This window comes from Orycteropus afer, unplaced genomic scaffold (genome assembly GCF_000298275.1).
Source record: "Orycteropus afer afer isolate SDZICR_OR568_19922 unplaced genomic scaffold, OryAfe1.0 scaffold00059, whole genome shotgun sequence".
In the NCBI taxonomy this organism is placed as follows: domain Eukaryota; kingdom Metazoa; phylum Chordata; class Mammalia; order Tubulidentata; family Orycteropodidae; genus Orycteropus; species Orycteropus afer.
In genome coordinates, this window is record NW_006921646.1 from 5,890,136 (window position 1) to 5,946,757 (window position 56,622).

General features: G+C 45.5%; 1 protein-coding gene across 1 annotated transcript; it reads left to right on the plus strand.

Annotated features, from left to right (window-relative positions):
- Nucleotides 1-4,835: 4,835 nt before the first annotated feature.
- On the plus strand, nucleotides 4,836-32,287 carry FGD2 (FYVE, RhoGEF and PH domain containing 2). Its single transcript, XM_007939410.1, has 16 exons — nucleotides 4,836-4,903; nucleotides 8,299-8,530; nucleotides 9,753-9,830; nucleotides 11,514-11,662; nucleotides 12,889-13,045; nucleotides 13,283-13,421; nucleotides 13,956-14,014; nucleotides 14,258-14,404; nucleotides 15,148-15,240; nucleotides 24,567-24,646; nucleotides 24,731-24,761; nucleotides 25,196-25,288; nucleotides 25,912-26,043; nucleotides 30,159-30,305; nucleotides 31,539-31,685; nucleotides 32,075-32,287. The coding sequence occupies exons 1-16, from the start codon at nucleotides 4,836-4,838 to the stop codon at nucleotides 32,285-32,287; spliced, it is 1,965 nt and encodes a 654-aa protein (XP_007937601.1).
- Nucleotides 32,288-56,622: the final 24,335 nt, after the last annotated feature.

The following is a 56,622-nucleotide window of genomic DNA, read 5'->3' on the forward strand; positions in this document are numbered from 1 at the left end:
TGTTTGTATAAACATTTAAAAATAAATTTAGTTATTTAAAAATAAATGTGTGTGTATTTTTTTTTTAAGAGTTCTTACCTTTTAGATAAAAAATATTTGTGGGTGAAAGCATATGATATCTAGGATTGCATCACAATAATATGGGAAGGGGGATTGGATATGGCTGTGGATAGAGCAAAACTGGCCATGAATTGATGGTTGTTGGGTCTGGGTTATGGGTTCATGGAGGTTCATTAGCTTATTCTGTCTACTTTTTCATATGTTCTAAGTTCTATGTAATAAAAAGTAAAAAAGCATTTACAAAAAGCTGATATCATACTCAATGGTGGAAATATGAGTATGAACATCACACTCAACAGTGAAAGACCAAAAGCTTTCTGCTTAAGATCAAGAACAAGATGAGGATGCTTGCTCTGACCACTGCTATTCAACATCGTACTAGAAGCCCTAGCCAGAATAATTAAGCACAAAAAGGAAAAAGAAAAAAAAAAAGTAAAACCATCTCTTTCTGCAAATGTCATGATTCTATCTATAGACAACCCCAAAAGATCCTCAAGAAAGTAAATAGAACTAATAAATGAATTCAGCAAAGTTGCAGGGTACAAAATCAACACACAGAAACCACTTGTGCTTCTATATACCAACAACAAATAATCTAAATTATTTAATCCATTTAATCTAAATTTAAAATCCATTCCTTTTATAAAATATCTAAAAGAACAACTAACCTGGGAATAAATTTGACCAAGCAGGTGAAAGGCCTTCACACTGAGAATTGTAAAATAGTGCTAAAAGAAATTGAAGGAGATCTAAATAAATGGAAGGAGTTCTGGTGGTGTAGTGGTTAAGCATTTGGCTGCTAACCAAAAGGTTGGTGGTTTGAACCTACCTGCTACTTCATGAAAGAAAAATGAGCAGTCTGCTTCCATAAAGATTTATAGCATTGGAAACCCAGTGGGGTTTGCTATGAGTTGGAATTGACTTGATGGCAATGAATTGGTTTGGAAATAAATGGAAAGGCATCCCATGTTCATGGATTGGAAGACTAAAATAATATTTTGTTAAGATGTCAATTCTATCCAAAGTTATTTACAGATACAATATAATCTGTATTAAAATTCCAACAGCCTTTTTTGCAAAAAGGGGAAAACCAGTCCTCAAATTTATATGGAATTGAAAGGTCCCAAAATAGCCAAAAATCAATCTTGAAAAAGAAGAACAAAGTTGGAGGACTCATACATACTGATTTTAAAAACACAATACAAAGCTACAGTAATTATGTTGGTGTGGTACTGTGTCATAGGATTGACATATAAACCAATGGAATATCACTGAGAATCCAGAAATAAAGTTATATATCTGTGGGCAATTGATTTTTGATAAGGGTGCAAAATACATTCAATGGGGAAAGAATCGCCTCTTCATAAATGGGGCTAGATAACTGAATCTCCACATGTAAAGAATGAAGTTTGACCCACAGCTCACACCATATACAAAAATTAATTCAAAATGGATCAATGACCTAAATATAAAAGCTAAAACCATAAAACCCAGGAAAAAACAGAGATAAATCTTCAGAACCTTCTTTTAGGCAACAGATTATTAGATATGATGCCAAAAGCATGAACAAGAGAGGAAAAATAGTCTAGGCTTGATCAAAATTTAAAACTTTTCCTCTCTAAATTTTACTTCTTTCATTGTTGTTGAGAATATACACAACAAAACATACACCAGTTCAACAGTGTCTGCATGTACAGTTTAGTGACATTGGCTACATTCTTCAGGTTGTGCGACAATTCTCACCCTCCTTTTTTGAGTTGTTCCCACATTAACGTTAACTCATTGCCCTCTAAGGTTTCTTTCTAATCTTTCAAGTTGCTGTTGTCAATTTGATACCATATACCAGACAAAACAAAAAAACCCCACTACCATTGAGTTGATTGAGACTCATGGCAACCTTATGGCACAGAATAGAACTGTCTCCTAGGATTTCCAGGGCTATAAATCTTTACAGAATCAGACTGCCTCCTCTTTTTCCTGCAGAATGGCTGGTGAGTCCAAACTGCCAAACTTTCAGTTAACAGTCAAATACATTCACCACTACACCACCAGAGCTCCTTTGATCCCATATAAATAGTTCTTAAAAGAACTTAATGCTCAGGGTAGACCTTTTTTCCTAGTTAAACTGAACCATTGTTTGGTTTTAAGAAGATTTCGGGGATACTTTCAGTTTAAGGTGAAAAGATTATCTCAAGGTAAGAGTTTCAAGGGTCCATCCACCCTCCAGAAAGTCCAGAGTCCATGGGAATTTAAATTCTGTTCTGCATTTTCTCCCTTTTGATCAGGATTATTCTAGGGAATATTTGATCAAAATGTTCAGTCACGATAGCCAGGCACTATCCAGTTCTTTTTGTTTCATGGCAAAGGAGGCAGTTGTTCATGGAGGCAGTTAGCCAAACATTCCATATTTTCCTTCTAGTGCTCACACTCTTTCTTCCTCTGTTGCTCCAGGTGAATAGAACCAGTTGTTGTGCCTTGGATGGCTACTTGCAAGCTTTTAAAACTCCAGGCACAACACACCAAACTGGGAGGTAGAACAGAAGCATTAAGCACATTATTAGGTCAGTTAACTTGGATGTCTCATGAAACCATGACCCTGAACCTCCATCTAAGTCAAGGAAACAAATCCCATGAGGTGTTTGGTTATACATAAGCAGCCTCAGCAGCCACTCTTTTTATTGTTATTATTGTAAATATATCTCACAACATTTGCCAATTTGACTTTTACAGGTGTGCAATAGCAATTACAACAATTGACTGTGTGAAGCTACTTTTAATCAATGTGATTTTTCTATCACTGTCAACCTTTTTGTCCTCCTTCCCACTCACCCCTGGTAACCACTAATAAGCTTTGGTCTCTATACATTTCCCCTTTCTTGTCTTTTTATATAAATGAAGTCATACACTATTTGTCCTTTTGTGATAGGCTTATTTCATTCAGCATAATGTTTCCAAGCTCCATTCATATGGTTGTTGTTGTTATTTGCCGTTGAGTCAGCCCCGACTCATAGCGACCCCTCCTTGGGTTTCCGAGGCAGTATCACTACGGAAGTGCAATCTGCCCACCTTCCTTCCGAGGAGTGGCTGGTGGGTTTGAACCACCAGCCTTCTGGTTAGCAGTCAAGTGCCTTAGGCAATATGCTACCAGAGCTCCCCCATTCATATGTTAGCAGGTATCAAAATTTCATTTCTCCTACTGGCTAAGTAGCATTCCATTGTATATACTACATTTTGTTTATCCATTCATCTGTTGATGGGCATTTAGGTTGCTTCTACCTTTTGGCTATTGTGAGGGTCTTTTTTTTTGAGGAAGGGAGGGAGAGAGGCATGGGGGTTAAAATAAAAGTAAACACAAAAAAGAAAAAAGTGAAGAAAATGAGTAAGATTTAGGTTGAGGATAGAGGAGTCAGATGTCTGGTGGAAGAAACAGCTCAGGCAAAACTCAGAGAGCCAGGCTGTTGAGCATGTGAAGCTGAAGGGGTTCACAATTGCTGGAGTGTAAAGCTGTGCCAGGCACTCTGAGTACCAAGATGACTAAGGCTCAGTCCCTATAATCTAGGACAAAGACCAATCACAACAGAGGACCCTGTCTCAGGATGAGACCAGAACCCAGTGGGAGAGGCCTGCTTGCATGGCCCACAAGACTTGAATGAGGAGAACAAGGCAGTGTTATTTGTTCTGGAAGGAATGGGAGGCCAGGTGGTACAGAAGACACCAAGCAGAGACAAGCCAGTGTGCTAGGAGCATCAAGAATGCAGTTATCCAGGCTCTCAGCCAAGTCTTTGCTGGAATTGTAGGATACCCAACTTTGCTTTGGAAATCTGACTTCTCTTGCGTTCTCCTGTGTGGTCTTGAGCAAGTTACTTAACCTCTCTGATCCTTGGTTTCTTCTTCTTCTGTAAAATGGAGATAGTAATAGGACCTACCACGTAGGGCTGATATGTTGTTGTTGTTGTTATGTGCCGTCGAGTCATAGCGACCCCTCCTTGGTTTCACTACGGAAGTAGGATTGCCCAACCTTCCTTCCGAGGAGTGGCTGGTGGGTTTGAACCACCAGCCGTCTGGTTAGCAGACAAGTGTCTTAGCCACTATGCTACCAGAGCTCCCTGGGCTCATATAGGATCAAATAATACTTGTAAAGCACTAAAAAGAGTGTGTTAGCTATTATGTATTATCATTAGAGTTTCAGAGAGGAAGCTGCCCTCCCCTGGGACAAAGAGGTGGAAAGAACCCCAGTGAGGAGGTGGAAACACCACAGTACTCCTCCTGGGGCTTTTCTCAGGTCAGCCTTAAACATGTTTCTAATCTATTTTTAATTAAAGAAGCTATTTTCTTAAAGCAATGAGCAGGGTCAGACACAGAAAAGAAGTTACTGAGAAAGGGACTGAGTATAAGCCACTGGACATGTGAGGGAGCAAGTGTGGTTGACCAGAGACATTAGGGCCAAAAAAGTCAGTTAAGGGTGTGGCTCCAGAAACGACCTTTGAGTCCTGTTGCCTCCTCAGGGGTAGATTCTGGACCTGGGGGTCTGCAGGGTTAAAGGTCAGTCCTTGTGAGGGCGGACCCAGGGCTGGAGGGGACTCCTCCCTTCAGGGCCGTGATCTGATACAACTTCCTGTTTTCTCTACTGAAGGAAAGAGCAGGCCAGCAGAGACCTCAGGAAAGATGGGAGAAGATTCTGGAACATCTTAGCCCCTCCATGCCCCCAGGCTGGAGTGGCCAAGAGTGTTTGCTGCTTTGAAGGGTAACTGAAGACCAGCCTGGAGGCCTGAACGATGGAGGGGTTGAATGAGGAGAAATTGGCATCTGTGTCCAACCTGGTGACTGTGTTTGAGAGCAGCAGGTATGGTATGGCTGGGGTCAGAAGGATCACTATGGAGGCTGGCAGCCTTCCTCTAGTCCCTCTGCCCACACCCGGGCCCTCAGGCAGCACAGACTGTTCCAGTCTCCACTCTGGGGAATAGGGCCTGGGCCTCCTTGGGCCCCTCCTAGGAGCTGCCCTCCCTCTGGGCTCTACCTCCCCCTGTCTGGGGTGCACCAAGGTCCCTAGTTATGGGTTCTTGGGAGTCCGGGAGAGTATCTCTTGGGGCATCAGGAGCTGGGCTGGGGTGAGTGTGACTTGTGTGCATCAGGGAGAGTCCAGACATGTGTTTGTGCTATTAAGAGTGAGCGTGGGAAGATCAAAGGCAGTGTTTGGGATGCCCAACTCCACCCCCTACCCCTCTAGCACCTCACAGAAAGAATAACTAATATTTATTTATCCAGCATTCACTTCCATGAGTAGCATAACCATATAATTTATCATTCAAACCAGTTTCAAACATTTAAAACTGAAAGTGGATGCTATTATTATTTTTCTGGGATAACAAGTAAAGCTGGGACTGTCTTGGGCAAACCTGGATGCACGTTCACTCTACCTATGGGCACTGACCTACATGTACTTCCTTACTCCTTTTATCTAATCAGCCTAACAGCCTAAGTGGGAGTGGGTTCTACTACTACTTCCATTGTATAGATGAAGAAATGAAAGCACAGAGAGGTGAGGATGCCATATACTTCAAGTTCATATGCTGTTGGGCACTGCTGGGAATTCTGTCTGAAGGGGAAGGGCTGGACCAGATTATGTAGGTCATTGGTATCCCTGGCAAGGTGTGTGTGTGTGTGTGTGACATTAATTCATTCAGCAGGCATTTAATAAGCCCAGGACTGTGTTTGGGACTGTCATAGGTAGGAGTCTCTGGGAAAAGACCCTGAGATGGAGATTTGCTTCAGGAGAATTACTAGGGAGAGCTTTTGGGAAAACACCTGATTGGGGGGGGGGGCCGGGTAAGAGGCACAGTATTGGGTGGAGGGAGAAGCTGAACTGTAGTGCAGTTGCAACAGAGGCCTGTCCCAGCGAGCTCTGGATGGAATGGCCCTTCAGGGTTGTTCCAATTGAGGCAAAGGGGAAGGATCTTTTTATCCCCACTTGACTAGCCATTGCATGTGGGCTGCTCTTGGGGAGGGGTCATGACTGTGGGCTAGGCAGCTCCCTTCCACAGAGGGTAGTGCCTCCAGAGGGGCTCAAGTGAGAGCCCATCATCCACCAATACTGCCAGTGCTGGAGTGGGGGGAGAGGCGTGGGAAGTGGAAAAAAGTGCCTCCGTCCTGAATGGAGGCATGGGCAGAAGAGAACTGCATCTCACAGGGATTGTGCAGGATGCAGGAGCCTAAAACGCTACCCCTGCCTGGAGGATTCCTGTCTTTGAATACTAAACCCAAACTCACTGCTGTAGAATCAATTGACTCATAGCATCCCTCTAGGACAGAGTAGAACTGCCCCATAGGGTTCCCAGGGCTACACATCTTTTCAGAAGGAGACTGCCTCATCTTTCTCCCAATTCAATGCTAAGCTCATGCTGTAATATCCATGATGCAAGGTCATGTACAATAGATGTCCTAGGAAGGACCTGGATGCTGTGTTGAGAATACTAGGGCAGGCTTCAAGGTGGAGGTGGCATAGATATGGACATGGAAGAGTGTTCTACTTTCTGAGTTAGGTGACCTTACTCTGCCTTTCCCAGAGTCCTTTGCCAAGCACATTCTGTTGAGCACCGAGGACAGCTCTCATGATGCCACCTTCCTAGTCCATCACCCTCTTGGGTGTTGGGAGATGGGTCCACCTCACCTAGAATGCCAGGCATGGAATAGGCAAGCTTGGATGGAGATCCTTTGCATGCTGTGCTCTGCCCAGGAAACACCCAGGCATGGAGGAGGGAGCCTTGGACCAGAGTGGGCTCCAAGCAGCCTTGTCTGGGAAGATGAGTGTCACCCCTTATTTAGTGAGAGACTCTCTGCCAACTGTGCTGGCCTAGGATTTCTTGTGAGGGCTCCAGAGCCTTAGCTGATCTGAAACTGAAGGGTGAAGAGGAAACAGAAGCTGGCCTGGGGTACTTGGGGAGAAATGCAGAAGCAGAAACCAAATGTAGAACAGAAAACCCAAGGCCCAGTTACACAGTTACTGAGCTGCTGACTGCTTGGCTGAGGTGCCAGCAAGGGGTGGAAGTGCCTGGGAGTAAGTCAGAAGTTGGGTCTGCTCCTTTCTCTGCCATCAACTAACTGGCTATGTGACTTGGGGCAAGTAACTTTGACTCTCTAAACCTGTTTCTGCTTTACTCAAATAAGGAGAAGCAGTTTAGGGAGAAGGTGCAGGAGCCAACCTACCTGGTTTGAATCCCACCTCTGCCACCTCCTAGCTGTGTGGTCAAAGGCAAGTAATTTATCCTCTCCTACCTCAGTCTCCTTAGCAGCAAATTAGAGGTAATGAAAACCTTCCTCAATGACTTTTAGAGATTTTGTGCCTCTGTAGTCCTCCATTTTCTAGCTTACCTTACTCATGAGCGTGCCTAGTATGTGCTGTCATCTCAAACCTGTCCACACCAAGGAGCATGAGGAACAGCCCAAGTCCTTGGATATAGTCAGTGAGGGTGGCCTCTGTTATCTAAGGAATTTAACTAGCCTATGAACCCAGGAACTCTGGTAGTGTAATGCCTAAGGCACTTGACTGCCATTCAGAAGGCTGACTGTTCAAACCCACCAGCCACTCCTAGGAAGGAAGGTTGGGCAATCTACTTCTGTAGTGACACCACCTCGGAAACCCAAGGAGTGGTCTCTATGAGTCGGGTCTGACTCGACAACACATAACAACAACAACATGAACCCAGGAACGAAGCTGCTTTATGAGGGAGCAGGAGAACTCTGCAGGCTGGCTTCCTCCCCCGTGGGAAATGTGGAAGGCACAGCTCTCACCCTTGAAAAGCTCCAGCTCTCACTTTATATTGTTCCATGGCTCCCACCTTCCCTTGCTGTATCAGTTATTAAGGTTTCTAGGGTCTTTCCTTTGCAGAAGCAGAACAGAGTGATAAGGACTGCCCTGTAAGTAAGTCCAAAGGTGAAAGTAAGCCTCTGTGTGCAGAAGAGGGGGCTCCTGTATAAACAGGGAAGTAGGTAGTTCCCCAGAGAATAAAATACTGTCCACACTGACTCATTTTGAAGGCTAGCGTTCCCCCCAAGAATGGTGTCAGCAGGAAGTGGAAGCCCTACTCAGCAAGATCCTATGAGTGCAGGGCACTTGGGAGCCACTGCACATGGTAATTTGGGTTCATCACCCTGCCATCCCTCCCCAGCCCCTGGAGGTGTTTTTACTTTCTCCCTATTCTATAGACAAGGGAACCCTCAGGTTTACTCTGTTCTCTTCAGGACCCCAGGAGCAGTACCCAGAGCTCACAGGCAGGAGGACAAACATCACCACTCTGGGTGCAGACCTCCCCAGCCTCCAGGGTTATCGGAGAAACACAGCCTAGGAGATGCCCTGGGGTCTGGACCCAAGATGGTCAGTAGGAGGTACCTGAGCTCCCTGAAGAACAAACTGTCCAGTGGGGCCTGGAGGAATTCGTGCCAGCCCAGGACCGATCCTGGGTCAGGGATACAGGTATCTGAGGGCTGGGTCTGAGGTGGGGAGAAGGGGGCCCCTCCACTGACCTCCTCCTCACACATTCTTCCAAACCCCTATTCAGAGCCAGCAGTTCTCTAGATGGGGGTCTTGTGAAACCAGAGATCAGCTGGAAGCTAAAACATTCCAGTCTGTTAATAGCCTTTGATCACCTGTCTATCATATACCCTACTGCCAGCATTATTTCACATCTCCTTCACTCTAGAATTTTCCAGCAAAGAAATTGAAACTCAGACAGCTTAAGGAACTTGACCAAGGCCAAACAGCTTGGAATAGTACAACAGTTTCTATCTTGTGAACCTGGTATCCTCCCCAGGTGGGGCCTCGCTTTACCTACTGAAGTGGGCAAGAGTTCCAAATTATAAATAGAAATCTGAGTGCCAATTCCTGTCCCTGAAGAACTTCCTGCCCCAAATCATGGCAACCCCATGTACACAAAGTAGAACTGCATCCTGTAGGGTTTTCAAAGCTGTGCACCCTGAAACCAGCCCACCTGGGTTCCCATCCCACCTTGACTGCTTGCTAACTGTATAACCTTGGGAAGTCACTTTAGCCTCTGTGCCTCAGTTTCCTTGTTTGTGAAACGGAGAGGATGAACATGGCAGTGTGTTATGGTCATCAATTACTACATGATAAACCACCCCAAACACAGTGGCCTAATACAACAATTTATTTTGATCATAATTTTGTGGGTTGACCATGTTGCAGCTAGAAGGTTGTTCTGTTGGTCTTACTTAGGGTTTCTGACATGGCTGCAGTCAGATGGTGGCCAGGACTGGAATGCCTGAGACAGCTCCACTCATAGCCTGGTGTTGTGGCAGGGACCTTGAGCTGCCCCTTACCTGTTCTCTCCATGTTGTCTCAGGACCTCTGCTCTCCATGTCATCTCTCCATGAGGTCTCTTCATCAGGGTACCCAGACTTCTTAACATGGTGGTTCGCGGCTCCCAAGAGTACACAAATGGAAGCTTCTAGGCCTCTTAAGGCTTTGGCCTAGAACTGGCACAGCCTTAGATGTGCCACATTTTATCAGTTAAAGTGACCCTAAGCCCAGCTCAGATGTACTGGATGGGGAGGAGGAGGGTGTGAATATAGGACGGTGTGCTTCATTGGGTCATCTTTGTGTATTGTTGCCCATGGTCCCCATCAGAGGATACCAAAGCTCTCTCTCCTCTTCTTCTTGCCCTCGTATCTCTGTTTAGGAGCCTGAGAAGAGGATTGTCCAGGAGCTGTTGGAGACAGAACAGGCCTATGTAGCACGCCTCCATCTGCTGGACCAGGCCAGTGTCTAGGACACCTCCCACCAGGGCCCCAGAGCCCTAGTCTCCTCACTCCACTCCTGGTCTCCCTCTGACCCACCTCACCCAACCCCTGCTCTTCTGACTTACCTCACCATAACTGACAATTAGGACCCCTGAGTTTGACTCCAGCAAGCTCTTAGCCCTTTAACTCCATTGGCTAAAGTTGGGGTAGAAAGTAGGATTTAGCCCATTGATGCCAGTCCCCTTTCCACCCTTGGTGTTTTTAGACCAACCCCACATGAAGCAGAGGATACACCAGGCAGTCTTCCAGGCTCACTGGTCATTACAATGCCCATATCTTCACCATTGTCACCCCTTCACACTTTCATTGATCGACTGATTGATTGGTTGCATCTCCCTGGTGTAGTTCAGTTCATAGGTCTGTCTACTGTTTGGCTGAGAGCTAACCCCTGGGAGAGAGTCCAGTTCCAGGCCTGAAGGGTAATTTAGGGCCATAGTCCTGGGGGAGTTTCACCAGTCTTTACCCAACCAGTAATCCTGGTCTTTTTTTATGTTTTTGAATTTTTCTCCACGTTTTTCTCCCACTCAATCCCAGATCTCCAATTCTGATCCCTTTCCAAGTGGTTGGCATTGGTAGCTGGACACAATCTAGTCCTTCTGGTCTCAGGGTTGTTTAGGCTGAGATTCCCATGGTCCATTAGTCCCTTGGACTAATTGTTTCCATACGTCTTTGATTTTCTTCACTATTCCTTGCTCTGGATGAGGAGAGACCAATAGTTGTATCTTAGATAGCTGCTCATAAGCTTTTAAGACCCCAATTGCTACTCACCAAAGCAGGATGTAGAACAATGTTTTTGCTGTACTATGTTGTGCCAGTTGAGCTTGATGTCCCCCACAACCACAGTCCTGAGTCCACAGGCCCAGTGACTCACTCCCTCAAGGTGCCTGGTTGTGGCTAAGAAGTTATCCTAACATTGTCCCCTTGTTAGCTCTATAATGTATATGGACATTTTTATAGCACATACAAATATGTATGTATAAATATCATCTGCCAAACCTACGGTCTTGGGTATATTCCCTTTTGCCTACACATACCTGATCATTTAGCCTGTCTACCTATGTATCCACCCATAGATTAGTGTTGGTTATTTATGATAATGCAGTATTGTGTAAGTAATAGTATTTACCTTTGTTATCTGTACCTCTTGTGCACCACCCTCTGTCTTCCTTTTCCTTAGTGATATTGTCTTGGTCACACATTTTTTGTTATACTCCCTTTCCCTTCACCCAGATCAACACATGTCTCTTAACTAGCCAGCAACTTCACACTTTCTTAAGGAGCCCTGAGGCTCTAGAGTTGAATCATTGGCACAGTAGCCATCAGCACCAGGATCTCTAGCCTGGTGGAGACCAAGACTTTGGCAGACCCATCCCATTTCCGATGTTCCTCAGCTTCCAGACCTTGGTCAAGTCCCTGTGTCCCTAGGTCTTGGTTTGCGTATCTATAAAATGGCCAGAATACAATCTACCCTGCCTATCTGTTTTCCAGCTTGTTGTGAGGATGTTGGGAGATTAAGGAGGTGAAGCACTTAGTAGACCAGAGAAGGCTGCAGAGTCCCACTGAGCTGTTCAAGTCTCCTCCTAGGCTGGTGGGTGGGTCTCCCTCTCCTGCAGGCTGAGTGACCTGGAACCTGGCTGCAGGTGTTCTTCCAGGAGCTATTGAAGGAGGCCCGTAGCAGCAAGGCCTTCCCTGAGGACGTGGTCAGGCTCATCTTCTCCAACATCTCCTCCATCTACCAGTTCCATTCTCAATTCTTCTTCCCAGAGCTGCAGCGGCGGCTGGATGACTGGTGAGGTCTGCTGGGAGCCCTGAGGCCCCCTGTCTGTAGCCTGGCCAAGTTAGGAGTGCAGCCCTCTGGATGGTTGGGCTGTCTTGTTAGGCCCCTGTCCTTGTTGTATGGCCATGGCAATCTCCTCCTTGGGGCCCTGGTCTGGCCGCACAAAGAAGGGTTTGGGTGAATGAGTTCTGGAGGCCGGGTTGTGTCCTGGGACCTAGTGACTTAGGAGGAAACAGGCAATGCTAGCCGAGGGCTTCCTACAAAGTCTGGCCCTATGCTGTGAACATATTAACTCACGTATCTTCATAACAGCCTGCTTTGTGATGATTGTGGTTATAAAAGAATCCTTTTTTGTTTTCAGAGGTGACCACTAAAGCGTGTAGTCAGATTACTTGCTTTATATATTTTGCCAAAGATATGTCATGATGCCTGGCCTGGGATGTCCTTTAAAATTCTTTGGCAAAAGTAAAGAAAGATAGCAAACTGTTAGTAATTGTTAAATCTAGGCTATCTGGGGCTTCATTATTATGTTCTCTTTACTTTATGATTGCTTGGACATTTTCATAATAATTTTTCTTTAAAAAAAAAAGAACAACACTCTGAGGTCACCTATCATTATTCCCATTTTTCAGATGGGAAAATTGAGGCCCAGAGAGGGTAATTGACTTGCCCAAAAACACAGAGCTAGAGTAAGAGGTATATTTGGAAATCAAACTCAGGTCAGCTCCTTACTGCTCTACTGGAATCGTGCCTGGGGTGTGTGACCTTCAGGCCCTACCAGGCTGATGCTGGATAAGTTTTTACCCCTGCAAGCCTCAGTTTCCTTATCTCTAAGATGGACTAATGACTGTCTCCATCTTTAGGGCTGTTGAGAGAATTAAATGAGATGAGACATGTCTTGGTCAGTACTTAGCATGTGGTCCTCATTGCTATCGTGTAATCAGACATGGAGTAGTTATTGAACACCTTTGGTGGGGCCAATACTGCTGGATCTTGTGGGGAAAACTAATCCCTGTAAGAGAACACCCTGTGTTTCAGGGAGCTCTAAGTGGCAGGGCAGGGTGCAGGTAGGGCTCAGCTACACACGTGTGTGTGTGTGTGTGTGTGTGTGTGTGTGTGTGGTGTGTGTGTGTGAGGACAATATAGTCCTCCCCTGTGCCTGCAGGGAAGTGCAGTGGGTCAGAGGTGAGAAAAGGAGGCCTGCAGGCTGAGGGTAATGCCTGGGGCCCTTCTGGCAGGACAGCCACCCCACGCATTGGTGACATGATCCAGAAGCTGGCTCCTTTCCTAAAGATGTACAGTGAGTATGTCAAGAACTTTGAACGAGCCGCTGAGCTGCTAGCCACCTGGACTGAAAAGTCCCCACAATTCCAGGAGGTTATCACTCGCATCCAGGTGAGGCTGGGGCCCAGAATGCTGCCACCCCCAGTGTTCAGTGGCTGAGTTTCCTGAAGGATCCTGGGCCACACTCGCACCAGGGCCTGTCAGTCCTCTCCTGAGCTCAGCTGCTTGGATAGGCCCCAGTACTCGCCTACCTTGCCCTGTCCCCTGACGCTCAAGGGCAGCCTTACCCTCCCTTCAGCATTCTTACATCTGCCATACCCCCTATTCTTCTTCCCATTCATCTTCAAGAACAGTGAGGCCTCAGGCAGCCTGACCCTGCAGCACCATATGCTGGAGCCTGTGCAGAGAATTCCACGCTATGAGCTGCTGCTCAAGGAGTATGTCCAGAAGCTACCTGCCCAGGCCCCAGACCGGGATGATGCCCAGAGTGAGAACACCTCTGGGGGGCCCAAGGGGCTGGGGTGTCCCAAGGTCCTCCAATAGATTTATTAACATCTATTAAAATAGTTATTATAATCATCAGTTATTAACATCAATTTTAGGCATTTCATAGACAGTATCAGTACCCTTATCTGGATGCTAAGGCCCAGAGAGGTTAAGTGACTGGCCTAAGGTCACACAGCCAGAACAGAACAGAGTACGATTTGAACCCATGTCTGTTAGATGCTGCAGCCCATGCCTTCACACTACATCCTCTGGGTCTTACTTGGTATGCAGAGCAGCGAGAGTCACAGAAGCAGGTGCTTACTCACTGCCTTTTGGTGGCTTCCATTCTCTCTACCCTAGGGTGGGAAATAGCCCCCATTGTATAAGTACCCCCATTTGCTGGTTTGCACAGGCAGGGCTGCTCCTGGGAGTGGACATGGTGGATCCTGAGGTCACTGTGTTAAGCCTCAAGGACCTCCTGGCCCAGCCATCAGCCCCAGAGTTTCAGGGATAACTCTGTCGCTGTCCCCTTCAGAAGCCCTCGACATGATCTTCTCAGCTGCTCAGCACTCCAATGCAGCCATAAAAGAGATGGTGAGCAGCCCAGCCTGGGGGTGGGAACAGCGGGCATCCCCAGGAGCCCTGCAAGTCTCAGCATCCCTGCAACATGCCATGGTCACTGTAACCACTCATCCTTGGCCCCACTCCATGACAGTTGTCCCCTCTGCCACTTTCCTCCTCACAGCCTCTGTCCCCAGCTCCATAAGGCTGACCTTCCAGAAGTAGGTGGGCCCTGCCTGCCCTTGGCTGAGTGTGCTGCCCCCACCCCATCCCTAGGAGCGGCTGCAGGATCTGTGGGAGGTGTACCAGCGCCTGGGCCTTGAGGATGACATGGTAGACCCCTCCAATACTCTGCTCCGCGAGGGCCCCGTCCTCAAGATCTCCTTCCGCCGCAGTGACCCCATGGAGCGCTACCTGTTCTTGGTAGGAGGTGTTAGGGTTTGCTGTCCACCCTGGTGAGAGAAATCCATGGGCCACTCTGTCCCAGGTACTGCTTGCCTGGCCTCAACCCGTTACTGCAGGAAGAGCAAGGAAGGGCAGGCTTCTCTGTCCTGCTCTGTCTTTGGTACCTGGGTGACTTTGGACAAGTCACGTGCTGTTTCCAGGCCTCAAGAATTTCCAACACACAGGTTTCCCACACATGTCCTAGAAAGCAACAGAGACAGTGTTTGAACCCAGTTGGCTTGGCTCCAAACCTATGGCATTGACACTGCAGAGCAAGCACAGAAAGAGGGAATTAGGTTAGCCACAGGAAGAACCGCCTTGATTGGCACTGAAGAAGCCAGGGGATCTCCTGGAGATTTGGACACATGGGTCTGCCTGGAGGTCTGGGGGATGGGGCCACAGCCTCTCACAAGCCCTGAGCTCCTGTGAGAAAAGACCTTGTGGGTTTCCAAGGTCTGCTGTGACTCTTGATGCCCACAGGTAGGGAAACCCTTTAGTGACCTCTCTAATTGTTCTGGAGTCTAGACAACCCCTCCCTTGCCATGCCTGTGATGTCTTATGAGCTGGCTCAGAGTGCAGGGAGTGGGGAAGGAGACCCTGTGTTCTCAGTGTACATTGAGGAGCTCCACCTGACCATCATCCCACCTGACCCTCCCTCCCACCACTGCCCATGCACATGCTCACACATGCCCTCAATGGTCTCATGTCTGTGTCTCTTGCAGTTCAACAACATGTTGCTATACTGTGTGCCCAGGGTCATCCAGGTGGGCGCCCACTTCCACGTGAGGACCCGCATCGATGTGGCTGGGATGAAGGTGAGAGGTCCTTTGTCTGAATTTGGGTTTTCTAGAGGAGCCCCCTGCCAAGGAATCCTGGTGGCACAGTGGTTAGGCACTCAGCTGCTAACCGAACGATTGGAGGTTTGAACTTAACTAGCTGCTCCATGGGAGAAAGACATAGCAGTCTGCTTCCATTAGATTACAGCCTTGGAAACCCTATGAGGCAGTTCTACTCTGTCCTATAGGGTCCCTGTGAGTCAGAATTAACTCAATGGCAATGAGATTTTTTTGTTTGTTTGTTTTTTAGAGGAAAAAACTAGTGAAACTTGTTTATATATATCTATATATCTATATCTATCTATCTGTCTATCTATCCATTATCTGTTTACCTATCTATTTAATCTATCTAGGGAGATTTACTTCAAGAAAACAGCTCACACAATTGTGAGGGCTGGCAAGTCCCAAATCTGTCAGTAGGGGGCAGGCCAGAGACTTATGCAGGTTTGCAACCCAAGATCCATAGGTCAGGCAAGGAGATGAATGCAGGATTAGACAGAACAAGCTCTGCCAGAACATCTGTATTCTGGACGCAGGCCACACCCTCAAGGAATCTGCCCTTTCAACTGATTAGCTGATCACCTCATGGAAAATGTTTACATTACACTACGAAACAGTAACTGTTTGCCAAACCACTGAGAATCTTAGCCTAGCCAAGTTGAAACATAAATTTAGCCATCACACACTCCCAGCCTCCATCAAGCTTCACCCTGAGGGCAGGAATGAGTGTGGGGAATAGCAGGAGAGACTCAACCAAATCTTCAATCCAGAAACTGAAGCCTAGTAGGTCTAGACAAACTTGGAGATACAACAGTTTAGGGTTAAGGCACTCCTATCTGGGCTCCTGTCCTCTTGACCGGGCTCCTCCCAGGTTCCCTCCAGCCTGGCACACTCTTTGGGACAGTGTACACCCCGGCTTAGCTTCTCTCCAGTGCTTCTCACGCTCCAATGTGCGTAGGAATCCCCTGGGCATCTTGTTAAAATGCAGGCTGTGATTCAGTGGGTCTGGAGTGGGGCCTAAGATTCTGTTTCTAACAAGCGCTCTGGTGGTGCTGATGCTGTGGGTCCACAGGTCACACATTGAGTAGGAAGGGTCTACACTGTCAGTTCAACTGCTGGCTCCTGTCTGTTCCCCTCCAGAGACGGCTGCAAATGAGCAAGAGTGGTCATCTATAATAGTGCCTGTTGGCAGAGCACCCTGTAGAGTGGGCCAGGCATCATTTTATCCCTACAGGTCTCAGAAGAGCCTCATGAGGCATAGACTGTTAGGATCCCATGTCATTTTTGTTTTTACCTTTTAAAAACAATTTTATTATTTCAAAATATAGACACAGCCAAAGACTGGAATCCAAAACCAAATATAAAAAATGTTTACAGTGAAAGTTCTCCTCCCTAATTTGTTCCCTAGTTCCCTTTCCTGAAGATAGCCATTGCTTCTTATGAGGATGTCAGGAAGTAGTTTCACATACACAAACAATCTATTTATCATTGTTTCCTTACTTTTGTTTCCCATAAACAGTGGCATACTCCAAACATTGTTTACACTTTGCTCTTTTCAACTGACTACTAATTTTGGATACTGTTTCATATGAGAACATCCCTTTGCACAGCTGCATAGTATTCCACTGTATAGATATACTGTTATTTATATAAGGAGTCCCCTACTGATGGACGTTGAAACCAAAAAAACAAGAATGTCCAAGGGTTTCCAAGGCTGTAATCTTTTTCCCCCCACAAGGCTGTAATCTTTACAGAAGCACACTGCCACATTTTTTCCTGTGGAGCAGCTGGTGGATTTGAACTGCCAACCTTTGGGTTAACAGACAAACACTTAACCACTGCACCACCGGGGCTTTTTAGGACATTTAAAACCAGTCAAAATAAAAATAAAACCAGTTGCTATCAAGTCGATTCTGACTATGGACACCCTGGGTATGTTAGAGTAGAACTGTACTCCATAGGGTTTTCAATGGCTGAGTTTTTTGTTTTGTTTTGTTTTGGTTTGGTTTTAATTGTGATTTGGGTGAAAGTTTACAGAGCAAATTCACTTTCCATACAGCAGTTCACATACACTTTGTCTTATAACATTGACTGTAATTTCCCTCAATGCAACAGCTCCCCTCCTACCTCCTCCCCATAGTTACCTCTTCCCTGTATCCTTCCCTCCCATGCACTCTTGCCCCCTGAGCTGTCTCCCTGTGCATACACAGCCCTTCTATTCTCCCATGATTGTTCTCTCCAAGGAGTATATCAACCTAATGTAAATATTCACAGTGGCTGAGTTTTTAGAAGTAAATCATCAGGCATTTCTTCCAAGGTACCTCTGGGTAGACTCAAACCTCTGACCTTTCAGTTAGCAGCCAAATGTATATTAACGGTTTGGACCACCCAAGGACTCAGTCCCCAACTGATGGATGTTTAGGTTGTTTTTAATCATCAGCTACTGTAAATGAGACCACAATGAGTAAACTTGGACAGTTTATCCATGTGTGAATGTATCTATAGTGAATCTCATTTTTCAAAATAAAGAATTTGAGGCTCAGAAAGGTCAAGTAACTTGCTTGGTATCACACAGCAAATCCTTCTTTGAGTGACCAAACCAGGATTGAAAAATAAGATGTTTCAGAGTCCAATAACCCTGTACCCAATCACTATGCTATTATACTGTCTCCTATTAAGACTTCCACCCAGAGTGATAATATTTCTGGTGGAATTTTAGGCAAAGTGGAGGAAATGGTGAGAAAACCTCCTAGGTCACCCTTCCCTCCCCTCTCTGATAGCCCTGAAGGCTAGGAGCCAGTCTGAAAGAAGCAGAGGTCTGTTCTGACCTATTTTGGCACTGTTCCGTCCCCCCATTCCCATCCTCAAGCCACCTCTCCCTCTATCTACCCCCCTACCCCAGCCACACCCTGGGATCAGTCCTAGGAAGGAGCTACAGGCAGGAGCCTCTGAGAATTCCCCACATGAGGGCCTTGCCCTTGCTCCTGGCTGAGATTGCCTGGCACCTGAGGCCAAGACTCTGTATGAGGATGATGGAGGGCTGAAGAGAGCACATGGGTCCCTTCTGGGAACTCACAGCTTATACCTCATGCCTGAGCTGACTAAAGCCTTCAAGGAGTATAGCCCCTACCCGGGGATCATCCAGCTTTCCATCCTCTGAGGAAGCCAGAATGTTCCAGAGGCCAGGCCATGACATACTTGTGTGTCTGGGGTCCTTGGTGAGTGAGACCAAGAAAGGCAAGCGCATAGGGAGCAACAAGACAGTAAAACAAACCAGGCAGCCCTGTTGGGAGAGTCCTAGAAAAAGAGAGGCAGAGATTGCCACAGAGAAGCTAAGAAATATAGACCAAAGTAGAGTCATAAAGGGAAAATAAAGAAGCATCTCAGATGCATAGTGCGCTTCCAGGGCTCATGGGCCCTTGGCCTGGTGCCTGCCAATCCCAACAAGCACATTCCCACTGGGTGTCCTGCACTCTGATGGGTGCATAGCACCCTCTCCTGGACGACATGGGCATGGCTGATGCAGACCCATCCACTGACCTGTATCTTTCTGAGAACCGTTTCCTGAGTCTGAGGTTTGGAGGTAGGTCTGACTTTCGGTCTACCATGATGCTTCCTGGGAGCTTTGGTAGCATAGTGTCTAAGGCACTTGACTGCTAACCAGAAGGCTAGTGGTTCAAACCCAACAGCCACTCCTTGGAAGGAAGGTTGAGCAATCTACTTCCATAGTGATACCACCTCGGAAACCCAAGGAGGGGTCGCTATGAGTCAAGTCTGACTTGACAGCAAACAACAACAACAACATGATGGTTCCCACTGGCCTATGACACCCTGGGTGTCAGGAAGGCCTGGTTCTCATCAGCTGATTCTCCACAAGTTCTGGCCAGATCCTAGCGTTATACCATCCTACATAGAGCAAGCCAGAAAGGAAGAAGAGGGTGCAGGTGCACACATCCAGGGGTTCGTTGTGTAGGTTGTGTACTGCACAAAGACATTCCATCTAAAAGAGTCCAATCCATAGCAGACAGCAAAAAAACAAAACCAAAACCAAACTCACTGCTGTCGAATCAGATCCAACTCATAGCAACTCCTTCTTGGGTTTCCGAGGCGGTATCACTACGGAAGTAGATTGTCCAACAACCTTCCTTTTGAGGAGTGGCTGGTGGGTTTGAACTGCCAGCCTTCTGGTTAGCAGCCAAATCCCTTAGGCACTACGCCACCAGGGCTCCCGTAGCAGACTACACAGATTGTATATTTATAATGAGAATTGTCCGGCAGATGGCAGTCAAGTGTCTGGTTCCAACAAAATCTGGGTATTGTGCCAGTTTGCCAACAGGTGTCAGTAAAGTGTTTGCAGGAAGGGGGTGTCCTTTTCTAATTAGCACAAAGGCACTGTATGTGTTAGCTGGGGGCTGAACTGGCACAGACCCAGGGAGACTGCAACCACTGGAGAGTGCAAGGCTGAGCACGGTAGATCTCAGGGAACTGACCTCAGGAAACCTTATTCTGTCCCTCTGCAGAGGTGATATCAGGGATGGCTGGAGCATCTTGGCTCTTCAGGTCAGGAGCTCCTTCGAGTGCCCTTCTCTTACCAAAACCATCATACTTCTCTCTTCTGGTCTCCATAGAGCCCTGGTGGCACAGTGGTTAAAGCACTTGGCTGCTAACCAAAGGGCAGTGGTTTGAACCCACCAGCTGCTCTGTAGAAGAAAGATGTGGTAATCTGCTTCCATAAAGATTTACAACCTTGGAAATCCTACTCTGTCCTGTAGGGTCGCTATAGTGGCAATGGGTTCTGGAATCTAAGCCTTGGGTTTCTCCTTCTATTCCCTTTTTGCCTTGCTCTCACTCAGTTATGCACATATTCTTGCCAGTTTCCATAATGTTGTCATTGTTGTTAGGTGTTGTTGAGTTGGTTCCTACTCATAGCAATCTTTTGTATGAGAGAATGAAACACTGCCCAGTCTTGGACCTCATCCTCACAATCTCTGCCAGCTTGAGCCCATTGTCACACCCCCTGTGTCAACCCATCTCATTGAGGATCTTCCTCTTTTTTTGCTGACCATCTGCTTTACCAAGTCTGATATCCTTCTCCAGGGAATGGTCCCTCCTGACAACATGACCAAAGCACAGTTAGAGTTAAACTTTGCTGAAAATGGTTATAGCAGTAGCTGGACAAGTCTAGCCATTCTTGCTTCTAAGGAGCATTCTGCCTGTACTTCATGCAAGACAGATTTGTTTGTTCTTCTGGCAGTCCATGGTATATTCCATATTCTTCACCAATACCATAATCCAAATGCACCAATTCTTTGTTCTTCCTTATTCATTGTCCATCTTTTACATGCATATAAGGTGATAGAAAACAGTATGGCTTGGGTCAGGTGCATCTTAGTCTTCAAAGTGACATCTTTGCCTTTAACACTTTAACAAGGTCTTTTGCAGCAGATTTACGTAATGTAATACATCATTTGGTTTCTTGGCTGCTGCTTCCATGGTGTTGATTGTAGATCCAAGTAAAATGAAATCCTTGACTTTACTCCATTCATCATGATGTTGCTTATTGGTCTAGTTGTGAGGATTTTTATTTTCTTCATGTTGCAGTGTAATCCACACTGTGAAGGCTTTAGTCTTTGATCTTCATCAATAAATGCTTCAAGTCCTCTTTGCTGTGTCATCTGCACATCGCAGGTTGTTAATGAGTCTTCTTCCAATCCTGATGCCATGTTTTTCTTCATATAGTCCAGCTTCTTGAATTATTTGCTCAGCATACAGATTGAATAAATATGATAAAAGGATACAACCCTGATGCACACTTTTCTTGATTTAAACCATGCAAGGGATACCCTGGTTCTGTTCCAACCACTGCCTCTTGGACCATGTACAGGTTCCTCATGAGCACAATTAAGTGTTCTGCAGTTCATATGCTTCACAATATTATCCATAATTTGTTATGATCTATACAGTTGAATGTCTTTCCATAGTCAATAAAGCACAGGTAAACATCCTTCTGGTATGCTTTGCTATCAGCCAAGATCCATCTGACATCAGCAATTATATCCCTCATTCTACGTTCTCTTCTGAGTCCGGGTTAATTTCTGGCGGTTTGCTGTCTATGTACTGCTGCAACCATTTTAAATTTATTTTCAGCAACATTTTACTTGCATGTAATATTAATGACATTATTTGAAAATTTCTGCCTTCTGTTGGATCACCTTTCTTTCGAACGGGCACAAATACGTATCTCTTTCAGCTGGTCATCCAGGTAGCTGTATTCCAAATTTCTTGGCATGGATGAGTGAGCACTTCCAGCAATGCATCCATTTGTTGGAACATGTCAGTTGATCCTGTCAGTTCCTGGACCCTTGTTTTCCACCTTGGCCTTCAATGCAGCTTGAACTTCTTCCTTCACTACCATCAGTTCTTGATTATGGTACCTCCTGAAATGATTGAACATCAACCAATTCTTTTCGGTACAGTGACTCTGTATTCCTTCCATCTTCATTTGATGTTTCCTGTGTCATTCAATATTTTGCCCATAGAATCCTTCAATAGTGCAACTCAAGACTCGAATTTTTTCCTTCAGTTCTTTCAGCTTGAGAAATGCCAAATCACAATAAAAATGAAAAAAAAAAATGTACTCTGGGAAAGCTTTAAAAGAAAATGATGATCATGTAATTGGACAATGGAGGAAGGGTAGTGCTTTTTATGTGGTGCTAAAGAGCTTGCCTGAATTATGTTCAAATGATTGGTGGAAGATAGAACTTGTAAGTAATGAACTTGGATATTTGGCTAATGAAATTTCTAAGCAAGATCTTAAAGGGGTCATGTGGTTTTTCCTTGTTACTTATAGTAAAATGCAAGAGGAAAGAGATGGACTTAGAATGTTCACTAAGGATGTGGCTACACAATTTTTGTTAAAGAGATTAAACCTGTGGCTGATGGGTCTAACTAACTACCACGGCAGAATACCCATCAGCTTAGACTGAAGGGGATAGAGTAAGAACAAAATGAAGGAATACTATCTGCCTCTTGGAATTCTACAGGTAGGCCAAAAGAACTCCATCAGTTGTCCTTCAAGAAAAGAAAAGGACCCTTCCTGGAGCAGCTCAGAGATCAGCAGAATTGTTGGGAGGAGCACAAGAAGCAGGGCCTTCTTGGTTTCACAGGGTGGGGCCACAGGCTCCTAGGCTCCAAAAAGTCAGATCTTTGCCAACTCAGTTTGTAGTATGGGGCTGTCATTAAGGTGTGCCAGGGGAATGGGGCTGCCACCCAAACCTGAGGGGGTAGGGCTGCCACGCCCAATGGGCAGAAAAATGGGGCCTGCCAGGGTTGAGGGGTTGGAATCTCCACTCAGATGGACTAGGAGAATGGGGACATCCAAAGCCAGGGGAGCAGAGTTGCTGTCCCAGTGGACCTGGAAGGTGGAGGTGAAGCCTAGGGCTAAGGCCTCCACCCAGAATCCAGAAGGTATGGCCAAAACCCAGAGCCTGGGGGGCAGGGCCGTTGCCCAGATGGTCTCAGAGAAGAAAGGATTGTTTTCAAGCCTTCAGAGTTAATGTAATTTGTTCTGCTGGGTTTTGGACTTGCTTGGTGCCTGTTGTCCCTTCTTTCCCTCCAGTTTCTTCCATTTGCAATGGGAATGTCTACTTTGTGCCTGTTCCACCACTGTACTTTTTTTTTATATATATTACTATTTTTTTTTTTTAATTTTAAGAGCTTGTTTTACATTCAATGTTACGTGTACTCACTCCCCATTTACCATGTCCAACTCTAACCCAGTCTCCTCCCCTCCCTACCCGGCAACCCTCCCCCTGTGCCCCTCATAATTATGCACTCCTGTTTGTCCTACATTTTCTCAGTTTGAATGTTGGTCCTCTGGTGCCTGTTGGTCTATTGTTCTAAGGGATGTATTACCATAGAGTATGTGGGTGCATCATCCTGGGTTGAGTGGTCTGCGTGTACATCTTGTTAACTATTGGGCTCAGAGCCAGCCCCTGGGGGTGTGTTTTATTCCAGGTGCAGAATGTACTCCAGGGCCATGGTATTGGGGGTCTCACCAGATTTCATCTGACCAGTAATTCTGGTCATTATTGAGTTTTTGGATTTTCTTCCACGTTTTCCCTACCACTCTATCCAGGATCTCCAGATGTGATCCTTTCCTGAGTGGTTGGCACTGGTAGCCAGGCACCATCTAGTTCTTCTGCTCTTGAGGGCCATCGAGTCCTAGGGCTGATTGCTTCCAAATGTCCTTTTTTTTTTTTTTTTTATTCTTCTTTGCTTCCGATGCTAGGAGACTGTTAGCTGCATCTTAGATGGCCGCTTGAAAGCTTTTAAGATCCCAGTTGCTACTCACCAATGTAGGATGTGGAGCAAGGCTTTCATGTATTTTATTGTGCCAATTGAGTCTGGTGTTCCCCAGTACTATGGTCCTGAGATGGTCATCTATTGGATCTCTCTCCCATGTGTCTGGTTGTCTGTGAGGGATTACTCTGTGTCTGTCTTCTATTGGTTCTGTAAGGACTGCAGGTATTTTGTATCACTGGTGTCTGTGCAAGATTAGCCTCTGCTGAATCTATCCTTGGTCTAGAGTATACTTCTGTTCACTGACCCCCTTCTGATCATCTCAGGTGTTTATGTGTTTATCTGTAGCCTTTTGTTTGGTGTTAATGGCAATGCAGTATTGTGGACACATTGGTTGGTATTAGCATCTGTTGTCTATCTCTTATGTGCACTATTTGGTGTCCTCCCATTGCCTAATGTTATCATCCACCATTGTACTTTGGAAGCAGGTAACTTGTAGTCTAGATTTCACAAGTTCACAGATGAATAGGAATTTTGCCCCAGGATAGAATATGCCTAAAGTCTCACTCATATTTGATTTAGATGTTTCAGAAGCTGAAATTTTGGACTTGGAGTTAAGACTTTGGATGTATGTAATGGTGTGAATGTGTTTTGCTTATGGCAAGGACATGAATTTGTGAGGCCAAAGGTTGGAATGTGGTATTTGTGTTATAGCAGCACTAGGTAACTAAGAAACCCAGCTTGCACTGGGCTCAATTTTTGCTCCTAAAATTCCAAGGGCCATAAACCCCTTTTGCTTAGAGGTAGGCCCAGTCGCTGGAGCATTTGCTTAGTGCAATGAGATGAGGGAGGCAGGGGACAGGGTTCTGGTCCTTGCTTCCCAACCCTCAGCTGCCCTGCTGCCTCTGGCATAGTCTCCCCTGCCCCAGTTCACAGTGCCCTCCTAGATATCAGAAAGCCAGATCTTTACCTGACCTGGTCTCTTCCCTCCCATCCCCATGCAGGTGCGGGAGCTGAGTGATGCAGAGTTCCCCTACGCCTTCCTGGTGTCTGGGAAACAGCGCACTCTGGAGCTGCAAGCTCGGTAGGCCAGCTGGGGACCGGGTGAGCGTGGGGAAAACGGGGAGGCAGCTGCTCCACTCAACACCTGTGTTCGCTTTCTGAGCAGGTCCCAGGAGGAAATGATTTCCTGGATGCAGGTATCAGAATGCTCTAGGGCCTCTTTTGGCTGTGGCCTAGTCTACCCAGGCTGAGAGAGAAGGGTGAATGTGTATCTATTTGTGCACATGTGTGTATGAAAAAGAGTAAGAGAGAGGACCTGAGTGCACCCAGCTGCTCCCCACTCTTTTTAATGAGTCACTTAGGGGCAGTTATATACCCCCTTTGGAATCAGACCTGGGTTCAAATCTTGCTGCCCTCTCACTGCCTAGCAGGGTGGTCTGGGGCAAGTCATTTAACCTCTCTGAACCTCAGTTTTCACATCTATAATCTGGGGCTAATAGTTTCTCCCCCTTGAGCCAGTCAAAATGTGCTTAGAATCCAGCACCTGGTACCCAGTAGGCTCTCAACAAAGTTTGTTGACTACATGGATGGAGGGACAGATGAGCACACTTCCTCCACCCTCTACCCCTAGGCCTGCCAAGCAGCCATTGACCAAATTGAGAAGCGGAATGAAACCTTCAAAGCTGCAGTCCAGGGGCCTGAGGGAGACACTCTGGAGCGAGAGGTAAATGAAGCCTTTTGTACCCCTTGCTGTAGCTACCAGCCCCAAACAGAACTTATTCCTTCTTTCTGCTCTACCTAGGCGAGCTCAGAGGGAGGGGGAGTGTCACCTACCACCTGTGATTTGAAGAGATAGGGGGGAGCCCTCCCACCCAACATCACCCTACTCAGTGACTATAGTGCTGAAGCTTCCCCTATTAGCAAAAATTGCCTTTGGGAGCCTCGATATGCATCAGTCCCTGGGAAGTTTCCTCATCTATATCTCCTTGGTTTCAGGCAGTGGCTCAGGTTGGGGTACAAAAGTGTCTGAGAAATCAAAGACCAAGGGAAAGTAGAAGGATGGTGAGGTAGGGGTTCTGGAGAGTGTCTATGGTATGATTTCAATTTTGAAACCCTGAGCCACTTGACCTCCAGTTTCCTCATCTGTAAAATAGGGATCATAGTAACTGACCTCCCACATGGTCTTCATCCGTTGGGTCTGCTCCATGTGGAAGACATTGGGGAAGCATCACAGACATAATCCCTGTCACAAGCAGGCAGCCAGAAGACCCCAGGGCCTCAGGGAGTGGGCAGCAGAGAGTCATGGACTCTCATGGGCACATTGATGCCCTCCCTCTTCTCCCACAGCTGCAGTCGGAGGAGCTGGGCCTCCGGGCGCCACAGTGGGTCCGGGATAAGATGGTGACCATGTGCATGCGTTGCCAGGAGCCCTTCAACGCCCTGACACGCCGCCGCCACCACTGCCGGGCCTGTGGCTATGTGAGTGCTCCTGCCTGCACCTCTGCTTCCCTCTGTCCAACCTTTGTCCCCTACTCCCAGTTCCAGCCCTGCTCCCCACTTCCTGTTAAGTATGCCAGCTTCAGTCAACACAGCCTAGTAACGCTGGCACTCATCTGTGCCAGGTGTGGTATGTTCCTTCCTCTGGACTGCATGGTGCCCACCTCTGAAGCAGGGGCTGTTATTATCCCCATTGCACTGATGGGGAAATGAGGCTCAGGGTGGTTAACCGGCTTGCTTGAGGCACCCCAAAGCTGCTTATTCATCAAAGTCCCCAGACCCAGAGCAGGAAATGGACTCCAGTTCTGGGCTAGGGGCTTCCAAACCCACCCCTCAGCCCTGTTCAGGCCCTGCACCCCACGACCTCACCAGCCTGTTATGCACCCACCTCCACCTTTGCATCTTCTCTTCTTGACTGGTCTCACCTAACTTTCCCCTCCTCTTCTTGTCACGTCCTTAGCACTCAGGCATCTGGTTGGTTCTATTGCCAACTCCACTTTCCAGGTTCAGGCCTCAGGTTCTTCATGTATGAAATGGGGATTATAATGCTTACCTCCAGCATGGAAGTGAGGAGTCTACAAAAGAAGTCAATTCTCTTTCCTCTCCTCCTTTTCTTCCCCTTCTCAGTAGCTCAGCAGGGCTCATTCACTGGGAGCAGCTGCCAGCTTGTTAAGGATGGAATGGTGTCCATTCCTCCCTCTTTGCAGCTCAGGTCCGGCCATCAGAGGCAGATCTTGCTTTGCTTTTTAAGTACTTGCTGTATGTGAGGCTGTTCTCTGTTGACATTACAACCTTCTCCGTTTACTCTGCAGAGAAGCCCTCAGTCTGTCATGACCCCCAGGGGGCAGGAGAGGTCCTGCTGGGGCAGGTTGGATCCTGTCAGGGAGGTATCCCCAAAATGTGTTAAGTCAGGACACAAAGTTAATTTCTAGGACACACCTACGTGCAGATGTAAATGACAAGCTACATTCCAAAGTCAAATAGAAAGGATCCGAGGATTAGGTACTGTTCTTGGTGAGTCACACCTGTAAATAAAAGTTGAGTTCATTTTATAATTAGCTCCTAAAAAAATGTTTAAATATTGTAAAGAAATACAAAGAGGCACAAAGAAGAATACAGAAACACCCATGTACCTACCTTCCAACTTAATAAAATAGTCTGACAACTAAACAAAATGTTGTCAGAGCCCTGGTGGCATGATGATTAAGCACTCAACTGCTAGCCAAAAGGTTGGAGCCATGTGGGGAAAGACCTGCCTGTCTGCTCCTGTAAAGCCAAGAAAACCCAGAGCAGTTTTACTCTGTCACCTGAGGTGTCTATGAGTTGAAATAGACTCAATGACACCTAACAACAACAAATGAAATGTATGATCCTTAATTGGCTCTTGGACTGGGAGAAAAAGACAGCTACAAAGGTTGTTATTGAGACTTACCCAGGAAATTTGATCATGAACCATACATACATAGATAATACTATTTTATCAGTGTTATAGTGGAGCTGTGGTAGCATCGTGCCTAAGGCACTTGACTGCTAACCAGAAGGTTGGCGGTTCAAACCCACCAGCCACTCTTCGGAAGAAAGGTTGGGCACTCTACTTCTAGGTTGGGCACTCTACTTCCATAGTGATACTGCCTCGGAAACCCAAGGAGGGGTCGCTATGAGTCGGGACTGACTCCACGGCACATAACAACAACAACATAGTGTGCTAGGGAACTCTGATGGTGCAATGCCTAAGGCATCTGACTTCTAACCAGGAGGCTGGTGGTTCAAACCCACCAGTCACTCTGCAGAAGGAAGACTGGGCAATCTACTTCTATAAAGATTTACTGCCTCAGAAACTCAGTGGGGGTGGGGTCGCTATGAGTCGGAATCGATTGGATGGTGGTGGGTTTATTTTATTTTATTATTATTATTATTTTTTGGACAGTGTGTTATGTTAATGACATTATGGATAGGTAAGAGAATGGTCCTATTGTTAGGAGATGCTAGTTGCATAGTTAAGGGTGAATGTTATGATGACAGGGAACTCTGGGGGCACCTGGTTAAAGGGCTCGATTGTGAAACAGAAGGTTGGTGCTTCAACCCTCCCAGCCGTTCCACCGGAGAAAGATGTGTTCCACGGGAGAAAGATTTACAGCCTTGGAAACCTTACGGGGCAGTTCTACTCTGTCATATGGAGTCGCTATGAGTAGGAATTGACTCAGTGGCAGTGGGTTTTGGGTTTTTGGGTCATGATGATGGCAACTTATTCTCAAATGGTTTAAGAAAAATAAAGTGCAAATCTAGAGAGTGAAAGCCCAGGAAGCTAAAATGTAACAATTGGTGAATCTAGGTTGGGAGGTATTGTACTGTTCTTCCAACTTGTCTGTCAATTGGGAATACTTTCAAAATGAGGAGAAATAAATCTATGTAAAATAATACACTATGTAACTATATATATTTAAATATAATAATATAAAAATGTATATCCCTCAATTAAAAAAGAATCCAAGATTCCCAGGATAGTCAGAGTGTCGGGGTGTCAGAACCAATCTTGCCCTGATTTGGGGGTTTCTCATAGCCATGCATAGCTTTGTAATTTGTGAGTCATTCTTTCGGTGGTTTGGGTGCCCAGTTTTTGTCTCTCCTGCCAAACCGGTATCCTTGTAAGGGTGGGGCAGGGGCCAGGCCTTCTCCTGTGGGTCCCTCCCTAGGCCATGTGCTGGGTGTACATGAGTTTCCTCAATGCTACTTCTGACTGAGGAATAACCCTTCACCCTCCACCTCCCTCCCTTTCCAAGACCCCATCTTGGACCCATTGTGACACCTCAGTCTCCCTCCCAGTCATTCATTGTGTTTCTTTCCAAGTCTTATTCACCTGGTTTCCCCAGTACGATCCATGGTGGCTTCTTGGGGGCTTCTCCAGGGTGGGCCGGAGTGGACCCAGTTCACAGAGTAGACATGGCGTATCTTCCTGACCAAAACCATTAATTCATTATTTAAAAAAATAATAATTCAATGTTGTTGAGAATATACACAGAACATACATACATTCAACCATTTCTACATATACAATTCAGTGACACGGATTATATCCTTCAAGTTGTGCAACCATTCTCACCCTGTTTTTCCGAGTTGTTCCTCTCCATTAACATAAACTCACTGTCCCCTAAGTTTCCTATCTAATCTTTCCAAATGTTGTTGTTACTTTGATCCCATATAGATAGGTTTTAAAAACCACAATGCTGAAGGCAGACATTCTTTGCTGTTGTTGTTGTTCTTATGTGCCATCGAGACCCCTCCTTGGGTTTCTGAGGCAGTATCTCTACGGAAGTAGATTGCCCAATCTTCCTTTCAAAGAGTGGCTGGTGGATTTGAACTGCCAACCTTCTAGTTAGCAGTCAAGTGCCTTAGGCACCACACCACCTAGTTAAGCTAAACTATTATTTGGTTTTAGAAGACTTCAGGGGATATTTTTGTATTAGAACACACCTCACTATGTGATTGCATGGAATGCAAATTTTGCCTGAATCTTAAAGCTAAACTGTAAAACTTTAAAGAAATATATGTTGGTGGAGGACCAGTTGCATGGGCCTTGGCAAGGTGCTGTCCCCTCTGGGTTGCCCTATCCTTGATGTCAGGTGAGGAGAGATGCCCCCCCCAGTCTGCTGGGGTTGTTGGGAGCCAGTTGAGAGAGCAGAGTGGAGAGCCCTCGGAGAAGTGAATCCAATGTGAACAAAACATCCAAGGAAGTCCTCCTCCGATCTTCCAGCCACTGGGGTTAATGGCTTTGTACAGAACTTGATTTTTCTGATTTTCCTACAAAGTAGAGTTATGAACTAATCCCTGTTTCACATAAGCAGTATCTAAAGGGGAGAGGAGTTATGGCACTTGCAGCAGGGCTGGGTCTCAGAGTCTAGGCTGAGGGAGCCCAGAGTCTGAGCTGTCTGCCCGCACCACCTCCAGGTATCCCCTCTCTGCCTCCACACCTCTTTTGCAGCTTTCTTTGTCTTCCTCCTGGCCCTAGCTGTTCTCACCTCCTACCCCTGGCCAGGTGTAAGCACGGCCTCCCAGGCCTTGCTCAGGCCCCACGGCCCTCTCCCGGCCATCCTTGGCAGGTGGTGTGTGCCAGGTGCTCAGACTACCGGGCTGAGCTGAAGTATGACGACAACAGGCCCAACCGAGTCTGCTGCGACTGCTACATGTTCCTCACTGGAAACATGCTCCCCAAGGACAAAGAGGACAAGAAAAGGGGCATCTTGGAGGTGAGGGCAGCCACCACTACCCCTATTATCCGCACATCCAGCAGACATGTGCCACATGTTGGCATGGTCTCGGTCTCGGTGCTGAGAAACAGGTCAGACACAGTCATATTGACCCTTCTACTCCCTCCTTTCTTCTGCCCACAGACCACCACCCCACAGCCCTTCCTCAGCCCAAACAGCACTAGATCTATCACCAAATGAATGCAACATTTGGCTCCAGCCCTGTTATATAGGCTCTTCTGCCCCTCCTGTCCCTGTCCAATAATAACACAGCCTCCTGGACAATTCGTGCCTATGTCCCCATGCCATGCCCAGCAGTCCCAGGAGGTGGAGAGAGCTGGTATCACTGATTCCATTTTACACAGGCTGCAGCTGAGGCTCCAGGAGAGGGTCCCACTGCCACAGAGGCAGAATGGGGCTTCATTCTAACTGGAAGGGACTTCAGGGACTAGCTAGTCCTATCCTTCCTCTCCCCATGGAGTAGGATGCAGGACCAGAGAAGTGACTTGCCCGAGGTCACCCTACAAGTCAGGAGCCAGCTCTCTGACCTCTGCCGCATAGGCTCTTTCTGCTGCCTTGGGGCCTCTCAGAGCCACCCCACCTCCACAGGCACTCCCCAGGCTGCTCCGTCGCTGCTGTTGGGGCACCAGCTGTGCTCAGCTTTGCTCTGCAGATACAGTGCCAACCAGCCCAGACATCGGCTATCACCACCCCACAGGCCGGGTCAACACCCCACAGTCCCTGGGAGGTGAGAGAATCACCCAGCCTATTCCAGCAAAGCTCAGCGCCCAGGTTCAAGTTGATCCCTTCCCATTGGTATCTGCCCCCTTCCAATCTTCTGGCCCCTGCCCAGGTCTTTCCTAACTGCTGGGTGACATAGCCTGCTCCTGGAGAGGACATGGTCAGCCCCTTCTCTGGCCCCAGTTCTGTTCCCAGGGCAACTCACAGGTGAAAAGATCTCACAGCACTTGTCCCCTGAGCGCACGCATGTGTGTGTAGTGTAGTCACAGTGTAGTGTCAGTTACACTGTGTAGCTGACAGTGTAGTCACAGCTCCGCCACTTGCCACCTATGACCATAGACATAGGATGGGACCTCTCCGAACCTCTGAGACAAATCACTCTTTCTTGCAGGGTTGCTACAAAGCTGAGAAATAATAGTTGTCAAGCCCCAGACCAAGGTCTGACACACAGAGGATTCTCTGGTCCCTGACAGTCCCTCTCTTTGGTTTCAGAAAGGGTCTGCAGCATGGTCGGAGCACAGCGTGATATGCAGCTACTTGCAGCTCCTTGGGGACAGGTGGGGCAGGAGCAGCCCCCGGGGTTGGTGCGTGATCCCCTTGGATGACCCTCTCGTTCTCTACCTCTATGCTGCCCCTCAGGTAATACTGCCACCACCTGCCCAGGCCTTGCCCTCCCAGAGTGTATATGTGTGTATGTTGGGAGGGGGTGTGCATTGTTGGTTCCATACGTTAAATGAGGAGACTGGGGCATCCTGGGAACATGGTACCCTCAAGTCACAAGGTTAGTGGGTTTCAGAGCTGGGCTCAGACTCCAGGTCACAAGTGCTCCACCCTCTGAGTGTTAGGGTCTTTTCTTCCTCACTGTCCTCCCACCAGCCCACCTCCCTTTATGGGTGTATGGGCTGTGAGGAGCAGGTGTGTGGCTGTTACTTTCAAAATGACTATCTGAAGTGGTAGAGCTGAAGTGTCATGGGGGGGCGGGGGGAGGGAAGGGAACAGTGGCCCACTGCTCTCCCCTTCCCTCCCAGGACATGCAGGCTCACACCTCCATACCTCTGCTGGGCTACCAGGTGACTGCTGGGCCCCAGGAGGACCCCTGGGTCTTCCAGCTGCAACAGTCAGGCCAGCTGTACACATTCAAGGCTGAGACCAAGGAGCTGAGGGACCGCTGGATGAAGGCCGTGGAGCAGGCAGCTGGTGGCCAGAGCCCCAGGGGGCCTGACGGGGACCTCTCCAACTGAGCTGCAGCTGGCTTCACCCTTGCCTACCTCCACCCACATGCTCCCTGCTCCAAGCCCAACTTCTGCCACGGCTGTCCCTGTAGCCTCTGTGACCCACTACCCCAAGCTTATGCTTTCAAATGCTCAATGTAGCCTGACTGGTGATCCAGAAGATAGGAGTCTGTTCTTGTGGGGAGGGGAGGTGAACGAGTGTCTTGGTTTTCCTGGGGCTGAGGGGTTGTTGGGACTCAGAACTTTCACTGCTAAGACTGGGAAAGTCCAAGGTAACCCAGCCAGTGGTCACTCAAGTGGGTCTCAAACTGGGCTGTTCATTAGAATCACCTGGGCCTGCCTGTGTCCACCACCAAAGATTTCTGATTTCATTGGTAAATTGGTCTGGGATAGGGAGGGCCTGGGTATTTTTAGGAGTGCCTATGTAAGGCTAATGTACAGCCTGGGTTACCTGGGATGAAGAAAGAAAGTCAATTACCAATGGCTGAGCATCCATTGAGTGCCAGCATGACAGTAATAAGAATTGATAAACATCTATAGGGCCAAGGACTATGTTGGGTGTTCTATGTGGACTATCTCATTTCACTCTTAGGAGTTATAAGCCTCATTTTCCAGATAAGGAAACCTAGGCTCAGAGAGGTTTAGTAATTGGCTCAAGGTCACACAGCTAGTAGAACCAGAGCTAGATTTTAACTCAATGGACTAAGGTCAAAGCTTTTGCTGTTAGATAACAGAGTAATAGGGCAAGCAGAGAGGGAAGGTATAAGAGAAGAACAGATAGAGGAAAGAGTGAAGGGGAGAAAAGAGGAGATAGGAGGAAAAAGGTTAGAGGAAAGGGGAGGGGAGGAATACCTTTGCTTGGTCCTCTCGCTGAGTGAGGCTGCTTTCTCATAAGGGACCACCAGGGGGTGGCAGTGGGCAGCAGACCACAAGCAATGGCCCCCAGCCTGGGTCCTAACACTGTAAGCCATTCCCAGCAGACTTGGTCACTGCTGGGCACTCTTTGGAAGGAAACTGACAAGGCATAAGTCTTTGCCTCATTCTAGGCCCAGCAGTTTGCCAGCCTCCTCCTGAAGCCACCTACCCACAGTAGGGTATTTTAAGAAGCCCAAGAAAACCTCATTGACATAATACCTCTGGGGAACAGGCTGACCAAGAGTTCATTCCTTTGTTCATTCATTCAATAAATATTTATTGAGCATCTACTATAAGCCAAACATACTCCCTGTACCTGGGATATTGCAGTGAACAAGGCAGACAAAAACATCTGTCCTCGTGAAGCTCACATTCTAGTGCGAGAGAGAGTTAACAAAATAAATAAAATATAGAGTAAACTGGATGTGATAAGTGTTGGGTGAACAACACCCCAGACCTACCTAGTTTTAAAACTGAAAGTCTAGTGTCCCGGAAAATCTCTCCATTCTAAGTAAATGGAGACAATTGATCACTCCACTAGAAGGAAAAAAAAAAGAAGAAGAAAGGGAGTAGGGGAAGAGTGGGGATGGGTGTAGAGCAGGATTTTAAAGGGGAAATCAAGGAAGGCCTCACTGAGAAGCCAATGTTGGAAAAAAACAACCTCAAAGAAGTAAGGGGGGTTCTACACCAGAGACAAGAAGTTTGAGTGACAGACTATATCCATGGGAGTGGAACAACTAGAATGGAAATGATAAGAATGTTGTCACAAACTGAAAAATGTAACCAATATCACTGAACGTTGCATGCAGAAATTGGTGAATGGGAAACTGTTTTGCTAGGTACATTTTCACCAAAAATATAAGCACTCAACTTCTAACCAAAAGGTTGGTGGTTCTAGAGGTACCTTGGAAGAAAGGCCTGGCAATCTGCTTCCAAAACATCAGCCATTGAAAACTTTATGGAGCACAGTTCTGCTGTGACACACATAGGGTAACCACGAATTAGAATCCACTTGAAGGTAACTAATTTCCTTCTACAGCCCTGAGCAGGATGAGATACCTGAGGGCATGAATGAGACCTAAGAAGAAAGAGGTCCAAGGACTGAACCCTGTGCACACCCTTTACCTGCAGTTACAATTCAGAAAATTTACCCCCAGGAGATAGCTAGACCACTGTGACAAGGTATCCACAGCACATTGTTTACAATACCCCCAAAATGGAAACACTATAAATATCCATCAAAAGTTGTTGTTGTTGTTGTTATGCACCGTCAAGTCATGTCCAACTCATAGCGACCATATATACAACGAAATGAACAAAACACTGCCTGGCCCTGAGCCAGCCTCAAGATCCCTACTATACCTGAGCCCATTGCTGCAGCCATCGTGTCAGTCCATCGTGTTGAGGGCCTTCCCCTCTTTTGCTGACCCTCCACTTTACCAGCACGACATCCTTCTCCAGAGAAAGGTCCCTTCTGACATGACCAACTAGCTTCCATCAAAAGCAGACTCATTCAATAAGTGTATCCCATCTAGAGGGAACTTGTTAGATAAACACTGAGGTCTTTGTGAGATGGAGAACTAAGCAATTATTCCAACTATTAACAAAAAGGTTAACCAAAGAAACAAACCAAACCTGTTGTCATTGAGTCGATTCCAAGTCATAGCAACCCTGTGGGACAGAGTAGAACTGCCTCATAGGGTTTCCAAGGCTGTAATCTTTACAGCAGCAGATTGCCTCATCTTTCTCCTGTGGAATGGCTAGTAGGTTCAAACCTCTGAAATTTCAGTTAGCAGATGAGTGCTTAACCACTGTGCCACCAGGGCTCTTCCAGAAGGCTTAGATGATACTATATCAACAATGAAAGATGTTCATGATATAGTAAGTGAATAATAACTACAGAAGGAGCTGATATTTTTAAGCACTCACTGTCAAAACCAAAACAAAACCAGTTGCCGTAGACTCGTTTCCAACTTACGGCGACCTTAAGTGTGTCAGAGTAAAACTGTGCCCCATAGCGTTTTCAGTGGCTGATTTTTTGGAAGGAGGTTGCCAGGCCCTGCTCCTGAGGCACCTCTGGGTGGACTTCAAATGGCCATCCTTTAAGTTAGCAACTGAGTGCGTCAATGTTCGCACCACCCAGGGGCTCCTTTATGGAGATGATTTCATTCAATCTTTCATAACATTAGAAATAGGTACTATATTATGATCCTCATGATACAGATGAGGAAACGGACCTAGAAGGTTGGGTAACTTGCTTGTGGTCACATAACTTGGGGCAAAAGAGGGAGTATTCCTAACCACTGTGCCATGGAACGTTCTGCTCCTGCTTGTATCAAAATATTTCATATCAGCACAATCGAAAGAGATACACAACAAACATCAAGAGTAGCTGCTTTACTTTCCTCTTCAGATGCTTCTGTGGTATTTGAATCATTTTTTTTTAATACCATGTTTTACTTCTATAATCACAAGAACAAGAGCTTCTTTCCCCCACTGAGGGGAAATAAAAGATTGAGAAGGATTCAAAGAGAGAACAGGGTGAGAGGAGGAGTGGAGTAGAAAAAAATGAATATGAATGGGGCAGAAATGAAAGAAGTTAAACACAGAGACCGGATACGGTATGCCTCTCAAAGTGTGACTTGATAATGTCAAGAATCTATTTTTTGGGTGGAGAGTTTGCAGGTATACATACTTAAGAAAAATAGAGAAGGAGGGAGAGAGATTGAGTGCATGATGGAAGTGTCATGAAGTAAAGATTATGGTTAATCTATAATAATCATATAGATTAATGTGCACATGAAGGCCAGTTAAAAAATTAAGAAAATCAGAAAAAAAACAACTGCCCTCAAGTGGATTCCAACTCATAGGGACCCCCTTGGGTTTCCAAGGCTATAAATTTTTACGGAAGTAGATTGCCTCATCTTCCTCCTGTGGAGCAGCTGGGGGGTTTGAACCGCTGACCTTCTGATTAGCAACCAAATGCCTTACACGCTACACCGCCAGAGCTCCTTTTTATAATATTTTTTTTTTTCCCTAAACACATATATGGTTTAGTAGAAAATGAGGGGATAAAGGTATTTGGCAATGGGGAATTTAGCAGAAGTTACTGTAATGACTTAGGAGCTCTGGTGGTGCAGAGGCTAAAGCATTCGGCTGCAAACTGAAAGGTTAGTGGTTTTTCAAGATAAAGGTTTACTTGGAAATCCTATAGGGCTGTTTTACTCTGTCTTATGGGGTCGCTAAGAGGTGGAATCAACTCGCTGGCAGTGGGCTTGGTATTTTTTGCTTTTTACAGTAGTAATTCAGGGCAAGGACATTAAATTCAAAGCAAACTGGGTTTTTAATCCCTGGGTAGTGCAAATAGTTTGTGCTCAACTACTGACCTAGGAGTTGGTGGTTCAAATCCCCCCAGTGGTGCCTGCACAAAAGGCCTGGCGATCTACAGTTTTGTAACCAAAAGATAGCAGGCAACAGAACGCTATGGTGGAGTTCTACTCTGTAATACATGGGGTCACCATGAGTCTGAATAGATTCAATGGCAATGGGTTTGGTTTGGTTTTTGGGTTCCCCCTACTTTTTACTTCATATGTAACTACCCTATAATACAGTTTCCAGTTGAGAAATAAACAAGGTAAACCAAAAAACCAAACCAAATGCACTGCCGTCAAGTCAGATACCACTCATAGCGACCCCTCCTTGGGTTTCTGAGATAGCATAGTGCCTAAGGCATTTGACTGCTAACCAGAACGCTGGAGGTTCAAACCTACCAGCCACTCCTCGGAAGGAAGAAGGGGCAATCTACCTCTGTAGTGATACTGCCTCGGAAACCCAAGGAGGGGTCGCTATGAGTCGGGTCCGACTCAATGGCACATAACAACAACAACAACAACATCACTATGGAAGTAGATTGCCCAACCTTCCTTCTGAGGAGTATCTGGTGGGTTTGAATCGCCAGCCTTTTGGTTAGCAGTCAAATGCCTTAGGCACTATGCCACCAGAGCTCCTTAAACAAGGTAAAGTATAGAAAAAAATAAAAAAGAAACAAAGGAAGACACACCTGCCTTGCCTTCTTCCTTGTGGGCCTGACTGCCTTAGTGACATAAGGGGTCAGTAAGTCATCAGTGCCCATTGGCCAGAGGCAGTGAGTCCCAGAGGCATCTGAGAAACATGTCCAGGGAGCACCTGGTGGGAATGGGGTCACTTACTATTCTACAAACAAGTGTAGAGATGAGGACACATATAGTTGTAACAAGGGGGCAGAGCCGAGCCTGGACCCTGGTAGAACTCGGCCTGGACAGAAGCTAGGGACATGGAAAGGCTGCTATCCTCTGGGCTCTCCTCTTGGGAGTTGTGAGGTTCAGGCCCCCTGGATTTGCTTACCCAATGACGTTATGGGTCTCAGACTTTGGCCTCCCCAGGCAGTAAAGACTCAGAACCTCTAACTTTTATGTCTAAGGTCCTTGCATCTGAAAGACTGGAGGCTTCTCTTTGCCATGAGATCAGAAGAACTGAGTGGGGTCCAACTTCCATTACAGAACATTTTAATCAAAGATTCTGTAGAAGAATCCCAATAAAAAAGGAGGGAAATACAGAACAGAATTTAAAATTCTCATAGAATCCAGACTTTCTGGAGCCATAGAGATTGTCTGAACCCCTGAAACAATTGCCCTAACCTTAACCTAAAATATCCCCTGAAGACTTCTTAACAGCAAACAATAGTTCAGCTTAACTAGTAAAGATTGTCTGCCTGGAGCATCATGCTCTTTTTTTTTTTTTTTTCTTTTAAATTGTGATTTGGGTGAAGATTTACAGAGCAAATTCACTTTCCATACAGCAGTTCACATACACTTTGTCTCATGTCATTGACCACAGTTTACCACAATGCAACAGCTCCCCTCCCACTTCCTCCCCATAGTTACCTCTTCCCAGTGTCCATCCCTCCATACACTCCTGCTCCCTAAGCTGTCTCCCTAGCATCATGCTCTTTTAAGAACTATCCATGTAGGATCAAATTGGCAAAAACAACTCAAAAGATTAGATAGGAACATTAGAGGGAACAATGAGTTTGTGTTAATGAGGGAGTAACAACTCAGAAAGGGAGGGTGAGATGGTTGCACAACTCAAAAAACAGAATCGGTGTCACTGAATTGTGCATGTAGAAATTGTTGAATTGGTGTATTTCTGTTGTGTATATTCTCAACAACAACAAAATAATAATAAAAGAAATTGGAAAAAAAAAAACTTGAGGCTTTGCTAGCACTCTGTGCCCATGTGCTCTACCCTAGAGGGGGAGCTCAGGGACCAGCTGGAGGAAGGGGACTGGCATATGGGGACCTAATCATCCAGTAAGCTGGAAGGAGGGCCTTGCCTCCCTTGCATAACTGCCTTCCCTCTTCGGAAATCATGGGACTGGCCCTGCCTTGGGTACCCTGGGGCTCTGGAAATGACTTCATTGATTCATTCATTTGTTCCTCATCACTATGACCATTTATGGAGTGTTTACTATGCAGTGAGCACATGGCATGCATCCTCATCTCATTCTGCAAGCGTCCCCATCTTACAGATGGGGAATTTAAGGACTTCAGTGAAGCTAAACAACTTGTCCACAGTTGCACAGCCTGTAATTAAGCCCAGATGCAAACCCAGGCCATCTGACTCCAAAGTCTGGCCCAAGCTGGCGCTAGGGGGCAGTACTTCCTAGCAGTTAGTGGGTCAAGATCACAGCACAGCCTGGGCTCAGATCCCATTGGGCTCTGCCATTTACTGGCTGTGTTGTTTTGGACGGGACTCAATCATTCTATGCCGTGATTTCCTCACTTGTTACAAGGAGGTAGCTATGGTCCTACTTTCCTGGAAGGAGCCCTGGTGGTGCAGTGGTTAAGTGCAGGGCAGTTTAAAATTCAAACCCAGCAGGTTCACTGAGATATAATTTGCACACGGTACAATCCATCCCTTTTTAGTATAAATATGAATTTTGACAAACACGTACAGTCATGTAACCATCACCACAATCCTCAGTAAGTTCTCCTATTGTAGTCACCCTCTCACTAACCACTAACCACCTCCCCTCTTTCCCCTGACAACCGTTGATTCATATGTTGTTGTTGTTAGGTGCCATTGAGTCAGCTCTGACTCATAGCAACCCTATCTATACACAACAGAACAAAATACTGCTTGGTCCTGAACCATCCTCATAGCCATCCTATGTTTGAGCCCTTGTTGCAGCCACTGTGTCAATCCATCTCGTTGAGGGTCTTCCCCAATTTTGCTGACCCTCTCTTTACTTTACTGAATGTGATATCCTTCTCCAGGGAATGGTCCCTTCTGACAACATGACCAAAGTAGTCTGGCCACTCTCGCTTTCAAGGAGCATTCCGGCTGCACTTCTTCCAGGATAGATTTGTTCGTTCTTCTGCCTGTCCATAGTATATTCAGCATTTGTTCTGGTTACCTAGTGCCACTCTGACAAGAATATACCACAAATGGTATTGCCTTAACAAACAGGAGTTTATTCTTACAATTTGGAGGCTTTAAGTCCAAGTTCAAAGCGCCAGGCTCTAGGGGCTGGGTGAAAGTCCCTCAACCTTGGGCTTCAGCTCTGCCTCTTGCTCCTGGGCCCACTGAAGCCAGAAGCATCTCTTCACTCAGGCAGCTACTGGCTGCTGAGGCTAACAAGCCCAAGGTCGACAAATAAAATGGCACAGTCCTGATGTTACTGAACCACACGTCAGGCCATTCATTCAAGTCCATTGAAAGTCCCAGGGTCAGCAGAGCATAGCAGGCTGCTGAACAACAACATGGCTACATGCAGGGTTCAAGCGTGCCATAAGCTGGAGCCCATTCCCCAAGGCTTCTCCTTACGTAAAGGAAGCGGACCATATCCCTAGGGTAGCTATTCAGCTGCTCAGAGTAGATTCCACCATGGAGTTGATTACCAGTCTCATCATGGGGAATACTACATCTAGCTGCCCAGACACTCAACCAAGGCCCAGCCAAATTGACATGAAAACTTAACTACCACAGCATTCTTCACCAACACCACCGTTCAAAGGCATCAACTCTTCTTTGGTCTTCCTTATTCTTTGTCCAGCTTTCACATGTGTATTAGGTGATTGAAAATACTGTGGCTTGGCTTAGGTGCACCCAAGTCTTCAAGGTGACATCTCTGCTTCTTAACACTTTAAGGAGGACTTTTGCAGCAGATTTGCCCAATGCAATACGACGTTTGATTTTTTTTTTTTTTTTAATTGTGATTTGGTGAAAGTTTACAGAGCAAATTCATTTTCCATACAGCAGTTCACATATACTTCGTCTCAGGACATTTACTGCAATTTCCCACAGTGCAACAGCTCCCCTCCCACTTCCTTCCCATAGTTACCTCTTCCCTGTGTCCTTCCCTCCCATGCACTCCTGCTCCCTGAGCTGTCTCCCTGTGCATACACAGCCCTTCTATTCTCCCATAATTGATCTCTCCAAGGAGTGTATGTATATAATGCAAATGTTCAGCTCATATGCCCGTCTTTTGTTTGGCTGGAAGCCACAGGAGTGAGTTCACTTCCAGACCTGAAGGGCAGCTAGGGGCCACAGTTTCAGGGGTTCCACCAGGTTCTATGATGTCTGATTTTTTGACTGCTGTTCCCATGAGTGTGGATTGTGGATGCAAGTGAAATAATTCTTTTTTCCTGAATGTCATCTACATGCAATATAGCCTTTTCAATCTGGCTTCTTTTAGTCAGCATCATGGATTTGAGATTTTTCCATTTTGTTGCACTTAACACTAGTTTATTCCTTTTCCTTGCTGGGTAGTATTCCACTGTATGGATGTACCACAGGTTTTTATCTATTTACTAGTTGAAGAAGTTATTTCCATTTTGCGGTGATTATAAGTAAAACCCCTATAAATGTTCATGTTCAGGTTTTTGTGTGAGCATAAATTTTCATTTCCCTGGGATAAATTCCAGCAGTTGGTTGCTGGGTCACAAGGTCAGTGTATGATTAATTTTATAAGAGACTGTCTAACTGTTTTCCAGTGTGGCTATACTACTTTCCATTTCCACGAGCCATGTATGAGAGTTTCAGCTGCTCTGTATCCTTGTTAGCATTCGATATGGTTTAGTTGTTTTTATTTGTTTGTCTTCATTTAGCCATTCTGGTGGTTGTGTAGGCTACACAATTTTTTTTTAAAGTTTATGAACGCATTATAATAGCCAAAAAGTTGAAGCAACCTAAATGTCCATCAACTGATAAATGAACAAACAAAATGTGGTATAACCATATAATGGGATATTATTTAGTCATCAAAAGGAATGAAACACTGACTCATGCTACAACATGGATGAACATTATGCTAAATGAAAAAAGCCAGACACAAAAGACCACACATTGGACGATTCCATGTATATGAGATGTCTAGAATAAGCAAATCCACAGAGACAAAAAGTAGATTAGTGGTTGCCAGGGTCTGGGGGTGGGGGTTGGGAGGGGGTGGGGTAGGGAATAGAGAGTGACAGCAAATGGGCACAGGGTTCCTTTTGGGAGTGATGAAAACTTTCTGGAATTAGATCCTGGTGATGGTTGCACAATCTTGTGAATATACTACAAACCACTGAATGGTATGCTTTAAAATGAATTTTTCTAAAAAAGGCCAGACCTCCTGCAACAACAGAGACTAGAGGAACCTGAAGACTGCTGCTCTAAGATACGCTTTGAACATGGAACTGAAGCTATTTCTGGAGGTCACCTTCCAACCAAATAACAGATTGGCTTATAACACCCATGAGTAATGTACTACCTTAGAGTATCTACAGTATGAGACCAAAAATCAACATTTTCCTAAAGGCAAAGATGAGAAGGCTAAGGAAAAGGAAGTTAGATCAATGGAAACAGAACAAACAGAATGGAAATAATGACAATGCTGACACAGTGTGAAAATTATAATCAGTGTCACAAAACAATTTGTATAAAAATTGTTAAATGGGAGCCCAATTTGCTGTGTAAACTTTTGTTCTGGTTACCTAGTGTTGCTCTGACAGGAATATACCACAAATGGGATGGCCTTAACAAACAGGAGTTTATTCTTACAATTTGGAGGCTTTAAGTCCAAGTTCAAAGTGCCAGACTCTAGGGGCTGGGTGAAAGCCCCTCAACCTTGGGGTCCAGCTCTGCCTCCTGCTCCCGGCCCACTGGAGCTAGAGGCATTTCTTCACTCAGACAGCTGTTGGCTGCTGAGGCTGGGAAGCCCCAAGGTTGACAAATAAAAAGGCACAGTCCCGATGTTACCAATCCACATGGAGGCCATTAACTTAAGTCCACTGTAAGTCCCAAGGTCAGCAGAGCATAGCAGGCTGCTGAGCAATGACATGGCTACATGCAGGGTCCAAGCATGCCAAAGGCTAGAGACCTTTCTCAAAGATTCTCCTTATATACAGGAAACAGACCACATACCCAAAGGCAGCTACTCAGCTGCTCATAGTAGATTCCACCATGGAGTTGATTACCAGTCTCATCACGGGGAATGCTACATCCAGCTGCCCAGCCACTCAACCAGTCCTAGCCAAGTTGACATACAAACATAACCACCACAACTCTCATCTAAGACACGATAAAAATTTTTTTTAAATAAAATGAAAAATCTTATGGAATTTGAATTTTATCTCAATTTTTCAAAAATGTTTATGAATATAAAGAAATGAAGGTCTTTCAAAATCTTCCATAATGATTTTTCATTGGGTGGTCATTAAAGCACCTACTACGTATACCATATAAGGAGCTCTCTTGGCACTGTGGTTAAGGCATTTTGCTGCTAACCAAAAGGTCAATGGTTCGAATCCACCAGCCACTTCACAGGGGAAAGATGAGTCAGTCTGCTTCTGTAAAGATTTATAGCCTTGGAAACTCTATGGGGGCAATTCTACTCTGTCATATGGTTACTCTGAATCAGATTTGACTTGATGGTTGTAGGTATATACACTGTGTACATAACACTTTCAAAGTACCAGGGGTAGATGATGTCACAGAAAGTGTAGCCCCTTGGCACTCTGAAAGACCTGTGTTAGAATTCCAGCTCTACTGTGGCCTTGCTGTGGGACGTTGGGCACATCACCCAACCTCTCTGAGCCTCCATTTATTCAGTAAACTGGTTAAAGAAAGCCTCTTTGCCAGACTTGGTGTGAAAATCAAATGCAGAAAAATCTTGTTCCACAACCTACTTTGGCAAGTAGCAACTGGGATCTTATAAAAGCTTTTGAGCAGCCATCTAAGATGCAGCTAGTGGTCTCCTCTCATATGAAGTGAAGAAGAGTCAAGAAAATCAAGGTATTTGGAAACAATTAGTCTGAGGATATGATGGACCTGGAGACCAGAAGAATTAGATGGTGCCCAGTTACCAATGCCAACCTTGGGAAGGAATCCAAACTGGAAATCCTGTATGGAGTGGAAGGAAAAATGTGGAACTAAATTCAAAAACACAATAATGACCAGAATTACTGTTGGACGGAGTCTGGTGGGACCCCTAAGACTATGGCCCTAGGATATCCTTCGGGCCTGGGATGGGACTCACTCCCAAGGAGTGGCTCTCAGCCCAACAGTAGAAAGACTTACATGCGGAACACTCAACCCTGGGCGATGCATCCACCTACTCTTTGGAGACATAGCTCTTGGAGCAATCAGCCATGGGGGATCAGAGGGGCAGCATTCACATGGAGGGAAAGCTGGACAACCAGAAGCGCATAGTTAAGAAGGGCATGGGGTGGGGGGGTCTCGGGGAAGGAAGGGAAGGAGAGTGGATTAGGGTTGGGGTTGGTAATCAGGGCATGAAATCAAATGTGCACAAACTTTGAATGTAAAACAATTTTTGATCTGTAAATTTGTACCAAAGCACAATTTAAAAAAAAAAAAAGGAAAGAAAGAAAGCAAACCAAATGAGGTAATGCAGGGAAGCTCAGGGCCCCCAGCAGGAGTTCAACAGCAGGGAGTTACTAGCTATGCTCTTGACGTAGCTGCATTCCTGGGATAACTAGTTTCAGCAGCAAGTCTGAGTGCTTCTACCCTCACCAGATATTCCAAATCCAGTCCCTTCTCACACCTCTCATGTGCCACCACCCGGGAGGTGTGAGCCACCAGTCATTTCTCTCCTGGGTGATTGCAAGAACCTCCAGCTGTTCTCCCTGCACCCACGCTTCCCCATGGTGGTCATTCTCCACACAGCAGCCACAAGTATCTTAAATCTGAAACGCTGATCCCAAATACTCCTCTCAACCTTCTAGGGACATCATGGTTGGAAGTCCACCTGCTGCCGTCCTCCCCGTGGTCCACCAGGACCTTCATAAGCTGGTCCTTTCTGTTTCTCAAAGCTCACTTCTTCCCTTTCCCCATCTCTCCTCTCTCAACACACTCCCACTCAGGACCTTTGCACCTCCTCTTCCTTCAGCCTGGAACACTCTGCCCCCCAAATCTGCCTGGGACACTCCTTTCCTTTACTCAGGCCTCTGCTTCAATGTTTCTCCTCAGAGAGGTATCCCTGCCACTCCACATCACCTAGGCACCTTATCACTCTCTATACCTGCCTCTGCTTCACTGTATAATAATCACCACCTGGCACTACACAACTCCATGTATTTTGTGTTTATTTGATAAATTTCTGTCTCCAGGCGTAAAAATGTAAGTTCCTTGATGACAGGGACTTTGTCTCTTCTTCACTGCTGTTTCCTAGTGCCTGGCCCACAGTAGGTCTTTGGTAAAGATCTGTCTGTGAACTGGCGGAATGAATGGTGTGGTTCAGGCATGGCAAGACCATCACCTCATATTTACTAATGAATCATTGGCATTACTGCTTTGATGATGTAGACTTTCATGTCTTCCACCTCCCCAGCACTGACCCTTCTCTGTATCCATCTCTGTATCCCAGAGCTTAGCACATTGTAAGTGCTCAAAAAATACCCTCTGGCCTGAAATCACACTTGTTTTGTCAGGTTGACATTTTTTCTTTTGTTGAAGTGACTAGAGGTCAGAGAAGTGAAATGACAAGTTCCAGGTCACTCTGACCACAGCCCAAACCCTTGCTCTTCCCTTTCTGCTGCCTGTCCTTCCTCCATGGCGTAAATGAATCCATTCATGGAAAGCACATAGTAAGTGCTCATTGAAAGTTAATGCTTGCTTTTATTCCTAGGGCTAAAGGAAAGAGACATGGGAAGAATGGCAAAGGTGAGAAATAAGAGAAACATGGAGAGAAAAGGGTGGGAACTAAAATGCAGAGGCAGAAATGGCTCCGGCATGTCACTGCCTGGCCCTTACCCAAGCAGTGTGAACAGGGATGGGGTGGCCAGGCAGAGGCCAGGGTTGGACCTGGAGCACCAGTGGGAAGGTGCTCCCAATCCCACCATGACCTGCAACCTGCAAAAGCTCACTATTTAATGGGCCAAAATCCAGCCTGCAGTTGGCCCAGGACAGAGCACAAAGATAAGTATGGGAGAAAAGAGATGGCTAAGTCATTGCCACCCTCAGGAGTTCACATCTGGTTGTAAGCTCCAGATGTGGATGCACAAACTGAGACAGTTTTGTTAACTCTCCACAATGCCAGACTCCATGTCCAGCGGTGTACTGGTAACAACTGAATAGCCAGCTTTCTGTTGGGGGCTTGGGCCAGAGGGGCTGCTTGGTAGTGTTTGCCAATTTCCATGGTGTAAATACTCTGCCGTCACAGATTCCAACCTTCCAAAATGACCTCACTAAATGCGGCCTGGCTACCCCATCCCTGTTCTCTTTGCCTGGGTAGGGATCAGGCATTGCCATGCTGGAGCCATTTCTGCCTCTGAATTTTTCTTCACACCCTCTTTTCTCCATGTTTCTCTTATTTCTCATCTTTGCCATTTTTCCCATGTCTCTCTCTCTTATCTCCAGGAATAAAAGCAAGAGCTAACTTTTTTTTATTTTTTTTTATTTTAAGAGCTTGTTTTACATTCATAGTCACACGTACATTTAGTTTCATTTTCCATTGCCATGTCCAACCCTAACCCAGTCTTCTCCCCTCCTTACCCTGCAACACTCTCCCTGTGCCCCTCATAATTATGCACTCCTGTTTGTCCTGCATTTCCTCAGTTTGAATGTTGTCCTTTGGTGTCCCATGGTTTATTGCTTTAGGGGATGTATTACCATTGAGTGTGTGGGTGCAGCATCCTGTGATGAGTGGTCTGCGTGTACATCTCGCTAACCATTGGGCTGAGAGCCCACTCCTGGGGGTGAGTTTTATTCCAGGTGCCAAATGTATTTCAGGGCCATAGTATTGGGAATCTCACCAGACTTCATCTGACCAGTAATTCCGGTCATTATTGAGGTTTTGGATTTTGTTCCATGTTTTCCATCCCACTCTATCCAGGATCTCCAGATTTGATCCTTTCCTGACTGGTTGGCATTGGTAGCCAGGCACCATCCGGTTCTTCAGGTCTTGAGGGCCATCGTGTCCTAGGGCTACTTGCTTCCAAATGCCCTTGTTTTTTTTTTTTGTGTGTGTGTGTGTTCTTCTTCACTTCCGACACTAGGAGACCATTAGCTGCATCCTAGATGGCAGCTTGAAAGCTTTTAAGACCCCAGTCACTACTCACCAATGTAGGATGTGGAGCAATGCTTTTATGTATTTTGTTGTGCCAATTGAGTCTGGTGTACCCCCGTACTATGGTCCTGAGGTAGTAGCTCTATTGGATCTTTCTCCTATAGTGTTGGGATGTCTGTGAGGGATTACTCTGTGTCTGTCTTCTATTGTTTCTGTAAGGACTGCAGGTATTTTGTATCACTGGTGTCTGTACAAGATTAGCCTCAGCTGACCCTGTCCTTGGTCTAGAGTATACCTCTATTCACTGATCCCTGTCTGATCATCTCAGGTGTTTATGTGTTTATCTGTATAGCCTAGTGTTTGGTGTTAATGGCAATGTGGTATTGTGGACACATTGGTTGGTTTTAACATCTGTCATCTATCTCTTATGAGTTAGCAAGAGCTAACTTTTAATGAGCACTTACTATATGCTTTCCATGAACTGGCTCATTGATGCCTCATACCAGCTTCCTTTTACAGATGAGGATGGAGAGGCACAGAGAGGTTCAGCAACTTACCCAAAATCACACAGAGATGATTCTAGCTGCTCTGTGGTCTTTCTGGGAAGCAGCAATAAACACATCTGACTTAGAGTGTTGGTTTGAATCCTGGCTGTCACCTTCTTGTGACTTTGCTCTCTAGGTCTCAGCTTCCTTCCTCATTCATAAAATGGGCCCATACCCCATGACCTGTAACATAGGATTTGTTTCAAGGTCAGATGACACAATGAATATGAAAGAGCTTAGAAAGCAGTAAAATGTTTAGCCAATGAGTGGATTATTAACATATGATTCTGTTTTCCAGTTTTGAACTTCTCTCTTGCCTTTCAACATTCTTTCTTAACTTTGCCTGTCTCAGAAGTGATTTTCTGTCTGCCTCTGTATGTTTATTTTAATGTACTTGTCTGCAACGGAAAGACTGTTTGAATCCATCCAGAGGTGCCTTGGAAGAAAGTCCTGGAGATCTACTTCCGAAAAATCAGCCATTGAAAACCTTGTGGAGAACAGTCCTACTCTGACACACATGAGGTCGCCAAGGGTCAGAGTTGACTGGACAACAGCTGGTTGGCAGCATAGAGAGAGCTCCCAGAGGCAGGCAAAGGCGCTCAGTAAATGTTATTTTAGTTCCCCTGTTTGTGACTGGGCTCTTATTTCTCCTGCCTTTCAGCTCACCTCTCATCTTCTCTCACTATCATCAAGTCCAAGCTCAGAGAATGGGCGAGTGCCACACTCGCAGGCTCCGAGACGCTCAGACAGAGCAGTACCTCTCTGTGACTGAACACAGCAGTGTAAGAACACAACCTAGCATGATTAGGATGGAAGCTGATTGGAATGTATGTTTCACTTTACAGAAAATAGAGCTCTGGTGGTGTAGTAAATAAGGCATTTGGCTGCTAACCAGAAGGTCAGGGTTCAAACTCACCAGCTGCTCTGTGGAAGGATGATGGAGCAATCTACTTCAGTAAAGATTTACAGCCTCGGAAACTTGATGGGGATCACTGTGAGTCAGAATTGACTCGGTGGCAGTGAGTTTGGGGTTGGTTTTTTTTTTTGGGTTTATACAAAAACAGCTTGAGTAAACCTTGTTGTTGTTGTTGTTGTTATGTGCCGTAGAGTCGGCCCCGACTCATAGCGACCCCTCCTTGGGTTTCCGAGGCAGTATCACTACGGAAGTAGGATTGCCCAACCTTCCTTCCGAGTTACAGAATAATATCCATTTTGGTGGAGCAAGACAATAAATCCTGGTCTGACTTTTTTTTTTAAAGAATTATTTAAAAATATTCCTATTTTTATCAAAAGACGTTACTTTTAATGAAGTATACAATTAAGTGCACAGATCTTAGGTGTACAGCTTGATACCTTTTCACATGCGTTCCATGAGTGTCCACCTCTTAAACCAAGGCATAGAAAGAACATTGCCAGCGCCCAAGGGAGGGCTCCATCCAGGTCACCTCCCACCCCACCCCACCCCGGCAGTGATTTCTTTTTGAATAGGTAAAACATTCACATGATACAACATTCAAGAGGTACAAAGGATAATCTATGAAAAATCACTCATCCTGCTTTCAGAAAACCAGTTTTTCTCCCAAGAGTCAATATTAACTAGTTTCTTGTAGCGCTTCCAAAGATAAGAAAGATTGGTAGGTAGGTAGGTAGGCAAAAAAAAAAAACAAAAAAACCTACTGCCCTCAAGTTGATTCCCACTCATAGTGACCCCCATTGGGTTTCTGAGGTGGTAAATCTTTATGGAAGTAGATTACCCAGCCTTCTTCCTGTGGATGGCTGATGGTTGAACCACCAACCTTCTGGTAGTAGTCAAATGCTTTAGGTATTACACCACTAGAACTCCTTAGGTAGATACAAACCAAAAAACCAAACTCACTGCCGTCAAGTTGGATCTGACTCATAGCAACCCCTCCTTGGGTTTCTGAGGTGATATCACTATGGAAATAGATTGCCCAGCCTTCCTTGTGAGGAGTAGCTGGTGGATTTGAACTGCAAGGCTCTGGTTAGTAGTCAAATGCCTTAGGCACTACACGACCAGAGCTCCCAGGTAGATATATAGGTAGATATAAATACAATACGTACCTATGTATGTGTGTGTGTGAAGTGCCTGGGTGGTCCAGGTTCCTTAACTACTAGCTGAAAAGTTGGTGGTTCAAACTCCCACACTTGCCTCTGATGACAGACCTGAGGATCTGCTTCCAAAAGCTCACAGCCTTGAAATCTCTATTGAGCAGTTCTGCTCTGCACACGACATCACCATGATTCAAAATAGACTGGATGGCAATTAATAACAACACATATGTATGTGTATATATACATATATAACATATATATAACATGCATATATGCACATATGTGTGTATACATGCACGCACATACATACATATAAAGGAGCTCTGGTAGCATAGTGCCTAAGGCACTTGACTGCTAACCAGAAGGCTAGCGGTTCAAATCCACCAGCCACTCCTTGGAAGGAAGGTTGGGCAATCTACTTCCATAGTGATACCACCTTGGAACCCCAAGGGAGGGTTGCTATGAGTCGGGTCCGACTCGATGGCAAATAAAAACAACAACAACAACAACATACATATAATGTGTGTGTGTATGTAATATATATGTAAGCCAGAATCTGTGTAATGCAGAAACCTGTCGGAGAAGAAAAACTCAAATCTTTTCTGCTCAAATGACCCTGTCAAAAGCAGAAAACTTGTGAAACACGGAAGAACAAGTTAGTCCTGCAAGTTCCAGCTCTCGCAGGTTTGATCTAGATCTAGATCAGAAACATAACTTATACATGTAGTTTTCTCTGGCTAATTTTCAGAAATAGGTCACCAAGCCTTTCTCCTTAGTCTTAGTTTAGAAACTCTGCTGAAACCTGTCCACTATGGGGGACCCTCCTAGCGTTTGAAATCCCAGTGGTATTGCTTCCAGCATCACAGCAACACACAGGTACCATAGGGAGACAAACTGACAGGCAGATGGGAAAACCCTATGGATCACAACAGAATGTTTTCTGATATGATGCTGGAAGGTGAGTCTCCTAGGGTGGAAGGCACCACACAATAGCTGTAAGAATGGACTCAAACAAACAGATGATCATGAAAGTAGCTCAGGACTGAGTAACATTTCTGTTGCACAAAGGGTCAACCTAAGTAGGAGCCCATTTGATGGCAACTTGACTGCTAACCAGAAGGCTGGCAGTTCAAACCCACCAGCCACTCCTCAGAAGGAAGATGGGGCAATCTACCCCCGTAGAGATACTGCCTCGGAAACCCAAGGAGCGCTCGCTATGAGTCAGGTCCAACTCCACGGCACATAACAACAACAACAACAGCAGCAGCAGCAGCAGCATATGTATATATTTCTATAGTCCCCTGTCTTAACACACAAGGTATCAACTACTCAAATGTTTTGTGCTTTGTGTTTTTCACTTAACGCTGTATCTTAAATCACTGAAATCATTTTAATAATTAGCAAATTAAGATCTTTAACAAAAATCTGCCCCTTACAAAAAAATCTTGGTTTATAAAAATTCAAATTTTCATTACCAAACAGTTTTATTCTCTGCCTTATGGTCCTCTGAGGGTCCTCAAGCAGCAGTCCTGCTACTACATCAAAAAATACGATTCAATTAGGAAAATGTGATTCATGTAACTTTTCAGCAGCCCTCCCAATAAACTGTTCTGCAAGATTCTGTCTTATTGGTGTCATCTTTTCCTTTTATAGCTCTTATCAATAACAACAGCATGAGTTTATATTCTCAGTAATTCATAAGGTTTAAAGAACAAGTGTGAGAGACCAAAAAAGGGGGACTAATATTTGGAGCATAAATTGTGGAGTATCTCAAAGGCCTAAATTACTGGAGTTTATTAGGTTGGGGTGAGTAGAAAGGGGAAGAAATATTTTGTACTTGCCAATGTAATAAGCAGTTTTCCTGGCAACTGGTCAAGAGAATCCACTGGTGTCATATGACCTTCCACTCGGGGAGGGCAGGACAGGCCCTGCCAGGGGAAACTGAGGGGGTTGGGCTGAGGCTGTTCCAGGAAGCCTACGAGAGGTCATTCAGGAGCGTGAAAGCTCACAGGACAATCCGGGCCAAAGTCCTCAGATGTATCAGCAAAGCCAAAGGACACGAACAGGGCCCCAAGCGAAAGGTGCAGCCAGCAGGTATGACTTTGGAACTGGACTGGCCACAAATGGGGTTAGGAGCAAAATCACTGTTGCTGAGAATAAGGCCAAAGTTCATTGGTCTCAGGGTGCATGTGTGGGGTGTGTTGACCCAGTGCGGGGACAGACAGGTATGGGCTTTTAACAGGTCACAATAGAGAATTGTTACTACTGACAAGTTTCCTGTGTCCATGTCCCTTAGCAAAGTGTCTTCACAGCTTCTGCTGTCACACTCACACTAAAACACAAAACAGCTACTGGGCCATAAAGACACTCAAGCAACCCTGTGGAGAGGAATTGAGGCTCTTGGTCTACAAGGAGCACCAACTTTTCATCTGTATCAGTGAGCAACCTTAAAAATAAGTCCTCCAATCCCCATTCAGCCTTCAGATAACTGGAGCCCCAGCCAACATCTGACTGTAACCACATAAGGGATCCCAAGTGAGGACTACCCAGATGATTACTTCTTGAATTACTGACTAACCAAAAAAAAAAAAAAAAACCAAACCCACTGCCATTGAGTCAATTCCAATTCTTAGCAACCTTATAAGACAGAGTAGAATTGCTGCTCCATAGGGTTTCCAAGGCTTTACATTTTTATAGAAGCAGACTGCCTTATCTTTCTCCCATGGAGCAGCTAATGGGTTCAAACCACTGACCTTTTGGTTAGGAGCTGAATGCCTTAACCACTGAGTCACTAAGGGAAAGTAAATTTGTATTAAGTCACTAACTTTTAGAGTAATCTGTTATACATCCATGTACAAGTAATATACAACCTATATGTCTATCAGTAGGGGACTATTTAAATATAAACCAAAACCAAACTCACTGCCATCAAGTCAGTTCTGACTCATAGCAACCCCTCCTTGGGTTTCCAAGGCGGTATCTTTATGGAAGTAGATAGCCCACTCTTCCTTCCAATGAGTGGCTGATGGGTTTGAACTGCCAGCCTTCTGTTTAGCAGTCAAATGCTTTAGGCACTATGCCACCAGAGCTCCTATATTAAATATAGTACATCCATAAAACGGGACACTGTGCAGCTATAAAAAAAAAATTAAGTTTTTTATGTATTGACATGGAAAATTCTCCAAGATAATTTGCTAAGTGAAAGATGCTAAGGACAGAATAGTATATGGAGAATATACTACCATTCATTCGGAAAAAAAAAAAATGTATATACATACATAGGGAGATATGTATATGTGTATACATAACAACAACAACACATACATAAAATATATACACATAGAAGAGAGAGAATATATATGTGTGTGTGTGTATATATATAGAGAGAGAGAAAGAGAGAGAGAGAGCTCTGGTGGTGTAGTTGTTAAAGCATTTGGCTGCTAACCAAAATGTTGCTGAACCCACCAACCACTCCATGGAAGAAAGATGAGGCACTCTGCTCCCATAAAGATTGATACGCTTGGAAACCCAGTGGGGGTCACTACTAGTTGGAATCAACTTGGTGGCAGTGAGTTTTGTTTGGTTTTATATGTAAATATATACACGTATGTATGTATACACATACAAATAAAATATCTCTGGAAAGAACATAAGACATTGGCAATAGTGATTGTGTCTGAGGAGGGGAACTTGGTGACTTGGGTACAGGGTGGGAAGATGCCTTTTAAATGTTGAACTCCTTGACTATATGATCTATCAAACATAAATAAATAAGAATTAAGAGTTTCCAAATGGTGTTTTCTCTTCAACTCAGAAATTTTACTTCTAGGAATTTATCTTTAATAAATTATCATTGTGGTAGTTAAGGTTATGTGTCAACTGGGCCTGGTTTTGAGTGGCTGGGCAGCTGGATGTAGTTATTCCCCATTGTGAGACTGGTAATCAACTCCATGGTGAAACAGACTGGAGCAGCTGAGTCTGCCTTAGGGATGTGGTCTGCTTCCAGTATATAAGAAGCAGCTTTGAGAAAGGTCTCTACAGTTTTTGGCATGCTTTGACCCTGCATGTAGCTAAGTCTTCATTCAGGACCTTGCTATTTTCCTGCTGATCTTGGGACTGTCTCTGGACTTGAACTAGTGGCCTGTCATGTGGTTTGGTAATCTTGGAACTGCACCATTTCATTTGTCAACTTTGGGTTTGTCAGCCTCAGCAGCCAGGAGCTGCCTGAGTGAAGAGACGCCTCCAGCTCCAGTGTGATCCAGGAGCAAGAGACAGAGCTGAATGAAGCCCAAAGTCAAGGGGCCTTCACCTAGACCCTAGAGCTTGGCACTTTGAACTCAGACTTCTAGCTTCCAAAACTGTAAGAGAATAAATCCCTGTTTGTTAAAGCCATCCACCTGTGGTATTTCTGTTGGAGCAGTGTAACCAAAACAATCATGCAAAGCTTTAGCTCCAAGAATGTTATCACAGCTTCCTTTAATATTGTGATAAAGGCAAAACATCTTAATTATTCAACAATAGAAAGTGTGTCAAACACCATAGTCACAGGGGACAACAAGTTCAACTGGCATAACATACTACACAAAACATTGTTCTACCTCCTACTTTGGCAAGTAGCAACTAGGATCTTAAAAGCTTGCAAGCAGCCATCTAGATGCAACAATGGGTCTCTCCTCATCCAGAGCAAAGAAGAAAGAAGAAAACTGAAGATTCATGGACACAATTAGTCCTGGCGACTGGTACACCATGCAATCCGCAGCCTATATAACTATGAGACCAGAAGAACTAGATGATGCTCAGCTACCAATGTCAACCACTCGGAGGGGGATCTATGTAGGCGACCCTGGATAGAGAGGGAGAACAATGTGGAACAAAACTCACAATCATTTGGAAAAAAAAGGGGAGGGGGGACCAGTTTTGCTGGTCTGATAGAGCCTGGTGGGACCACTGAGACTATGGCCCCTAGCTGCCCTTCAGGTCTGAAATTGAACCCACACCTGTGGTTTCCAGCCAAGCAAAAGACAGGCATAGGAGTTGAACATGTACCTGAAGTAGGCACACTCCTTGGAGAGAACAATCATGGGAGAAAGACGGGATGTTTATGCACAGGGAGACAGCTCAGGGGGCAGGGGTGCATGAAGGGATGGACACAGGGAAGAGGTGACTGTTGTTGGGAGGAAGTGGGAGGGGAGCTGTTGCATTGTGGTGAATTGTGGTCAATGTCATGAGACCAAGTGTATGTGAGATGCTGTATGGAAAGTGAATTTGCTCTGTAAATTTTCACCCAAATCACAATAAAAAAAGAAAAGAAAGCATGTCAAACAGCTTATGGCCCTGTGCGGTGTAGTAAATTACCTGGTATGGTAATTTAAATATTAAAATAATGGTAATTTAAATATTAAAAGAAACAGACAAAAAACAAAACAAAACACCAAACTCACTGCCGTTGAGTCAAATCCTACTCATAGCAACCCTTCCTTGGGTTTCCGAGGCAGTATCTCTATAGAAGTAGATTGCCCAACCTTCCTTTCCAGGAGTGGCTGTTGAGTTTGAAACACCAGCCTTCTGGTTAGCAATCAAATGCCTTAGGCACTACACCACCAGAGCTCCTAATTAAAAGAAAAGAAAGAGAAAACTCAAACATGACTTCTACTCAGTTACTAATAATATTGTAACCAACAACATTGTGATTCAATGTAGAAAGAGTTTACAAAGCAATTTTGTTGTAAGTATTCACATAATCTAAGAAATATTCCATATACTCAATTTACAGCTATATTTATCACATATTATTCTATGATTAAAATTGATAATAAACATTACTAAGGATTTTATATGGCCTGGTATGGGAAAAGGCCCATGGTGTGGGGGTTGAGACCATAAGTTATCACACTGGCTAATGCCAATCTTATCGACATCACTGACCTAGGAAACCCTTTGGGGCAGTTCTACTCTGTCACATGGGGTCCAATGAGTTGAAATTGACTCAACAGCACCTAACAACAACCTAACAGTATATGTTTGTTGCTGAAAACATGGATAGGGCAAAAAGAAGAAAACAAAATCAACAGTAATCAGATGTCCCCAAGATAATCGCTGTTAATTGTTTGGTTTCTTTAGGTATCTGTATTTCTCTTTGTGTCTTAATCTACATCTAAATTCATACTTATATAACTAAATTTACTTTAAAAATAAGATTAAAATGTATCTTTCCATAACTTCCTTTCATCAATTACTGTATGGTGAGTACTTCACAGGGCATCATTGGATGTTCTCCTATGGTGCTGTTCATGAAAGCGGCAGAGGATGACAGGGTACAGAAAGGACAGGGAGGCCGCATCTCCTGACCTCCTCTAACTGCACAAGAGAAAGATAGAATTACCATCAATAGCCTAAGGCCTATTACTGAAAGGCCAGACATGCTGCCTCCCTCTAGCCCTTTCACCAACCGTTCCTCCCAAAGCACCCACCACCTCTCTCCCGGGTTCAATAATTCACTGCAGTGGCCACACAGAACTCACAGACTATGGGGTTTATTAGGGAAGCACCAGGCTACAATTCAAGCTCAGGAACAATGTTCAGTCTCTCTCCCAGCCCTCCATCTCTCCCCAACAGTCTCTCTCCCAGCAATATGTGTCTCTCAGTGTCTCTTTCTCAGCAGCACATGTCTTTTGGTGTCTCTTTCTCAGCAGTGCATGTCTCCTGGTGTCTCTTTCTCAGCAACTCGTCTTCCTCAGCCAGAGGTCAGAGAGAGACTTCTGCCTCTAGGAGGCCTCCTTTTGAGCCCAGCAGAGTGTTCAAACCATCCAATCATAACAGAATTCTAAGCACCTGAGAGAGAGCGGGAGCCTCCCAGAACATGGCTTTGTGGTACGCCCAACAGAAATACCCCAGGTGGATAACTTTTACAATCAGGAGCCCCTCAGTTGCTCACAGCAAATTCTACCACAGAGTATATAAATTATATAAAAGTAACTACAGTGAGGAAAACAGTAGCAAATGCTTATAGTATGTGCTTATAGTGTGTGTGGATGAAACTAAGTGATTTGAAGCCTCCTTGTAATTGGGTAAATGATGACAGCTCTGACAAGAGCAAATTAGAAGGTTTAAAATGTGAATTAGTGTAGCGCAGCCCCCTGCTGAGGCCACTGTCCCAGGTTGTAGTCTTTACGGGAACAGTTCACCAGTTCTTTCTCCCATGAAGCCACTGGGTGGGTTTGAATCAATGGCTTTTGGGTTAGCAGCTGAACACTTAACCATGG

Bases quoted from the DNA above. Each gene is read 5' to 3' on its own strand.
- FGD2 (XM_007939410.1), top strand. From the start codon at position 4,836: ATGGAGGGGTTGAATGAGGAGAAATTGGCATCTGTGTCCAACCTGGTG. The intron at 14,405-15,147 runs GTAGGAGGTGTT...TGTCTCTTGCAG, and splicing joins TGGAGCGCTACCTGTTCTTG to TTCAACAACATGTTGCTATA. The intron at 24,647-24,730 runs GTAGGCCAGCTG...CTTTCTGAGCAG, and splicing joins ACTCTGGAGCTGCAAGCTCG to GTCCCAGGAGGAAATGATTT.